Consider the following 71741-nt stretch of genomic DNA (forward strand, 5'->3'; position numbering starts at 1 on the left):
GCAACTGAAGGTGATAATCTGCGCACAAGGCCACAAAGAAATCTTGTTGAGAAGAAGAAAAAAGCTGCAACAACAGAAGGTGAAGATCCTGAGTGCGAATCTGTTGGAGATTTCTTATGTGACAATGATGGTATTGTTGCCTTTTATCTGAAACTTTTTTCCTTTTATTCAGTACATGCTTTATGATGTTCGGTGCATGCAAATCTGAAAGTACATATTCTCATGTTCAAAATTACTTAAACAGATTTTAGCACCGGTCCACAAAAGAAGAGGAAAGGAAGGGGTATCACCAAATTGACTGAGATATTTGCAAGGACACCTGACATGCCAAAAATCAAAATAATTGTCAATGAATTTGGTCAGCCTGTTGGAGATAAAGTTAAGAAGTTTACAAGAGCTATTGGGTGTCTAGTGAGAAGGAAATTAAGTGTCGGTTGTGCTGACTGGAGGCTTGTTGATGGTGAAAAGAAGTTTGAAGTTTGGACTTACATGAAGGTATTGGTGGTAACATTTTCTTATTTGTACTTTTACTGTCTACAACACATCACTGATGCAATTAAACTCTTGTCTAAGTATTGTTTTGCCTATTTTTCATGACAAATCAGGAAATCTATGATATAAGTGATGATGCCTTTCATTGGTTTCTGGGCACATGTGGAAAGAAATGGAAGGAATTCAAGTCAACCTTAAAGAAGCAGTTCTTTAATGAAAAGATTACAAATGCACAACTGAAGGCAATGCATGCCGGTAGAGTTAATGATGATAATTGGAAATTTCTCGCAAACTATTGGAGGTCACCTGATTGTGAGGTATGCTGGATTTAAATTAAATATCATTACTTGTGTTCCTCAATATCTGTGTAGAATTTAACAGTGTCTATTATAGTTTCGTGCGGGAATAGCAAAAGAAAATCGTTCTAAGTTGGCGATCCACCATACAGCAGGCAGCAAGAGCTTTGCTTGTTCTAGGCATGAACTGGTATAGAAAATAATATCTCTGTCTCTATTTCTGGTTCATTTCTATGTTGCACTTCAGCTCTGAAAATTAAAACAATTGTAGGGTGAACAATTAGGACGTCCTCCTAGAAGGGATGAAGTCTTTATTAAAACACATACAAGAAAGAATGGAGTTCCAGCAAGGCATGCAGAACCAATTATTGTAAGTTTTTCTATGAAAAACATTACAGGTTACAATATCACTTTTCGGTGTATAAACATCTATGTTCCATTCTGTAGAAAAAACTTCAATCAATTGTTCAAGAACGGCCTGAGTTGGTGAATAGAACAATTCAAGAAGGTGATGTATTTGTTGCTGCTTGTGGAGAAAAGGAGCCAAGAGGATGTGTCCGTGTTTTGGGTCTAGGACCAACTCCCCATGATATTAGTACCCCTGGGCTTAAGTCTTACATACCCATAAGGCTTCAAATGGAGGTTCTAGCTCGTAAAAGGGCTGAACGTGAGATTGTAGCTCTACAACAATGCTTAGAGGAAAAGGAGGAATTACTACAGGAAAGGATGGTGCATGAGAGGGAAAATATGGAAATTATCTCACAGCATGGTTCAAATTCACGACACCAAGGGGTAATGTGCTCTATCCTAGTATAATTGCTTGCCATCTGATTTCATAGCAATCTCCTAACACCTACCTCCATTGGGTATCATTCTTAAACCTTTTTTTAGAGCCCAAGGTGTGAAGAACATGTTGAAGATGAAGCTTCAGAGTCTGAAGCTTCTGATGGCTCTGATGATGACGGTGAGTTCATGCATATGAATAGAAATGTTGTAGCTCCAACAATAGTGGAGCACAATCAAGAAAGCCCCACTAGTGCAGCCCCAGCACTGCAGCCTCGTCGTTGCAGCCCTGATCCAGCAATGCAGCCTCGTCGTTGTAGCCCTGTCAGTGCAGCCCCAGTAGTGCAGCCTCATCGCTGCAGCCCTGTCAGTGCAGCCCCTTCATTTGTGCCAACGAATGATACCCCTCGCTGTCCACACTCTGAACTTGTAATCTTCTTATCTGTCCTACAATGTTAATTCTGATATATTAATGGTTCTATACCTAGAGTCAATTCTCATAAATGCATCATTTGTTTCAGGTTGGAAAGGACGTGATATTATATGCAATGTTGGGAACTAATCAGGCTGTGGCTAAGGGAACAATTGTTTCAACTAATCGTGACAACATGCTTGGAGGTGTGGCTCTTGGAAAGCAGTATTGTGAAGTTATTGTCAATGTTGTGCTGAAAAGGGATACAATTTTGCCTCGGCCTTATGATGGTGTGGAGTTGATGGCTGATGCTCTTAACATGCCAATTGCATGGCCATATCAAAGGGTAATACACATGTTTATATCCTTTTTTAAGTTTGATGAGACTAACCAAATATTCTAATTATTTAAATTTCTAATAGTTGAAGGTTACCAAGTCATCACTCTCTTCCCGGGATACTGTAGGTATGTTCTGCATTTTACTTTGAGCAAATAACAAGTATTGTCTTATTTCTATTTGAACAAATAGCTGAATTTTACTTTGACCAAACTGCATAGAAGCTAGCCAATTTTCTGAACATTATGTTTGGATTGGCTTCTTGGCTATTGCTAATGTGCTAGCACAATTGCTTTTTGATTGAAAATAGTGACATGAAGGGAAATTTCCTGGTACTAAGAGGTCTGGACTTTAGTTCTAATAAAGCGTCTTCATTTCTGATTGAGAATAGTGACATTGCAATTCTAATATGTAACCTGCAGCCCTTACATTCAATGCATTATTTATAACAATTTGCACTTTCACTTTGTTCAGGTGGGAGATCCTAGAGGCAGAGTGATGCTTGATCATGTTGGTAGGAAGCGGATCAGTGCTTGCTAGTGCTATTTTGTTTTGGCAGACTTGATACATTTTGTATGTGTATTGTGAGTTGTCATGTGTTCTGACAAGCCAAAGTTATGGTTGTTTTGTGACTGATTTGACAAGCTTGGCTGCCTCCCATTTTGTTGTAAATATTGCTGTCCACTTGAACTGTGAGCTGTGACAAGCAAAATATATCATCTAGCTAGTTTGGTAGAACTAAGCTTTTGGGACAAGGCAAATGATGTTGTCCTCAATTGAAAAGAATACTTTAAGCTATGTTCAGATGTGTGATTGATATCTTTTGTCTTCAATTGAAAACTATCAGCTATGTTCCTGTGAACTGTGAATGTGAGGTTATATATATATATATATATTATTTTCTAGCTTCATATGAATGTATAGTGTTGGATTGTTTGTCGGAATAGAAATTTCTAATGTCAAACTATTGGTCGGTATAGAGAATTGCATGGCATATGTGCATGGGTCGGTATAAATCTACTTAGCATCCAACCATCGGTCGGTATAGTGTTGTTGGTCGGTATAACTTTATACCGACGCCACTTAAAACGACCTATAGCAGGGGTCGGTATAACTTTATACCGACCGATGATCTGTCGGTACAGAGGCTTATAGCGACCCTTACGGTGTCGGCGATGAGGGGCTGTGGTATAGTGATTTGCGCAGAGAAGAATACCATGTTGGCCCCTTGGTCGTAATCAGGAGAACACATTGTCAGACCTGGAACAGCGAGACTGCTCACAGGTGTAGAATATTCTAGAATAGCACATGGTCTGTATCTTATACTATTGTAACTACTAGGATATGAGTAAAACTAGTCAGAACATAAGCAAACTACCTGAGTAGTACTTAGGTAGGACTCCTAAGCTGTATCTGGCTAGAATTTCCATGTATCCCTGTCCCCCTAGACTATGTAAGGGCGGCAAGGGACTTCCTTTAAAAGACACCAACCTCAAAAGTAATACAAACCAACACACAAGACGTAGGGTATTATGCTCCCGGCGGCCCGACCTTATCTAAAGTTTTGTGTTCCTTGCACCATCGAGTTCCTGATCTCGGTGACACAAGATGTAATGTATAGTATGTGACAAACTGACCATCATTGCGGTGTTCATGCTTGATATATACTATGTAATGTATAGTATACATATCATATCGGTCCTAGTATGATAGGACGACTATACAGACGACTAGACTCGACTAATCGGCCCGATCGACGACTAATCTCAATTAATCACCTTATCAGTGTCATGGCGACTAGGTTCGACTAGATGACTGTAAAACATTGGTTGCAGTGGCATCTCAGCAATTGGAGCGAATGGCCATGGTGTTTTTTTTTACCCAGACACATGGGTGAAGATCTTGTCTACGGATTGATAGTCACTATAGTGTTCTTGCTTGTCTTTTTTTGAGTTAGGCTGTATCCGTTTCGGTAGAGGCCGGGAATTATTCAAGTATGGTTGTATCACCATGATGTATCAGTACTTGAAATTAAAAATTTTCCCTTTTCAAAAAATGTGCTATGAACGACACCACTGATTATATCCTTTAGACGTGCGGAGTAACTTTTCTTAATAACTTGAGTTGGTAGGTAGAGTGGTGCTGTCTCAATATATAGAACTTAAAGATAGGTTGTGTAGACTGAATAGGGGTTCATTCTTAGTTAGCTCACTCTACAAGGGTCTCATGCAGGAAGTAAATGTTTTGGACAATTTGTGCCTCGTGGAAGCTTAAACTTCCATCAAAAATTAAAATTCTCTTTCGCTACATAAAAAAGATGGAACATCACAAGCTGAATAAAGAACTAGTCTTTAGCCTTTTGTCTTTTGAGTCTTGGTTTTGCTATTCTTATCCTTGGCAGAACCCTTGCGTGTAAGGTGTTTTGCAATTTCAGAACTGCCTTCTTTGTACCCTTTGGCTGTGAGCATCCACCCTGTGAATGCTGAGGCCGGAACTATCCTTAATCTAAAAAAGATTAGGCTTGCTGTAGTTTTTCTGATGCCCACCGCAGTTGGGGTTACCAACCAAAGTTGGTCCATGTGATTCGCTCAACCCTCCTTGGCACCTCTGCTCTCCAATTTGATCATACTTGGCACTTTCAGTTTCCACTAACAGCTCACCAACCTTTATTTTTCTAAGTGTACTGGAAACTAGCAGATATCTAGCAACTACTAGCAGATATCTAGCAACTCTTACATCAATCACATCTTTCAGTTCCATACTCCATCTAAAAAAACTCAGAGATGTGCCACCTCTATTTCTTGTTGAAGTGACTGCTATTTATACTACTACGAACTACTATTTGATCATCACTACTAAAATAATGTGTTATATTGGTCAATTCACCCATCCTATGTGATCCCATCGGTTTTATTTTTTTCGTGGTCACATTTGATCTCGTCATGCTTTTTGACGTGCATTTTCATGAAGAGAAACTCATGCACCAGTTGTTTTCCAATCATGCAAAGCTGGCCAATGCAAACAACCTATAATCATCAGAAATGGCAATCCAAAGTGTAAGCAAACTAATCCATCACTAAGATGTGAGGAACAACATACTGATTTCGTGTTGGAAAGCCAACATTTGCACTAATTGGGTTTTGACTATTCAAACATCATTGAATCTTTGGAACTGGATCGAAATTGCTGCTTTCGGGAGAGAAACTTAAGAATGGTAAGCTCCAGCACCGCAGCACCTTAATTCGAGGTCGCTGAAGCTCCTGTCTCGGAAGTGATGGCTGAAGATGAAACTCGTTCTGTAGTGAGTAGTGTAGCCGAGTGAGGTTGCCTGACCTTTATTTGTGTACACTAGTGGAAGCACTTAGAATATGTTGAACCTTGCTTTGTTTCTTTGAAATAAAGTGGAGAAACCTTTTCTCAAAAAAACTGAAGGGTGGTTATTTCTTTTAGGTCACGTGGTACAAGAATTGCAGTAGCATGCTAGTCATGTTTTGGTTTGTTGCTATAGCATGCCCTAATGGACCGTAATGGATCCCTATAGATTGAGGGATATTGCGGTTGGTGTGTTCACAATACTTCTATTGTCTGAAAATGACAAGTTCGAACTAAGTTGATAAGAAAAATGTTGGCTAAGGTGTTGGTGTAAGCTGAACATGGTTTTCATATCTGCAGTCTAGAATGGTTGATCTATGTGGTTATATTGACTACAGTATGGTGCCAAGACTCTCTTGATGACTTCTTCTTTGACTCTAGGGTGGTATAGTAGAAGCACTACTGCTGAATCCAGCAAGGCACACTTTTGAAGCTCCACAATTTTTTCAGCATTCACAATAAGGTGTCAATGGACTTGAACTGGATGCATTTTTATTCTAATATACAAAAGTATGACAATGTTCTGTTCAGCTGTCCTACTAGCAAATTAAAGCCTGTCACGTACAGACTGTTCACCCCGAATGAACTCATAATTTGTGTTGCATGAGGGGAAAAATAGAACATTTTTATTTCAGATTTTTGTGATTTATTCTGTTATCTTAGAGGGGGTACAACTGCAATTTTTGGATTTACATATACATATAATATATATGGAAATGGAAACTAGTGTGCACTTTCAATAGTATATGTCTAACATTCAAAGTTTTTTTCTTCTTGTATAATGGTATGCCATTGATAGCAATTGTTCTTTAGATTGCACCTTGAACAGCTTGATCTTCGTTCAAAATTCATTTGATCTAAGTGTTTTATAAAGATCATGTTACTCTGTATTTGATGGGAAGAACAAAGACATCAAATGCCCTCTCATCAAGATGTAGTCATGTACTCACATGTGTCGCTTAGGTTTTTTTTAGATTACACAGTACAACTTAGGCAATCACAACATATGTAAACTCATCCTTACGAACGCACATACACAAACCCTACCCCCTATGAGCCTCTTCGAAGACTGAGCCAGCAAATCCTCAAGATTGACGAAGTCACCACAGACGCCTACCACTGAAAGCACAAAACTATTAAATCCTAGAAAATTCCCTCCCATGAGGAGCCAAACAGAACCTGAGGTGCTACTAAGGCTCTTGTAACAACTAGACTACAGGCCATTTCGCAAATGTTTTGCTTAGTGTATAAGAGTTTGTCATGAACTGAGGTTGAGACTTGATAGCTTTCACATGTTCGTATCTGCATTATACATTTAAATTTGATAGAGGGCACATGCCTTCCTGAGTTCATGGCGATGTGGCACGAAGTAGTTGTATGCTAGTCATCATACTTTTAGTTTTCAGCTAAATCAAGCCAAACACTACCACAGGCCGTGTCCCTTCGAGAGATGCATGGGCTACTCAGATGAAACCACCTGTATCCCATTTTACCATGGGCAACACGACATTATAAAAATGATTTTGAGGACCCACATGTCACTGGCTCCTTGGGAAAAAGTAAGCATATATGGAAATTTATTAAGTTTTAAGTACTACAGTAGATACATTGCTCCTCGAGTCTCTCTTCCTGGTGATGTTGTATGAGGTAGCAGCATGCTTTTTTTATGAAACTGGAGGGGATTATCCCCTACTGATTATAAATATATATGAAAAAGTAGAGTCAAATAATTACAAGTGAGGACAAGGCGTCCTAAGAGGCAATGAAACTATCTAGCCATGAAGACATTGTCTGTACATGTTTTGATTTCGCACGGTGAATGACCATTGCAAAACTAGCCTTAAAAAACTCAATGGTATTCTGCACCGTTGGACTTCTTGCATCGAAGAAAGTAGCAGCATGCTAGTCATGCTTTTGGTTTCAGCTAAGGCATGCCAAATCCATGATGTTCATGGACAAAACAAAATAATAGGCAGTATACATATAACTATTAACTTGAGAAAACAGAGGTGCCACATCTCTAAGACTACTTTTAGACAGAGTATGGAACTGGAAGATGAGGTTGAAGAAAGAGTTGCTAGATACCTGCTAGTTTTCAGTGATAAGTGAGATAAGTAGAGATTGGTGAGTTGTTAGTGGAAACTGAAAAGGCTAAATGTGGTGAACTTGGAAACAAGAGTTGCCAAGCAGGGTTGAACGAAGCGTAGTCACCATCTTTGATTGGTAACCCTAGCTAAGGTGGGCGGCCAATGAAGTGTGGACAGCCTGACCATAGCTAAGTGGTAAACATGCTGTTACCCCACAAGCAGCTGTTTGTCGTTGGCATCACCACCATCCTCTCTGCATCCTTTGGAGCAGCCAGATCGATGATTTCATGCCTCACGGGCCGCCTCCTCAACTAATCGGTCTAGCTAGCTACCGAGCGATTGTGGCCCACTATACCCGGAGAGATGAAGAGACATCGTCATCTCCACGGAAACGGCCATGGTGAAGTTGATGCCGGATTGGTCCACCTTGTTGGGCTATTGAGCCTGAACGCTAGTGGTCATGCATGTATGTATGTATCAACAATTATCTGCAATAATGCAACTAAGGATCTAGAGATTGCGTCGGCCGGGCCAGTGGCCGGGGATACGACTTGCTAGGACAATGGTGTGGGCTCCTGGCACAAGAGATAAAGCAACACATAAGGAATATTCTTCTATATTTTGATTTTTTTAGTGTGAAGCATACATGATCCAAATTGCACACCTAATTTATCGCATAAAATTTTGTGGCATCTTGATTTTGAAATAATGTAATGGTTGTTCATGATTCATTCTCTCAGTGTGTAATAACAAAGATAATAAAGAGTATTTTAGACATGATTTCTGAAAGAATTAAATGGAACACGTGCATATATTCAAGCAGGCACCGAGTACTTGCTAATCCTGAGAGGTTGCATGCTTGCAGCAGTAGTGTGAAAATATGCACGACCATGGGAAGAAGGTTGGTGTACAAGGAGTCAGTGTGTGTGTGAAACGGAGAAAATTGCCGACTCGCCGTTGGGTGGTTTTTGCACGCATGCTGTGTGGCTAGGTGCCTTCACGCTGGTTTGGTATTTGATAAAACACAAGATAAGCATGGCTAAAGGCTGCCATTGTATGGTACAAATTGTAATGATAACATGCCAGTCATGTTTTTAGTTTGCAGCTAATGCACGCCAAGCCCATGATGTACATGGTGGCAAGTAGTATATATGCATATGATTCTTATCATTTACCAAAATGAACAAGGATATATATAGGAGACAAAACACAGCAGCAACATCTCCGTTCATATAGTAGTCAGAACAAGGTTTTGGAGTGCTGCAGTTTTTTAAAAAAATTGCAATATGAAGCAAAAACGATGAGGTGTTGGAGGAAGCTGAAAAGGCCAACCCAAGTATGTTGAACTAGAAGAGCAGACCCGTTAGACAAACACACACGTTGTGATCCAGTGCATCTGAAAAGGCCAACCCAAGTGTGTTCAACCGGAAGAGTAGACCCGTTAGACTAACACACATTGTAGATCAAGTGCATATGTTGCCTTTAGGGGGCAGAAACAGCAAACAGACCCTGCTGCTTTGCAATGTGTGTCTGCTTGGGCAAAGACACGCAAGCACTCGCAATTGTCCTTCATGATTATGGTTGATGCTGCTAACTCACCAGCCTATGTATACAAATTTATTGAGTTGTGAACTTGTGATCAATAAACATCACAATGCTATGCTCAGGTAGCTGCACAACCGCATGACGGTATATTGTCGATATATTATGTGAAATATTGTTCATAAAAAATGGGCTGTAAAATAGCATAAATGATTTCATTACCTCACTCATCATACTCTACAAAATCGCAGTTAAAAATGCTAGTTTTAGGGGCGGATAACGCACCTGCCTTTGAAAAAGATTTGTAGGGGTCGGCTATGGCATGACCCGTCCCTAGAAATCGATTTCTAGGGGCATCGCACCATGACCCACCCCTAAAAATTATTTTAGGGGTGGGCGGGGACACGTTATCCGCCTGTAAAAATGGTATTTGTAGCTGCAAAAAGCAGGGGTGCCTGTCCCTAAAAATGTTATTTTTAGCTGCGAAAAGTACAGGTGTCGCCCCTAAAAATACGTTTTCACCCACCCCTAAAAATCATTTATGTAGAAGTGATGTTTCCTTGACCTTATTACTCACGAAATGTAGAAGTAGACCTCCTGCTAGTCATCGTCATGTGGATTGGTCCATGACGATGAGGTTCAGGACAACGAGAGCAGTATGAGAAAGACAAGTGAGGAATGATGATCGGTGCTGTGAAGACCGAGTCTGGTACTTCGGGCAATTGGGCTCCTCCTCTCTTCTCCGGTGGCCACATTTTCTTGTTGCTAGACCGCTCTCAAATGGCATAGCATCCCAACCGTGCAAGAAATCCGTGAAAGAAAACCATTTTTAACATAGTTCTTGCTCTTCTTTCCTGATCAATTGGGATAGATGCATCAAACTAAGAGTGTGCTGTAACATATATATATGTTGGAATTGATCTCTGGCTCGACCCAACGGAAGAGTTGGACCCTTGGTCCGTGCCCTGATCGGGGGTGCTCAACCAGCCCATGGGCTGGCGGGCCCCTGTCGCACAGCACACTATAAAAGGGGCTTGGGTGCGAGGAAAGAGGTTCACTGCCGCCACAAACCCCACCGAGAGTCCCTAGCCCTAACCCGATCTAGAGGGGGTGCTGCCAACGACGGGAAGCTCCGCCACCGTCACTTCTGGACCACGCCGTGGTCGTCCTCGCCAGAGCACCGAACCATCCCCGGGCGACGGTCTGCGTCTCCCACTCATCTCTCTCTCTCCCTCTGTCTTTCTCTCTCTTTGTAGTAGATCAGGAATGAACTACTTCTTTCTACATAGAAGTTGTAACCCTGACTCGATTTATATGCGTAGACTCAATCTTGTACAGAAATAGAGAAGTCAAGAATATAACATTGGTATCAGTCGCCGATCTAGAGCATAGATCGGGTTTTGGGAAGAACAGAAAGCATTTAGAAGGAGGGGAAAACACCTTGAATTCTCAGATCGAGAAACCTCAAAACCCTAACCCTAGATTTACAAGAACAGAGAACCCGGGAGGGGGTGGACTCACCTTCCTCGGATCCACCGCATTGCGCGGGTGAGAAACCACCACGCCGCCGCTCGTCGGCGCCCGCACAAGAACAGGACGGGCCGATGCTCGCCGGGATGCGTCGGTGCGCGGTGTCGGGCACCACCGTCAGGCCACTCGACGGCGGCGCGCTCCCACTCAGGTGAGTGCGCGCGCCGGAGAGGGGGCCGGCGGTGGCGCCGCCATCCGACTTCCCGAGCCTCCATGGCCGCCGCTCCTCAGATGCGGGTTCCTGCACGCTCGCGTTGCGTGCGCGGCCAAAGAACCGAGGAGCTAAGAAACAAGAGAAGCGGGCCGGCGTCCAGATCTGGTCGCGCGCCGGCAAAGTCGCCGGTGGCGGCACCACCGCCGGACCCGGAAGAGAAAGAGGGAAGGGAAGAAGAGGAAATGGCCTAGGGTTTCCGGGAGAGCCGGCCACCGGCGGTTTTGATCGACCGGAATCGCCTCCCAGCCGTCGGATTCGATCCGACGGTCTGAGGGCGGCCGCCGGCCAAGCGAGCCAGATTCGGCCCAAGAGGGAGCCGCAGCCAGGCCGAAATCGCAGCCCAGGCCCAGGTTACGGCCTGGGCGCGCGGTAGGAGCGGCTGTGCTGCATGGGCCATGGGCCAAATTCGGCTATGGGCCGAATCAATAGTTAAGAATTGAGATTTTTCCCTTTTATTTTCAGAAGACTTTTGAATATGAATTCTTTGATGAATTTCATTAGAATTTAAAACTGTGTAAATAAATGCAACAACGTGTATTATTTTAAGAGTAGAAAATTACAGAATCCCACTTCTGAATATTTAGAATTTTATATGTTTCCGCTGCGAAGAATTGTGATTTTTCCCCTGTGTTAATTTGAACCAACGGGATAATTAATACAGAGAAATATAGAATTTTGTGAATTATGATATTGTAATTTCTGACCAAAGTTGATGTTACAATATTATAATCTTGTCCAGAAATTTTTATGCATTTTTTCTATCTCCGCCTAAAGGTGATTTAGACTTAATGCACAGAATATTGTACATTTGAATTTCGAATACAAAATTTTGACTTGAACACATAATTTTGTAAATTATGATATTGTAATTTCTGACCAAAGTTGATGTTACAATATTATAATCTTGTCCAGAAATTTTTATGCATTTTCTCTATCTCTGCCTAAAGGTGATTTAGACTTAATGCACAGAATATTGTATGTTTGAATTTTGACCAAAGTTAAATTTAAACATGCCATTATTATTATATTGAATTTGTACTCAAATTTTCGAATTTTGTGATCCAATGCTATGTCATTTGAATGCCATTCCAGAATTAAATGACCAAGAACTATGGGAAATAGTTTCAGAAGTTACAAATTGCTCTGGCGATGACTAATATAGATTTGGCCATCATAATGCCAGCTCTAGAAGAACCAGAAAATCCCGTAAGGGCTCAGAACAAAGCACACGATGCATGGGCTATTTGACAGAAAGCCCATGACTTTGCTTGGACTAAATGGGAAATTCAGTAGGCACGTTGGAATTTTTCAAACCGCAAGTGCCTGATGATCATTAGAGGTTCCATTTCAGTTTGTATAAGAATGGCAATAAAAGAATGAGCCACCGCTACTGAGTATCTAGCAATGGTGAAGAGTCAGTTCACTGATTCTTCGAAGCTTATGCTGCCACTTTGGCTGAAAAGCATATGACCATGAAATATGCTGGCGGTGGAATAAAATAACAGATTCTAGAAATGAGCCACATGGCAAACAAGCTTAAGACAATGAACATGCCTCTTCCAGATCCCTTCGTTGTTCAGCTGGTGTTCAAGGACTTTTCGACTTCTCATGTCAATTATAACACTCAGCCAGAAAATAGAAACGTTGAGAAACTGTACGTTGAGAAATTGTTTACCATGTGCAATCAAAAGAGGATATATATAGAAGGCCACCAATGGAGGTGCGCTTGTCTTCCATATTCAGTAGAAAAACAAGAACTATCAGAACAATAAGAAACTTTTCTCATCTAGTACAAATCAGAAGGAATATGATAAGAATGCCTCCTCATATGAGAATGTTACTAAGAAACACAAACGAATTGATGCAATCTCGTCCAACTTATGGCACTGTCGTTTAGTCCATATTTCGAGGGAGAGAATAGAGCGCTTAGTGAAAGCATCAATTCTTCCGTCATTAGAATCTTCAGAATTAGAACAATGTATCGATTGCATTAAAGGAAAATTTTCTAAAAAAATAAAGAAAGATGCCAAACATAGTGTGGGAATTTTAGAAATAATCCACAGAGATGTATGTGGACTCTTTTCTGTCACTATTGTGGATGGCTATGATTCATTCATAATATTCACAGATGATTATTCACGTTATGGCTATATTTATACAATTAAAGAACGTCGGAAGCATTGGATAAATTCAAGATATTTAAAGCAGAAGTAGAAAATTAACATGATTTAAAGATCAAGATAGTAAGATTCGATCATGGGGAGTACTACGGTCGGCACACCCCTTATGGCCAAGTTCCTGGACCTTTTGCGAGGTTTCTTATGGGAAATGGCATAGTTGCCTAGTATTCAACACTGGGTGAGTCTCAGCAGAACAAAGTAGCAGAAAGAAGAAACCGTACCCTGATGGATATGGTCAGAAGTATGAATTATGGATAGGAAGGGAAACCCCGCTTAATCATTTTCGTGTGTGGGGCTGTCCAGCTGAGGCTAAGGTATCTAATCCAAACACTGGGAAATTAGATCCCAAGATAGTCAGTTGCCTTTTTATTGGCTATCCAAAAAAGTCTAAGGGATATCGCTTCTACTGTCCCAATAGACACACGAAGTTTATAGAAACAAGACACGCTGCCTTCTTAGAAGATCAAATGATCAGGGGGAGCATGGTAGCCAGAAAAATTGACCTTGAAGAGAAGCGGGTATTCATTCCCACTCCGATGACTCAAGAGCCATATTTCTCGTTGCCCGTTGTTGTGGCACCGATAGTGCAGGAAACTGCAGTGCCAACGCCTGTTGTCAGTTCTCCTGACGTGGCAGCAAATGGAAATGAGGAACCTGTTCCTCAGGACCATATAGAACCTATTGCCATGGATGAGGGGGAGCAGCAGCAGCCTCTTGTGCAAGAAATACAAGTCGCAGTGGCCCCGAGTAGGCCACAAAGAATTAGAAAACCAGCTATTTCTGATGACTATGAAGTCTATAATAGCGAAGAAACTCAAATGGAGGATGATCCCACCTCTTTTGAAGAAGCCATGAGAAGCGTGAATTCATCCAAGTGGACTGCAGCCCTGGAAGATGAAATGAAATCTATGAGTGCCAATAAAGTTTGGGACTTAGAAGAAATTCTTAAAGGAGGCAAAACAGTAGGCTACAAATGGGTCTACAAGACGAAATGTGACTCCAAAGGGAACATAGAAAAATTTAAAGCGCGACTTGTGGCGAAAAGTTTTACGCAAAGAGAAGGGATAGATTACAATGATACATTTTCCCCGGTCTCATGTAAAGATTCTTTCAGAATAATAATAGCCTTAGTGGCACATTATGATCTAGAATTACATATGGATTTGAAGACGGTATTCCTGAATGGGGATTTATATGAAAATGTCTACATGGCACAACCAAAAGGTTTTGTCGTGGAAGGCAAAGAAAACTTAGGGTGCCACCTGAAGAAATCGATTTATGGCTTGAAGCAAGCCTCAAGGTAGTGGTATTTAAAATTTGATGAAACAATAAGAAAGTTTGGATTTAAAGAAAATGAAGAGGATAATTGCATTTATGCAAAGTTCAATAATGGAAAATTCATTTTCCTCATCCTGTATGTGGATGACATTCTGCTAGCTGCTAGCTAGCAGTGATGTCGATCAACTACTGGAGACAAAGAAATTCTTGTCCTCGAAGTTTGATATGAAAGATCTCGGTGAAGCTTCATTTGTTTTAGGAATTGAGATCCATCAAGACAAAAAAAATGGGGTGTTAGCATTTTCACAAAAGGCATATCTAGAAAGAATATTAAAGAAATACGGTATGCATATGAGTAAGCCCATAGCTGCTCCAATAGTCAAGGGCGACAGTTTCGGGAAACATCAGCATCCCAAGAACCAGTATGAGCTCGAGCAAATAAAGGCAGCACCTTATACTTCAGCTGTCGGAAGCTTACAGTATGCACAAATGTGCACACGCCTTGACTTAAGTTTTGTTACCGGGTTACTTGGCAGATACCAGAGCAATCCAGACATAGAGCATTGGAAAATGGTGAAGAAAGCATTATGCTACGTAAGGGGTACAATAGGTCTCATGCTGACATACAGAAAATCAGAACCTTCAGAAATAGAAGGATATTCAGATTCAGACTTTGCAGGAGATGCGGATGACAGAAAATCTACATCTGGATGTATCTTCACTCTTACAAAGGGAGCGATATCGTGGAAAAGCTCCAAGCAGTCAGCCACAGTATCATCCACAATGTATGCTGAGTTTGTAGCATGTTATGAGGCCTCAGGGCAGGTCACATGGCTTAAGAAATTAGGACCCGAATAGAAAGTGGTCGACAGCGTAGAAAAACCACTGAAATTATACTGCGACAACGAGCCAGTAGTATTTTGTGCTCATAAACAACAAGTCGAGTGGTGCTGCCAAACACATCGATATTAACTTTTATATTGTTAAGGAGCAAGTCCAGGATCAAACGATTTGTCTAGAACATGTAAGAACAAACAAAATATTAGCGGATCCGCTTACAAAAGGCCTACCACCCAATGTGTTCAGAGAACACTTATCTGGCATGAGTTTAAGGGAAAGTCTATGATTCCTGGACAAAGAGGGGCCAAGAATAAGACTCCGTCTCAGAACGGAAAGGTGATTGTGGCTATTAATCTGACAGTAATAATTGTCATGACGAGGCACGCCCTATACACTGATCTGTGATGGGATGGACCAATCTCAGAAAAAGAACAAGAATAAAAAACAAGAAGAGATCAAGGGGGAGAATGTTGGAATTGATCTCTGGCTCCACCCAACGGATGAGTCGGACCCTTGGTCCGCGCCCTGATCGGGGGCGCTCAACCAGCCCATGGGCTGCCGGGCCCCTGTCACACAGCACCGAAAAAAGGGAGGTGGGGGCCTGGGCGCGAGGAAAGAGGTTCACTGCCGCCACAAACCCCACCGAGAGTCCCTAGCCCTAACCCGATCTAGAGGGGTTGCTGCCAGTGACGGGAAGCTCCGCCACCGTCGCTTCTGGACCACGCCATGGTCGTCTTCGCCGGAGCACCGAACCATCCCCGGGCGACCGTCTGCGTCTCCCATTCATCTCTCTCTTTCTCCCTCTGTCTTTCTCTCTCTTGTAGTAGATCAGGAATGAACTACTTCTTCTACTCAGAAGTTGTAACCCTAACTCGATTTATATGCCTAGACTCGATCTTGTACAGAAATAGACAAGTCAAGAATCTAACAATATATGTTACTAGATTTGTCATCATAAAAGTACTTTCATTACCATAGATTGTTCAGGTGGCTGAAAAGCGTGAAAAAAGTAATGTCATCGTCATCACGGCTGTGGGGATGATCCACAGTTGCTGAGCTTAGAGGACATCTTCGGGAGGCGGCAAGCCGGCCCAACAACGGAGGTGGTAACAGGGACGGACCAGTGAGGCAGTGAGGATGCCACCGGTGAAGATGTGTACTACTATGTCACTACAAGATTAGAAACTATTGCCGAGAGTTCTACTTGAGTGGCCGAGAGGTAGTGGCACTCGGTTGGTAGTTTCTCATCTCTCATGGCTGACAGTGTGTATAAGAATTGTCGTTGATCCATGCATGATCCATCACTGTGACCAGGAATGCCGGTGTGGACATCTTGTTAAGTGTAGGAATGCCAGTGTGGCACTACTACAAAAACCATAACAGAGGCGGGCAAAACCGATTAACAGAGGTGATTTTCGCAACCGCCTCAGATCAAAGGTCACAAAAAATGACTTATTTTCTAAGGCGGTTTTGTGCCCGCCTTAGTTAATCAATTTGATTTTTTTTAAAAACAGAAAAACACATGACGAACCCGCCAAGCCCGTCTGAGCCACTGCCCACCGCCCCGGCTCTGCTCTCGGCCGCTGCGTCGAACCTGCCACCACATGCGTTCGCCGGCCGCGCCCTGCGGCCGCCGCGCCCTGCGGCCGCCGCGCCGAACCAGATGCCCTGGCTCGCCCCGCGGCCGCCGCGCTGAACCCACTGCCGCATGCCGCCGCCCGGGTGCCCGCCAAGCTGCCGTGCCATGGGAGAGACTACTACATAAATCTTTTTAGAGTCGGTTGTTTTTTATTTTCAGAGGCGGGCAGAGCCAACCGTCTCTGAGCAAACACCACTGTTAATGACGAATTTTTAGAAGTGATTTTCCACCCACCTCTGTCAATAGAGTAGAAAAAACAAAAAAAACCATTGGACCTATCGAGCCCATCAGACCGCCAAGTCCATCGGGCGCCGCGGCCGCCGCACCACGGTCGCAGCCGGCGCGTCCGCCCCGCTCGCCCGCGTCCGCGCCACCATGGCGGCCCGCCAGCGGACGCCCTCCGCGGCCAGCCTGAGCGTGTCCACTGCCGCTGCCACTGCCGCCGCCAAGCGCGGCCCTCCCGTGCGGCCCGCTCGCCGCCGCCGGCCGCCTGAGCATGAGATCCGAGCTGCCACTGCCGGCTAGGAGATAAATGACTACGTTTTACTAGTTTGGAGTAAAGTGAATAACACTGAAAACTTTGTTTAATTAATAATTTTACAAATGCAATGGTTGAACAATCCTCACTTGATCACTGACAAGCACTTGTGTCATTACTGTACCAAATTCGAAACCAGTGACAAACCCTACCAATTTCCACTAATATGGGCCCATGCATTTACGTTCAGTGCTCTGGCCGTCCAGATGATGCAACACTTCATTTCGTCATGACACTGTAGCAATGACTTTTGCACACAGCTGGTCGCTGCTTAAGATGCCCCATGTAACCATGTTGCCTACTAACAATGATGCAAGACTTGCACTTTTGAGCTAGGCAGTCATGCCCCTCATCATCCTGCTCATGCTTGCTGGCTTTGCGGCCATGGTCGCCGCCGAACCCTGGCAGATCTGCGGCACCACCAAGTACACGGCCAACCACCAAGTACACGGCCAACAGCACGTACCAATCCAACCTCAACCAGCTATCCTTCTTCACAGTAGGCAGGGGCGGAGCCAGGATTGAAACATAGAGGGGCCAATTTACTAATGCCGACAATCAGAAGGGGGCCACATCTTATTAATGAGCAACATTAACAATGAGATTATGAGATTTTATGTATAATTACACCAACGTTGGGGGGCCATGGCCCCTGCCCCCTGTCTCCGCCCCTGACAGTAGGCACCGACCCCAGCCGCCTTTTCGACAAAACCTTTAAGGGCGACGCCCCCAACAAGGTCTACGGCGTCGCGCTCTGCCGCGGCGACATGGACCCTTATGCCTGCAGCACCTGTGTCGGCACCGCGTTCCAGGGCGCGAGGCAGCGGTGCCCTCTCACCAAGGACGCTACCATCTTCTACGACAAGTCCCTCCTCCGCCGCTTCTCCGACAAGGATTCATCCTTAACTTGGACTCCGCTAGCCGCCTCAACACCTCCATGTTTGTCGACGGCGCGCTCGTCCTGATGAACATGAGCTCGGAGCCCATGCTACCTGCTTGCTGGGACACTACCCACAACCACGCCCAGGCCACAAACTTCACCCAATTCTTCAGATCCGTGCTGACTGACATAGTAGGGCATGTTCTCTCCACGACGGCACACTACGCCGCGATCCGTGTGGACAAGGATGATGGGATCAGCACCAGTGCTGTGGTTCCACGGCTCTACTGCCTGGCGCAGTGCGCGCCGGACTTGGTAGAAGACATCTGCTACTACTGCCTCACGAATTTTAGCGACCTAGCGACAGCAAACTTCGCCGGACGGCGAGGAGGACGTGTTCTTGGCGTGAGGTGCAACCTAAGGTACGATTCGGATAAGTTCTTTGCCGGCGAGCCGACGTGGAGCTCTGGGAGCGCTGCTCCGGGTCCAGCACCGCAGCCGGCCCCGCTGCCACCATCGCCAGAACGCAGGAGTAGGCAGACCTTCCCTCTCTTTTCCCCAGCATTTAATTTACTAACCAAAGAGAAGATTACTTTCGTTGTCACCATGTCAAGCTCTGCAGCCAACTAACCATTTGCACTCAATAGAGCCTATAAGCAAAGGTTTGGTCATTGGCTTGGTAGTTCCACTACTTGCACTATTGATCTGCATCATCGTTGCCTTCAGACTGAGAAGGCATATGAAAGGTTAGCTATCTACAGAGACATTAAATGTTGTGTCTAAGCTATATATCAACCTGAGGTTATCATATAAACTCTTAGGTAAGATGATGAATGAGCATGAAGATGAAGCACTAATTTGGGGATTAGAAGGAAGGAGTTCAGAATTTAAAATTTATGACATCTCGCAAATAATAGAAGCTACAGGTAACTTCTCAGAAGAAAATAAACTTGGGCAAGGAGGCTTTGGTCCTGTATACAAGGTAAAAAGGCAAATAAGCAAAAACCTGAGCTTACATAAAGAGACAAAATCTAAAAAAAATTGAGGAAGATTATTACCTCTACATATTATGCAATTAACTCTGCTTTTGCTCATTATCATCATGTCCTTAACCAGTATATATATTAGGGAAAAATTCACTTTACATTCTCGAACTATCACAAAAGTCAATTCTCAACCTTCAACTGCAAAACCGGATAATTGTGACCATCCAACAATCAAAACAATACAAATTTAGCCCTTAGGTAGATGAAAGGTGGTTTTTCCTTTTATGAAAATTAAAAAATATTCAAGTTTAAGCTAAAACATTCATAAGTAATAAATTTTAAATAAAAGATACGAAACAAGTGCCAATATTTTTCTAAGAATGTATGCTATTTATTGGCACTCTACTTGGCGGTTATTCTTATCTAATTTTTTTTCATATTACTAGTATTTTTTTTGTAGTTATGCCTATTATTTTTGTATAAAAATATAAAAATAGAGCAACAATAGATAGGTTACATTTTTAGAAAAAACTTGGTACTAGTTTGATATTTTTCTAATTTAAAATGAATTAATCTTTGACATTTTAGATTTAACTATTTTTTTATTTTTTCAAATAATACAAAACCACCTTTGAAACAATCCAAAGGGTCAAACTTGTCTGGTTTCAATAGTTGGATGCCCCTTGGTATCCGGTTTTGTAGTTGAAGGTTGAAAATCGGACTTTTGCGATAGGTCCAAGGTGTAAACTGGACTTTTTCCTATATATTAACAACTCTTAAATGACAAAAATTGAAACTTCAAAATTGTGTCACTAATCTCTCTCTTTCGCACTTGCCTCAAGGGACGATTTCCTGATGGGTTGGAGATAGCAGTTAAGAGACTTGCTTCTCATTCAAATCAAGGGGTAACACAATTCAGAAATGAAATTCAACTCATAGCTAAGCTCCAGCACACAAATCTGGTTAGGCTCTATGGATGCTGCTATCAGGGGCAGGAGAAACTACTAATATATGAATATTTGCCAAACAAAAGCTTAGATTTCTTCATTTTTGGTATTACTTTTTTCTCAATCGTTGTACTGATAAAATCTTGGTTCGTTAACTCTACCTGTCAAAGTATTTTTCTTTAATACACCTGTTTTAACTGATTTTGCAGATGAAACAAGAAGGGCTTTAATAGATTGGAATAAAAGCCTAGCGATAATAGATGGGATAGCACAAGGACTTCTGTATTTGCATAAGCTCTCTCGATTGCGTGTTATCCATAGAGATCTGAAAGCAGGCAACATTCTCTTGGATTGGGAAATGAAACCTAAGATTTCAGATTTTGGGCTTGCAAAAATTTTCAACACAAATGATAACGAAGGCAATACAAAAAGCCCAGCTGGGACATAGTAAGGTTTTCATATGAATTAATACATTCTAGCTATACATAAATGTAAAAATATATTTACTTCGCTTCATCATTTCACAGTGGTTATATGGCTCCTGAGTATGCTTCAGAGGGCCTCTATTCAATCAAATCTGATGTATTCAGCTTTGGTGTGCTAACTCTTGAGATTGTTAGTGGAAAAAGAACATCAAGTTTTCATCGATATGGTGACTTCATTAGCATCTCCATTTACGTAAGTCTTCATCATTTAAATATGTCATGACTTGAGTTTCTAACCTTCAAGAACTAGAAAGCACAATGTTTTGAATGGCATCAATAGAATTGTTTTAGACCATCCAATACTTACAAGAATACTCTCAAATATTCATGTTTTTATTTCACTTGTTTTGGAGGTTGCATTTAGAAATGTTGGTATCAAATACTTTGCAGGCATGGCAGATGTGGAAGGATGAAAGATGGATTGAATTCCTAGATACAACATTTGACACTGAGTCTCATAAACTACAGATGATGAGATGTGTTAACATTGGTTTGTTGTGTGCACTGTTGGAGAATGGTTTATTAGTGCCGGTCCCTGTGACCGGCACCAAATGGCCGGCACTAACGTGACAACACGTTAGTGCCTGCTACTCTAACCGGCACCAACGTGCGCTGCCACGCCCGCCCAGACATCCACTTTAGTGCCGGCTGGTATTACTGGCCGGCACTAAATGTTTTTCTTTTTTTTGTTTTCTTTTTGTTTTTATACAAATGGCTATGCGTATTTGTGTCGTATTAGGACCGTATTGCAAACTAATATTAGGACCATATTAGTATTGTATTGCACACTAATATTAGGACCGTATTAGTAACGTATTGTACACTAATATTAGGATCGCATCACACTAATATAATATTATATATATATAATATATGTACATACATATAGAGTTCATATATGGAACACTTAGAAGTTCAAAAGTATTTGAGATATTACAAATAATTAAGCATCAACTATAGTAACGTATCAGCTTCCTCGTCGTCGGATCTTCTTTGGCGACGCTTGTACGGAGATTGCCATAAAATTCGCCCTTAGGATTTATGACTTCATCGAGCAGGAATCCGCACATAGCTTCTTGAATCGCTCTGACCCGAGCCATTTCAATGAGTTCTTCTTTCATCCTCCAACGCTGTCACATTTTTAGATAAAAACTTGAGAATGAAAAATAATGAATTAAAATAATGCGCAGATATGATTGTGCTCACGTACATTGAATGCATCCAGTGTCATTTGCCCTTTTTCACTTGCATAGTTGTTGATCCACTCGCATACAAAGTATCCACATAAGTTGTTTCTTTGGTCCTGTCTCCAACACTATGGGCAAATGTGGGTTACGATATAGAATTTTCCTGATGTTTATTACGAATGACACTAGTAGCGAGAATATATTCATACTGGAAAATCGGTCGGCCAACGAAGAGGCTCGATTTCACCTTTCAAGCCTATGTGTTTGCGGAGGTAGCGAGTCCATGCAATATTTATCACCTCGATGAGATCTTGGTACTTTGATTTATCTTGCCTTAACGAGTCGTACACCGAGACCTTGTGCTCCTCAATCCGAATACAAAGCAATATCCAATGAAAGCTGTGCATATACATGTGAGGGGCAGGCCACCGCGACCTCGCTGAGGTTCACCCTGCACTTTGTCCCCAACATTTACTCATATATCTGAGGCTGTTTCATCCAAGTGGCATTGATCATTTAGTAGGGTCAGAGTTCTTTCGTTTACATAATTGCATCTTTGAGAAAACGGTTCTATCTATCCACAAGTGATATCGATGTAAGCATTTCCATTTGACTGCAGTATTTCTAACTCAATTTACTATTTCAAAGGCTAGCGATAGGTTCAACATAAACTCTCAGCTTGAGCATCTTCAAGCTAAATATGTTGGTACAGGACATGCTGACTTGACCAGATTGTAAGTACCCCATTCTTTGTAAAAAAAAATATGTCACTGACTTACTAAGATATTAAGCTTCTTGTTTTCTTTAATCTTTATTTACAGTGAATGGGCTGTGAACATCCAGAGGGACAGCTCTGCTGTTTTCTTTCTGTTCTCACTGCTAGTAAAAAAGGAAGACACACCGCCTAGAACTAAGATTATAGAGTATGGAGTAACTTTGCCTAGAACTATGATTATAAACTAACTTAGCCATTTACACATATTTCCACGTGTCTATCCTATAACAATACAGCTGTCTATAAATTCAAATTCTTATCACCATGTACTGCACGGTAAACTCTGGGTTCAGTTAGCCATCAGTTCCGAATAGAGCTTGCGTTTCAACTATTTGCATCAAGAATGTCTCTTGGAATAGTGCAATAGTATGTCAGAATGCTAAATATATTCAACTCATTTATCTTTTTATTCGATGTGCAGGTTCTTCATATACAGTCCAATTCAGAGAAAATTCCGGCAGCAATGATCCTCACCAGGTATGGATGTTTAGGTGTGCTATTATTCCAAAATGGACTCCATGAAGTTGTCTCTAAGTTTGAAATATCATTGCAATAGAACAAGCTTCTACCACCATTGCTAGATTGAAATAAATTGCAATAGAACAAGCTTCTACCACCATTGCAATAGAACAAGCTTCTACCATCATTGCAATAGAACAAATTGTTTCTAGATTGATCCTCACCAGTGATTATTGCAATTTTACACCTAATTCCTAGTCAAGATTATGAAATAAATTTGAGTAATTGTCACAAAGCAATATTTTGATGAACTCAATATGGATTTTAGTTTTTTGGTCGAAGTAAATTCAATTCATCAACATCCAACATATACCTGAGCGAGGACGATCGACGACGAGCAGCCGGGCGTGCGTCAAGGGCAGCCGGGGCGGCAAGGACGTCGGGGGCAGGGCGCGGCGTGGGGGGGGGGGCGGCCACCGGGAACGAGCTCGGCGCGCGGGGGACGTCGAGGCCGGCCGGCAGGCGTACTGCAGGGGCGGGGAGGTCGACGAGATGACGCTCGGCGGGCGGCGCACACGGGCAAGGGCCGGCCGAGGGCCCACGCGCGGCCGGGGATGCGGCGGCGGCGGCACGCGGCGAGAAGACGAGGTCCCGAGCGGCGGGGCCGGCCGGGAAGACGGGGGACGACAAGGGCGGCGCGTGCGCACGAGGACGAGACGAGGGCGGCGGCACGAGCGAGCAGGGCGGCGTCGGGGCGGGGCCGGCCGGGAACGCGTCGGGGTAGGGCGGCGTCGGGTCGGGGCGGCGTCGGGGTCGAGGTCTCGGGGTAGGGCGCACGGCGTAGGGTTCGGGGCAGCGTCGTCGGGGCCGGGCGGCGCGTCAGGTCGCGGCGGCATCGGGGTCGGGAAGTCGGGGCAACGAGGCCGCGGCCGGGGACGGCGGCGGTGGCGGCGGCACGGCAGAGGACGAGACGAGGCCGGCGGCGGCTCTAGTCGCGCGGCAGCACGTCGATCTGCGCGTTTGGGCGAAGTGTAAGCGAAAGGGGCTGGATCTCTGTTTTTGGGGGCAGAGTGGCAAGGTTAGTGCCGGCTGGAGAGCCCGGCCAACACTAACGTCCGCCAGTTAGTGCCGGCTAGGTTTACCAGCCGGCACTAACTTGCACCACCTAGCGGGAACTCAAAATTGGCCGCGCCAACTCTATTTCACCCTAAATTTTTAATTTTACAATAATATAACACAAATGTATTCGTAATAGGCTTAATAAGTAGAATAATATAACAAAACTTGATATCTTAATTTTTTTAGCATATTATTAATTATATCTACACACTAACAATAGTAATCGAAGTTAATTAACAAATATGCTACCATTCCCAATTATGTGTAGCTTATAGGGTTTATATGTTACTATGCTTCGGTTATTCGTAATAAATCGAAAACATTTCATTTTGATTCATGCAAAAATATTCAAAAAAAATCGGTAATAGCCTATACAATGATGTAATCAGTTCGTAAATTACTTGATTATTTGTTTGTAATTTAATGTTTCAACACTCCTAGTAATGCAAAATTAGTGAAAGTAAATAATATTTATACCATACAAAAATATAATATTATCTGAAGATGATATTGTGTCCTAATTGGACAAATAGTATCGAGAATTGAGGTAAATACGAAGTAGTGCGTTACATTACATCACTGAATTAGAAAATACAATATAAAACTTATATAAAACTACTACTCATTATCACCATGTATTGACGAAAGTGCCTTGGGCGTGATCACGGCGTAAGTAAGGTGTGTCCTCTTTGGATAAGAGGATGCTGGGGTCAACGTCAACTGAGAATGGAGGAAGGTCATCAATCTGGTCATAATCTTCCGAATTGTCCGAAATATCCTCAACTCCAACAACTTTTCTTTTTCCTGGAAGAACTATGTGCCGTTTCGGCTCATTTCCAGCCTTGTCTGCTTGAGGCGTCTTATCCGACTTCTTCTTTGGTTTGCTCGACATGTCCTTCATATAGAACACTTGTGTCACATCCTTGGCTAGAACAAATGGTTCATCTTTATATCCAATTTTTTTAAAGTCAACTATGGTCATCCAATACCGGTCCTTCGTTATGCCTCCTCCAGCCACCCATTCGCAACGAAATAGAGGGACAACTAAGGGTCCATATTCAAGTTCCCATATCTCCTCTATGACACCATAGTAGTTGTTTTTTTCTCCATTACTATTTACTATACACATACGGACACCACTGTTTTGGTTGGTGCTTTTTTTGTCTTGAGCTCTCGTGTAAAATGTATACCCATTGATTTCGTACACTTGGTATTGCTGGACGGTTATTGATGGTCCCCTAGCCAGCCATTGAAGTTCTTGATCAACTGTGTTGTTGCCCAATAATTTACATCTGAACCAGCCATCAAAAGTTTTTATATGTTGGCGTGTAATCCATGCAAGATTCTTCTGAGGATTTTCAGAGCGTATAATATTCATGTGCTCGTCAATATATGGAGCCACCTTGGATGAATTCTGAAGAACCGTGAAGTTTGCTTGGCTGAATTCACTACAAGGGATGTTCACATTACATTTCTTTCATAGTGTGTCTTTTCCCTTACGGAATAGAGGCTTAGTACGAGTTTCGGGCTCTCCTTTAAAATGCTTCCCTTCGGTTCTTAGGGGGTGATCGGTAGGAAGGAATCGGCGATGGCCCATGTATACGCACTTCTTACAGTGTTTCAAATAAATGCTATCGGTTTCATCATAACAGTGGGTGCAGGCCATGTATCACATGTTCGACTGTCCCGAAAGTTTTGCAAGTGCAGGCCAATCATTGATGCATACAAAAAGAAAAGCTCGGAGGTTGAAGGACTCCTGTTTATGCTCATCCCACACACATACACCTTCTTCTTTCCAAAGCAGTAAGAGATCATCCATCAAGGGTTGCAGGAACAAATCAATATCATTGCCAGGTTCTTTTGGCCCTTCTATAAGCACCGGCATCATGATGAACTTACGCTTCAGGCACAACCAAGGAGGAAGGTTGAACATACATAGGGTCACAGGCCATGTACTATGAGCGCTGCCAAACTCACTATATGGATTCATTCCATCCGCACTTAGACCAAATCTTATATTCCTTGGGTCGTTGTCAAATTCAGGATACTCTCGGTTAAGTTTTCTCCACTAGGACCCATCTGCTGAGTGTCTGATCATGTGATCCTCCTTACAGTCTTCTTTGTGCCACCGCATGAACTTAGCGTTATCCTTGTTTTTTAAAAAGCGCTTCAAACGTGGTATTATAGGGAAGTACCACACCAACTTTGCGGGAACTCTCTTCTTTACCGCCTGCCCATCAACATCACCTAGATCATCTCGCCTGATCTTATACCGCAATGCGCTGCAAACAGGACAAGCTTCCAAATTCTCGTATTCGCCACGATACATGATGCAGTCGTTAGGACATGCGTGAATCTTATGCACGTCCAATCCAAGAGGGCAAACCATCTTTTTAACTTCGTATGTTGTTGATGGCAGTTCATTACCCTCTGGAAGCATGTTCTTTACAATCTTTAATAGCTCACCAAATCCCTTATCGGTGACACCATTAGTTGCCTTCCATTTCAACATCTCCAGCGTGGTACCCAACTTCTTCTGCTCCGGTTTGCAACTAGGGAACAACGGTCTTTTGTGATCCTCCATCATCTTCTCGAACTTTAATGCCTCCTTCACAGTCTCACTATTTTTCTGTGCATCAAGCAACGCCTGACCTAGCTCGTCAGGTGGCTCCTCTTGTGCAACATTTGCTTCACCCTCGTCCATTGGTTCATCTTGAAAGCCACCTGCTTCATGAACAAATGCCCAATCTGGAAGGTTGTTATCATCATCGCCATCTTCTTCATTATCTTCCATCATAACTCCAACTTCGCCGTGTTTGGTCCAAAGGGTATAGTTACTTATGAAACCATTCAAGGCCAGGTGATTCCATAAAGTATCTCTTTTCTGAAATTCTTTTTTGTTTTCACAAACACTGCATGGACAACACATTAAACCCTTTGGCGACCTATTTGCCATTGCCGCCTTGAGAAAAGAATCTAAACCCTGAATCCACGCCGAGGTGCTCCGGCTGCCGTGCATCCATTGCCGGTCCATCTGTAATTAATTACCATATAAAAACAAAAATCATTTCTACATATCTCAAATTGGCATAATTGTCGCTAAAAGAACGTACAGAAATAAATGTCTTAACATCCAACACAGATTATCCAAAGAAACTAGAATATGCAAACTACTGGAGAAACTTATTTCTTGTGGAACTTATATATAAATTAAAAAAATCATGCTCATTATCCCTTAAAACAAAGTTAAAACAAAGAAGTTATGGCTAAAACAAGGATCCACGGGCTTATTTGTAAAACATTTGAACTTCCATGGGCTAGATCTGAAGAAAATAGGGACTAAAATGAAATTAAACCTAAACTTCAGAGGTTAGCTTGCAAAACAGGGGTCCTTGGACGGCGGGTTGGATTTTTAAAAGTGTAGGGGGGAAATTGAAAGAAAACGGGCTGTTTTGTAAATATCTTTGAACTAGGATGGTCTGCAGGTTGATTTGTAAAAATTGCAGGGGCCTTTTTGCAAAACCAACTAGAGTTGACCGGTAAGGGTTTCATTTGACTTAGCTGGATCTGATCTGGGCCGTTGGATCTCGATCCAACAACAGCCGTCGGGGCGAGGCGGCTCGGGCAGTGGCGCACTGGCTAGCTCGCCGGACTTGGAATTAATCGGTCGTCCGAGCACGGCTTTGAGCGCGGGTTGGCCTAGGAGAGAGAGCGCGAGACGGAGAATGTATGTCTTTTCAATTTGGCAGAAGTCCATATCACCCCCCCCCCCACCCAACTTGAGGGGTGGACTACATAACCCCCTCAACTATGAAACCGGATATTCTATCCCCTGAACTTTTTCTTTTTAAAACCGGTTAAATTACCCCCGAGGAGGTTTTGAACGGTGGTTTTGCTACAGTAACACAGTTTTGTCATTTTCTTTTTTATTTATTTCGATTGAATCTTTAAAAATCATAGTAAATCACAGAAAAATCATAAAATGAAAAATCCAATTTTTTTGGACGCCACACGAGTAAATCTATACAGTGAACACATAATATGCTATGCTTTAGTACAAAGTTTTTTAAAAAAATTTAGATCTATTTTTTCTATAATTAAATAGAATAATTTATAGCCACAGTTTCTATGGCTCAATTGAGGTAAAAATTTTATGGTGGCCTTACTATTGTATGCTTGAACTGTAATAAAAATTTTATACTCATTAGATTATGTCTAACTTAGTTATAGATTTATTTATATTTAACAAACATAAATCTAAGCATAAACGTAAATAAAATAAATCTATAACTAAGTTATATATGATCTAATGAGTATAAAATTTTTACTACAGTTCAAGCATACAATAGTAAGGCTACCATAAAAAATTCACCTCCATTGAGTCATAGAAACTGTGGCTATGAATTATTCTATTTAATTATAAAAAAAATCTAAATTAAAAAAACTTTATATTAAAGCATAGCATATTATGTGTTCACTGTATAAATCTACTCATGTGGAGTCCAACAAAATTTGATTTTTCATTTTATGATTTTTCTGTTATTTACTATGATTTTTCAAAGATTCAACCGAAATAAATAAAAAAGAAAATGGCAAAACCGTGTTACTGTAGCAAAACCACCGTTCAAAACCGCCCCAGGGGGTAATTTGACCAGTTTTGAAAAGTTCATGGTGTAGAATATCCGGTTTTATAGTTGAGGGGATTATGTAGTCCATCCCTCATAGTTGGAGGGTGATCTAGACTTCTGCCTTTCAATTTTGAACACGTAAAAGTTTGTGTTTTTTGAAGGGCTTAACACACTGTTTTTGCTGTTATCAATGCTCTGTTCTGCTTGCCAGAAATTTCCAGGCTGTTAAGAAAGACCCAAATAGCTGCCAACTGCCAATGAACTTGCACAGTTGATGAAATCCCCTACGTGTTAATTCAATAGTTGCCAAGGAATGTATCCTTGTCCCTGAGTAACCAATAAAGATCTTTCTTTCACAAAAATAAAAGCCACTACTACAGCACTAAAAGTATTGATCTGGAATCTGCAGCCATTCTTTTCAGTTGTCCAGTAGATCAATGAAGCATTTCGAAGAAGATCCAATACATAATTTGTGATCACAATTTACAGGCATGGCAGTTGTGGAAAGAAGAAAGATGGCTTCAACTCGTGGATTCATCAATTGCTGAGTATATATACTCCAGGGATGATGAGATGCATCAATATTGCATTGTTGTGTGTCCAAGAAAATGCAGCTAATCAACCAACCATGTCAGACGTGGTTGCCATGCTAAGTAGTGAAAGCATGACGTTGCCTGAGCCTAAGCGCCCAGCACATTTCCATGTAAGGGTGACAGAGGAAGAAACACTGCCCGATTGTAAACGAAGCTGTGTGTAATTGATTCTGAATCGTTGTTGTTCCATTAGTGTTTCAATAGGTTGGTATTTCAATCCATGCCACCTCGTGGAATTTTAGTATGATATTTTTAATATTGGTAGGTTCTAGGTTTGATCTTTTGAAAAGTATTGTTCATGGGCAAAAATAATGTATAATTCTACATATTCAAACTACAAACTTGTTAAATTTGTATCTCAATATATATATTTACAGTTCTCATGCATGTTAAAACTATTTCATGACAGCATCTGGAAAGATACCAAATACATGCATTTCTGATTATTAGAAAGGCCATAGCATGCTATTTATGGTTTTGGAGAACAATTCATGTGGCCATGCTACTTGGGCAGAAGTAATGGCAGTATATATGTACATTCAGCATGTAGCACAAAGATGAAACCCCGGAAGAACCAGCAGAGAAGAGTCCCATTTCTGTTCCTCTGTTTTGAATTGCAATTTTCAAGAGGCAAATGAGTGAGATGTTGGCGGAAGCTGAAATGGTCAACACATCCATCAAAGCTATATGGAGTTGTCAAGGATCCATGCGTCTGTAGCTGCGCACTAAAATTTCATATGCAGACCACGAAGAGAATGGCAGACACCTTTGTGTTGTTCATCACTTTTTCAATTCGTTCATTTGAGAGAGGCCAATGCAATGTTCTAGGGTGTAAAAAAAGGTCTGTTCTGTCTTTAGATCTGTCAAGTTGTAGTATTTCCATTGGATCAACCATCGAGCATTAGCAAGCTTGAAAACTTTGCACATTTCATTGTAGAGTCTTTTTCACGAAAAGACAAAAATGCAAGTAGTGTAGCATGAGTCAACTGGCAGCCACCGTGTGCAATTTCATGGTCCTGGAGGTACACAATCAGACGAACCCATGCTGGATACATGATCTTAAGCACGGTGTTACTCTCTTGGCTTCGAGGTGGAGCTGCACATCCAATCGATGGCTTGATGCTGCACACGCGGAGGCTGAGCAATATGAGGCAGGCGTTCAAATGTGTCTTTGCAAACATTTGGAGTGCTTAATACAGATGATTCAAACTATGATGTGTTTTGTAAGTATTTTGGGTTTTCGTTTTAACAAAAATGCAAAAATTCAAGGATGCGTTTTGTAAAAAAATTCAAATTCGCGCTGAGTAACGACCTTCGCTCCAGTACAAATGGTGAGCTGAAGCGCTGATCAGCAAGCCCGCAAACAAGAAACAGAAGCAGGTAGGAGAGGTACAATTTAAGTATTTGGGACTTAGGAGGAGGAGAAGGCAGCAGCTTGACTCTAGATCACGTGGCGAGGTAAATGCATCATCCTTCTTCTAAAGTATGACAAACGCATTGATGATGCGCATTGACAGCAATACCTGTAAATAATACTTTATGCATCCATTCTGCCATCACAATGACAAGTAGTATGGTATCTTACTATTACTAATTGAAGGCTCATTTGAGGTTCCACGTGTGGACACTTTAAAAAAATAGAGAAAACTTAGAAATTCTAACAAAAATCAGAAACATCTTGCCATCAATCCGACTACTCTAATCATAATAAGTATTTAATATGTTATCTTTCTTAATAAATTACACACCTCTGCTATTATAAAAATAAACTAAACTAACCCCTTAAATATGTATCAAAATTACACACCTCTGCAATTATAAAAAAAATCTAAAGGAACCCCCCTAATCTTCATGAAATTACCCCACATATGCCTCTTATTATAAAATAATAAAAATAACCCCAATATAAATTATCTAATTATATTATTATTAAATATTAAAGTAACCCCCTAAATCTGAATCTAAATTATGTAATTATAACAAATATTAAAGCGCACAAATATAAAGTTCTAAATTACTATTTCTACAATTATCAATATATTATTTGTGTTATTATTTATATAAAAAATACTACCCGCGATATAAAATTCTAAGTTACTATTTCTATCATTATCAATATATTATTTGTGTTATTATTTATATAAAAATACTATCAGCATGTATTCATATATGATGGTAGAGATAAGAATATCAATTCATAAATAAATGATTCAATTACATAAGTATCAAACACATATAGGGAGGTGTGATGCAAATAAAATCTATGGCAACTAGATAACGATAAATATGTATTTTAGAGTATGTGTTAGAATATTTCATAGATGAGAAAAGGGCGCCAGATATATAATTATAATTATTATCTATAAGACTTGTTTCTATAATAATTCTAATTAGCTCATGCAGGATTATGGGTTGATAGGCTAGTTAGCTATCAAATATTTGTGAGCTGATTGAGCGCTGCGCCAGGAGCCGCGGGGATCGCATCCAAGCAGCCGGAGCTGCGTCTACCGTCTGCACTTGGATACATACACGGGGTGTCCACATGGCACAAATCTGGGGAATGATGCTGCACGGAGGGTGCTTTGCAGCCCTCCTGCGTAGAATTTTTTTTTTTCCGGTAAACAAGGGTGATGACCAAGATGACATGCATTCATTATGACTTGCATAAATTTCTAAGTCATAATCAAGTGGCAGAAAGTGCTATGCTAGTCATTTTTTTTTTGCCGTAAATTCATGCCAAACGCATTTCTGGGTACAGGCAGCATATAGTGACTATTAATATATAGCTGTCTATTTGAAGCACCACTCGTATAGCACCCCAACCAAAGAGTTTGAATAATGCCTCGGTTTTTTTATTTCTGCGCGGGCAGGAACAAGTCCACTCAAGTCATCAGACATTGGATGAAACTGAAATAATCACAGGGCAAAAAAGCTACAACGTTTTCAGAGGAATGCATGCCGTATCATCAACGTGCAGTTTGAAGAATGATGTACCCTCTGCTAGTACGTGCTGATTTATGGATGTACCCCTTAAAATGGTCGCATGTCTAAACACAAGTAGCATATATTTCATCTAAACACAAGTAGCATGTATTTCTTACAACGTGATTTTTGCAGCTTCTAAGTGCAAGCAAACCACATGTGTTACTTGTGCATAAGAAAAGGTAATGCGTACACATTGAATGTTCCCATCGAGAATCAACAGGGTTCTGTGGTGTGGTCACTAACTATGTGTACTAATGTTGGTCTGATCCCTCGATGAGGTGGGTGAAGCCGGATAATTTTTTCATTACCTAAACAAATTAATGAGTTATGTGGATTTTGAGGGTGAACTTAAAATCATCACAATTACCTAGGGTTTGTCAACCACACCATCGCAGAGTGATAAATTGGCCAAAGCCAAAATAACCAATAAGCCAAAAAAACTGGAACATTCATGTACAAGGGGTGCATTTGCCGCAGGTCAAAAGACTGTGTCAAGTAGCATTTACGAAACACATCTACGCATGCCTTTTTTATGATTTTGCAGCTTAAACGCATGAACTTGGGCAGAAGGATTGGCAGTACCTATATATATGCGTGCATTCAAGATGGTACCATGGAGGATCATCGCATATTAGTTGATAAATGAGGTTAACTGTTTTTTTCCTTATTTTTTTGTACTTCAAGCATGACCTTCAAATCATCAAACGTAAGTGTGTATTTTCAATTTACAACTTAATTTACATACAGAGAGATTCGAGCGAGATGTTGGTGGAAGCTGAAATGAGAGAGCCGCCCGGCAAATCTGAATGGGATACTCCGTGTAAATGACCCTTGGTTATTCGAACGAGAACGAGAAGGAACAAGGAACGAGAAGGTGAACAGTGTTGTTCAATGCAGTCTACAAGCATGACCTTCAAATCATCAAACGTAAGTGTGTATTTTCAATTTACAACTTAATTTACGTACAGAGAGATTCGAACGAGATGTTGGTGGAAGCTGAAATGAGAGAGCCGTCTGGCAAATCTGAATGGGATACTCCGTGTAAATGACCCTTGGTTATTCGAATGAGAACAAATCTTTTACAGAACAATCTCACTCTTGTATCAATCTATCCTTAGCATTACTGTGACATTCCATTATGAATGTTGTTGATGATCTGTTTTACTAATGTATCTTTCGATCAATAAGGGTTTTATATAAGGCGCACACGTAACATGAAGTTGAACACTGATACTTTATCAAAGCATAAATCTTCTTTGCAAAAGAATTTGGCCCTAACTCTTCTTCAGGTGACTGATATTTAATTTGGATGCTAGATTATATTATATAATCCGATGGCCCATATCAGTCATCCGTTTTCTCCTTCATAAGACCAAAATGTGACGTCATATATCTCTCAACCATTTTTTGAAAGAAAAAAAATGTTCAAGCTAACTCCTGTTTCCTAGGCCCTCTTCTCTCTCGCACCATGCTTCCAAGATCCGGTTCTCTCTCCTTCTCGTTACTCTGCATATCTGACACAAACCGCGTCACGTATTCCTCCTCACCTCCCTCAATCAAACGCAAGAACAGCATTCCGATTTGTTTACCACATCGTTAATCGACCAGATTAGAGTCGTGAGCATCGCATTACATTCCACTCCGATTCATCCATTGCGCATTTGCAATTACTCACAAAAATGTGTTTTTTTCTTGTTGCAATTATTGTTCTTGATGATGGCATCAGATTGGTTGATCGAATCCAATCGGCGAGGAGCGCGAGGCGGCCATGGCGAACAAGAGCAGCTCGGGGGCGCGGAGCCCGCTGAGCCTGGTGGTCGCCATGGCGCTGTGCTGCTTCTTCTACGTGCTCGGCGCGTGGCAGCGCAGCGGCTACGGCAAGGGCGACCGCATCGCCGCCGCCGTGAACCGGCAGGCGGCCTGCGGCGGCCCCGGCGCCGTCGCCGCGGGGCTCAGCTTCGAGACGCACCACGGCGGCGCGAGCGCGAACGCGTCGGCGGCGGCATCGGCCCGCGCGGCTCCGGAGTTCGCGCCGTGCGCGGCGGCGCTGGCGGACCATACGCCGTGCCACGACCAGGACCGCGCCATGAAGTTCCCCCGCAAGAACATGGTGTACCGGGAGCGGCACTGCCCCACCGCCGGCGAGCGGCTGCGCTGCCTGGTCCCCGCGCCGCCGGGCTACGTGACGCCGTTCCCGTGGCCCAGGAGCCGCGACTACGTGCCCTTCGCCAACGCGCCGTACAAGAGCCTCACCGTCGAGAAGGCCGTCCAGAACTGGGTCCAGTACGAGGGCGCCGTCCTCCGCTTCCCCGGCGGCGGCACCCAGTTCCCCAAGGGCGCCGACGAGTACATCGACCGCCTCGGCTCCGTCGTCCCCTTCGCCGGCGGCCACGTCCGCACCGTCCTCGACACCGGATGCGGCGTAAGCACCCGACCTTGATCGACCAACCTCGTCGACGCCATCGCCTGACCAATCGATCCATCACCTCGGCGTCCGTGTGTGTGCAGGTGGCGAGCCTGGGCGCGTACCTGGACTCCCGCGGCGTGATCGCCATGTCCTTCGCGCCGCGCGACTCGCACGAGGCGCAGGTCCAGTTCGCGCTGGAGCGCGGCGTGCCGGCCTTCATCGGCGTCCTCGGCTCCGTCAAGCTCCCGTTCCCGCCGCGCTCCTTCGACATGGCGCACTGCTCCCGCTGCCTCATCCCCTGGGCCGGCAACGGTGAGCGCCGCCATGCCCGGCCTCCTCGCCGCCGCCTCCATGATCGCTAGCAAGAATTCTGACGCGCTGCCCTTCACGCACGCAGGCGGGATGTACATGATGGAGATCGACCGCGTGCTCCGGCCGGGAAGCTACTGGGTGCTCTCCGGCCCGCCGATCAACTGGAAGACGAACCACAAGGCGTGGGGGCGCACGGAGGCCGACCTCGCCTCCGAGCAGCAGCGGATCGAGGAGTACGCCGCCATGCTCTGCTGGGAGAAGGTCACGGAGATGAACGAGGTCGGCATCTGGCGGAAGCGGCTGGACCCCGCCGCCGCGTGCCCGGACAGGCCGGCCGTCCGGACCTGCGACGAGGCCAACACCGACGACGTCTGGTACAAGAACATGGAGGCGTGCATCACGCCGCCAGCCGGCGCCGGCACCGGCGCCGGCGAGCTGCAGCCGTTCCCGGCGCGTCTCGCGGCCGTGCCGCCGCGGATCTCGTCCGGGGCCGTGCCGGGCTTCACGGCGGAGTCGTACGCGGAGGAGAACCGGCGGTGGGAGCGGCACGTGGCGGCGTACAAGAAGGTGAACTACAAGCTCAGCAGCGAGCGGTACCGGAACATCATGGACATGAACGCCGGCGTGGGCGGCTTCGCGGCGGCGATCTTCTCCCCCAAGGCCTGGGTCATGAACGTCGTGCCCACCGCCGCCGAGCTCTCCACCCTCGGCGTCGTCTACGAGCGCGGCCTCATCGGCATGTACCACGACTGGTAATATAACACAAGCAGATCGAGCAGGCGCTGCGGTTCAGTTTCATCTACCTGAAATCTGAAGTACGACACGAAAATTTGTAATTGTTGTTTCTTTCTGAATTCTTCTTCAGGTGTGAAGCATTCTCGACTTACCCAAGAACATACGACCTCATACACGCCAATGGGATCTTCACCTTGTACAAGGACAGGTGAATCAAAATCGCATCATCTGTTTCCTCAAAACGAAATTGCAAAATTCAAATTTTGTTCACCATTTCTTCTCTTCTGAATGATGTGTGGACTATGGTGTCTGTGCCTGAAAATTCGATCTCTGAATTTGGAGCAGGTGCAAGATGGAGGACATCCTGCTGGAGATGGACCGGATCCTGCGGCCTGAGGGCACGGTGATCCTCCGGGACAACGTCGAGATCCTGCTCAAGGTGCAGCGGACGGCCAAGGGGATGCGGTGGAAGACGCTGATGGCGAACCACGAGGACAGCCCCAACATCCGCGAGAAGGTGCTCTTCGCCGTCAAGCGGTACTGGACCGCCGGCGGCGAGGGCTCGGAGTCGGAGGAGCAGAAGGACGCGGGCAGCTCTTCGGAAGGCAAGGGTTCGGAGGAATAAGTGGCGAGTGAGATGAGGCAGAGGAAGAGGATTTAGATGATGGGTGGACGTTTGATTACGAACTTCACAGGGCTAAGTCAGGCCGAGGTCAAAATGTGTGCTAGTTCTTTTTCATTTTTATCGAGGGGTGAAAAAACTTAAGCTTTGGTGGAAGAATTAAGGATTTCTGTTCAGCATGTAGAAGGTTAAACATTTCTGATGCTCTGAGTTTTGAAGCTTTTCAGAGCCAATGCCAATGAATCGGACGTGGTTATTCATCGTTTTGTAAGTTTGTTTTTTTTAAAAGATAGCATAATGAATTCCAAAAAGATTGGGAGTACCTCTTTATAATATTTTAAAAGAAAGCATATTGGGTTAAGTGCACTAAGAAAAGTTTCAAGATGATTCCAAGAATGTTAAAGCGGGTCAACTTATAAATAATAAAACCATAAAATCTAAGGCCGCACGTCTCAGACTCTGACCTCTTGCGCCAGCACAGCTGTTTGGATTAGCGAGCCCGAGATTTTTTTTTTATTTTCTCCGTATCTTAATTAATCACTTGGCAATTTGATAGATTTATTATAAAGAGCATCTCCAGCAGATTACCAAAACTCTATCTTCTAAAAACACATATAGGATGATCTCTTATTATTGGTAGTATACTCGAGCTCTGCAAGTGGCCATTCTGCATGGCGCGCCGGCAAGGCCTCCATGCCGGAGCCACGGCCTGAGGCAAACCGACAACCGGAAATGAGTAACTGTAGATAGGAGAGAGGGTTGCATCCCCCTACGTTGTACATTAAGGGGAGAGGAGATGAGTTTTTGGAGCAAAAATATTTTTGGTATTGGGGAGGCTATTGGTAGTCTGCTGGAGTTAATTTTATCTCCAAAATCTCTCAAATGATAGTTTTTCGTATTGGCAGTGGATTTAAGTATTTTACTCGGATGCTCTTGTGCTGAGTTGGAGAGGAGCGAGGAGGAGAGAAAAGAGAAGCGGGCTGCAATGCTCTCAGCCAGCTACAATACAGACTACGATTATCTTTATGAGATAATAAGATAAGGATGATAAATAATGTATTATTGGTGCAGTTCACATATATAATATGCTATTATATGAGCTGGCTATTAAAGTGGTTTAGAATAACATAACAATAGGATATACTCCATCCTTCCATTTTTACAAGGTATAGTATAACATGGCACAATCTTTCAAATAATATTTTGATCATTTATTTATCATATATTATATCACTTATAGTTATAAATTTATAATCATGGTAAAGTACATTTGATTACGAATCCAATAGTATAAAGCTGATATTATAAAATAAAAAATTTGTCAAACTATTGGTTAAAGATTACAAAGTTTAAATCTTAATATGTGTGTGTCTATAAAAGTAGATAGATGGAGTAGTAAATTATTCGAGTTGTTCTAGATTAGAGAAACACATCGGCTATGGCCCAACAAGCCCAAAGGAGAAGTGGGGAACCAGGGGAAGAGGAAAAAGAATCGAATTTTTTTTTTATTTTTTTTCGATTTATCAAAAATATATGTCTTGTTTTTTTTTCAAAAATGTCACCTAGCCGCCGGTTCATCCGGCGGAAGGTTCCACCTACCGCCGGTTGAACCGGCGGTAAGGCGCGGACCAGATCCGGCGGTAAGAACCTACCGCCGGTTGAACCGGCGGTAAGGTCCCTCCCTTAAATCCGCACGCGCCCCGCTCCCCCAGCGCCGCCGCCCGCGCCCTCCGCCCGCCCGCTCCGCCTGCGCCCTCCGCCCGCCCGCCACGCCGCCCGCCCGCGCCGCCGCAGCGCTCCGCCCGCGCCGCCGTCGCCCGCTCCAGCCGCGCCGCCGCCCGCCCGCCCCCCGCGCGGCTCCCACACGCGCGCCGGCGCCCGCAGCGCTCCGCCCGCGACGCCGCCGCCCGCTCCAGGTACAATTTTAATTTTATTAATAATAGTTTTTAGATTAGAATTAGTAATATTAGTGTTTTTGAATATAGTTTTATGTGTAGAAATAGTTTTTAGCGTGTAATTATTTGAGTATAGTTTGACGTGTACAAATTATTATTTATATGTAGAAATATTAGTTTATATGTAGGAATTATTACGATATAAAATCGTAGAACATGTAATTAAAAATATTAGTTTACATACGAATACAATTGAAAATATTAATGAATTCAAACAGACATATTGGTCGCATAAAAAATAATACTAAAAATTGTAAAGAAATAATTAAGATATATGCAAGAATAGCAGAATTATTTTTTAGCGTTGATTAAATTCTAAGGATGAGTAATTATTGTCGTAAATATTGACAGGCATGTCAGATGATTTGTATTTTCAAGTGTTCTATGGGTCTGGAGAAGTTAGATATGGTCCTGAAGGGGTAGATTTGTCAGAGTTTAGCTCGATCACAAAAAAAATACCCCGAGCTAGAGAGAGGACTTGGATTTTAATATCCAATTGGCTATTTAAAGCTTTCGGCCTTAGTCGAGATGAACATGATATCTCTGTCATGGCAGTGGTTAGTCGAAGGGAACCTGTATTTTGGGAGCTATTGCCGCTTGAAGGGACGCAAAACTGGAGGAACTATGTCAATATAAGTAGTAGCCGAGGCTTACCGCTTGTGTTGTTTGTTCAAGCATTCGAGAAGATTAGTTTTAGAACTCAAGCGGGCGGGGATCATGAAGGCCAGGGAGATATAGTTTCCGAAGAAACTGAGACGATGCATGAATCTCATGAAGAAGATGGTGAATTTGAGATTTTAGAAGATGATACACATGCTGCACACGAACCTCGTCAAGCAACTGATCAGGCTGATGAAGGGGAAAACATTCCAGAGATAGTTGAAGAGTTTCAGAGGGAGAGTGAAGAACAACACAATGCAATGAATGATGACTCCTCGGATGATGATGATGATGACGACGAAGATTATCATGTCCCACACAATTGGTCCGGTTATGAATTTTCAAAATTAAGTGTAAATGAAGGTGAAGCGGTGTCTTGGGAGTACAGGCAAAATGAGGTATGCATCGGTTCGATGTATGCTAACAGTGACAACATGAAGGAAGCTATAAAACGTTGGTCGGCTCTCTCTTTGCAAAGACAGTTCAAAGTTCTCAAGAGCAGTCCGAGAACATATGACGTGCGTTGTGTGAGAAGCGAATGTCCTTTCAGGGTGTATGCTTCTATGGGCAAGTGGCAGGATTTCTGGGAGGTTAAAAAAATTGTGGAGCACACATGCCTGCTTGAGCAATTAGAACCACAGCACCGCAACCTTAGTGCAGGTTTCATAGCTAACTACATGTACCCTTTGATCGTGGACAATCCTAGTTATGAACCTAAGTCAATCATTTGTGCTGTTGAGGAGGAGTTTAAATATAAAATTAGCTACAACAAAGCTTACAGAGCGAAACAGAAAGCGCTGTAGATGAGGTGGGGGACGTATGAAGCTTCGTATCACAATATACCGGCATTGCTGCACACTATATGTCTTAGAAATCCTGGTAGCTACTACGACTTGAAAACGTATCCATGTGCCCAGAAGCCTGGAAAGCAGGTACTCCAACGGTCGTTCTTGGCCTTGGGCGCTTGCATTGAGGCGTTTCCGCACTGCCGGCCAGTCATTTGTATAGATGGGACATTTTTGACAGGAAGGTATAAAGGCACAATCCTCACAGCTGTTGCAGCTGATGGTAACAGACAATTGTTGCCTTTGGCAATTGCCTTTGTGGAGAAAGAATCAGGGGATACTTGGTATTGGTTTTTGCAGAGGGTGAAGCAGATGATTGTTAAAGATGTAGAGAACGTGTGTTTGATTCATGATCGGCACAAGGGTATATTACAAGCAATTGATGACATACAGAATGGTTCTACTGAGCGTAGTAGGACTGCACTTTGGCCGGACCTAAAGAGTAGGTGGTGCATGAGGCATATGGGGGCAAACTTTCATACCCAGTTCAAGAACAAAATCCTTATGAAGCTATTCAAGCGGTTATGCAGCCAGAATCAGGAAAGGAAATTCAACTTCCTATGGAAAAAATTGGATGAGCTAACAAAAAAGCAAACGGCGGAGCTAGCGAAGAGATCTGTCAATACAGAGGACGACGACCAGGTCTCGCTTGAAGATGTGGGCTTGGACGGTCGAATGTCAGGCGCAAAAGGAGAAAGGCAATTAAGACATTCTCTGAGTGGATTGAGCACGAACCAAAAGAGAAATGGGCTTTACTGTTTGATGAAGGAGGTGCTAGGTACGGTTTAATGACTACGAACCTAGCCGAGGTATACAATTGGGTGCTTCGTGGTGTAAGATCATTGCCACTTGTTGGGATCGTGGAGTTCTTCTTGTATCGCACTTGCGAGTACTTCAGGGACCGTTACGCTGTGGCACAGAAAGATATGCTCGATAATCGCAAAGTTTACGGATACAAGGTTACGGAGCATATGGAGGAAGCTTTCAAAAAGGCCCGTTTACATCGGGTGACTCCAGTTGGCTCTATGGAACGTCGGTACGAGGTGATGTGTAGGGACAAAGGCCGAATGGGGGGCCAGCGTAAGAAGCATGTGCAGGAGTGTGTTCTCCGTCCTGATGCTTGTATTTGCTCATGTCATAAGCCAAAGCTGCTGCACCTGCCGTGCACACATGTCATTGCTGCCTGTTTTGAAGCTGGTGGACTACAGGCTCGTATGTATGTCTCAAATTACTTCATGAAGGAAACTATTTGGATGACTTGGAGGCACGAGATATATGGGTTTCGCATCCTTGGAGACTTCATAACTGATCCTGGACATAATGCAACTTACATTCCAGATCCAGATCCAGAAATGTTTCAAGGGGTGGGCCGACGCAAGAAGAAACACATTAGAAATAACATGGATCGCTCGGAGGCTGGTCGAGATGTCCGCCTCTGCTCGAAGTGCCATGAGACGGGTCATACGTACAAGTATTGTACGGCATTGAGTTATGGTGGCCGCACAGATGGAGCGGGCCCATCTGAAGCTGCTCCAAATCCGGCACCGCAGGCAACGGGTCGTCGTGGCCGCCGTCCTAACAACGATGGCCTTATTTGATCGAGTACGATTGTCATTTGTGTCATTCGCTATTCAATCATGTTCGATGTTAAATTATGTAATATTAAGAACTAATATGTCGTAAACTGATTTCGTCTTGGCGTACGAATATTTGTTGTAATATGTGCCCCAAATATATGTTCAATTTTATTGCTGTAATTGGAATTTGAAGTTATATAATATGTAATTTGTTGTGCATCATTTATAAGTTTATTAGGTTATGTTTTATTTAGTATTTTATTAAAAATTTGTTGTATTACTTAATTTATGTTCTGAAATTTTATTTTGTTATTATGCTTAATATTGTTATTTATGTTCTGAAATTATTTGTAATAAATCTCATTATACAGGTATGGCGCACGAGGAAGGAGCTACCCCTGAGTTGCTAGATGCTCTCGTCGACAAGCGCCACCGGTCGTACATGTCTGCGGTCCGTGGCATCAGCTTAGGGATGTTTCGGGCTCGTGTGCCCATGTCGACGATGCCGATACACCGTCGCTGGGTTCCTAGGTACGGAATACATTTGTCACATATTTTAGTTGTTTTATTAACCGTTTGTTCTAACTTGATTTTCATTTTCACGATGCAGGTTACGCGCTTCAGGTCTTCTCCCGATTGCGCGACTTGTGGAGGGAGATATGGCCGACCCTGCACGTCGACCTAGGGACAGGGCTCCACGGTTCCAGTTCGACATGTCCCTCCTCGCGGCACTTCTCGACCGTTGGCGTCCGGAGACGCACACGTTTCACCTCCCGGTTGGTGAGATGACCCCTACTCTTCAGGACGTGGCGATGCTTCTAGGCTTGCCGTGTGCTGGACGAGCTATGGGTGCAGAGGACGTGGGACTCTCGTGGCGCGACGACCTTTTGGCTCGGTTCGCCGGGGTTCAGCGCAACGAGCTAGCGTTGCCGTACCGGCCCTTGCCTGCGAACCACGCACACGGACCGACAAAGAGGTGGCTTCTACAGTTCAGTGTGAGTACATAAATATTGATTCTTTCCGTACTTATATTGATACGTATGTGCATTGACGACTCGTACCATTTTGAAGGCGGACTACATGAGGGCAGACGCAGACGACTTTACGGTTGCCAGGCACTTCGAGGCGTACTTACTGTGGCTGTTCGGCTGGGTCATGTTCTGCAGCTCGCAGGGTGACTCGTGCCCCAAACAGCTCATTCCTTTGGCGAGGTCGATAGCTGATGCTCCACTTCACGAGATGCCACAGTTCAGCTGGGGTTCTGCTGTTTTGGCTGCGAGTTACAGGGGTCTTTGCACGGGCGTGACGAAGGTCTCAGCAGAGGAGCCCATTTTTGTTGGGTGTCCTCTACTGTTACAGCTCTGGTCTTACGAGCGCTTTCCCGTCGGTAGGCCAGAGATGAACTTCGAGCCGTACGTCCAGCTGTCCGCAGACCACGACGACGTCGACAGACCTACGATGGGTTCGTTGTGGTGCCTCAGAAGGGTACGTAACATCGTTTGTTTTACTTATTGTTACATGCTTGCACAAATGTACGATTTATTGGTTAACTTTTTTTTCATTGTGCAGCCTTCTTGGGTCGGCGTGCAAACGAGGAAGTCGTACCACGACTTTGTTGGTCAGTTTGACGCTCTTGTGGACACGGACGTGAGGTGGACTCCGTACACTGCAGCCGACATTTACGCCCGGGCACCGAGCGGTCTTTCGTCCTTATGCTTGCGAGATCACGAGTACTGGATGACGAGGAAGCCGATCCTTTACGACATCCACGTCGAGGAGTACCACATTGACCGGGTTATGAGGCAGTTCGGTCTCTACCAGCAGACCCCGGTCCTGATTGTGCACTCAGTGGAGGACCATGTCCACAGGTACCGAATAAATAGTTTTGTTAATAATTATTCATTTTTTAACCTACCATTTAGCATTGAATCGCTCAAACTTTCTATTATAGGTGGACACGGCAGGGTCAGCCACCAGGCTCGTGCTGGGCCGACAAGGTCCGTCCTTACGTCGACTCTTGGGCCGCAGCCCTCGACGACGTCGTTTTCGATGATCGGCCGCACAGCGACGAGGCGTTCGCGGACTACCTACGGTGGTACCTGCCGAGGACGTGCACACGTGTCGTGCACGTTCCACCAGAGGCTCCGATCGAGGCCGCAAGGGTGTCGGAGACGTACCCCGTAATTCGAGATCAGAACTTCGCCATAGCGGTATGTTTCTCTGATTGAATTTGCAGTAAAAAAACTGGTTGCATCTGATGTTACTACTTTCTTGGTACAGTACGATGTCATACGAGCGATTGAGTCCGAGGCTTCATCGAGTATGGGCCAGTACCATGACATGACGCCCGCCCAGCACCAGAGCACACTGCAGAAGATCGTCGATATGTGCAAGCGATTCCGACGAGCCGTGACCTGTCGTGACGACGACACCTTCCTCCCACCTCGCAGTTCGGGGCCGGTTCCTGTGACCGGTCCATCGTCACTACGGTCTGCACCCGCGGCATAGTCAGGTCCACCGCTACCGCCACGTGAAACGATGATGACACCTTCGGGTTCTGCAGTTCGGCCCACGTACGTGCCGCGACCGACACATTTGTACTCGGCAGGTAAATCGTACTCCAACCTCGTGTCACTTACAATACCGTATCATGTAAAACTTTATTTATTAATTTGTACTTCTTATTCGTGTAGCGCCCGGCTCGTCGCTGTTTCCGTCGATGGATCCCTACGGCGCTGGATCTTCGTCTCTTCGTCGTCCAATACACGATTTAGGTACGTCTAAGACCAAGTGTTAATAGGCGGTAACAAGTGCATTTTTAATTGAATATTGATGGATTGAAATTTGTGAATCAGAGTACCGGCAGGTGGGAGGGACAGACGACGATGAGGAGATTCAGGAGGTAGACGACCTCTCGCAGATGGAGTGGGTGAACACGTTCTTCTCTTCTGCACCGACGCAGGAGGTCGTCGGCACTTCACAGCTGGGGGGTGCCCCACTCGCGACGCAGGACTACAGTCAGGTGGAACAGACGCCTGTTCCTGAGCAGGGTCGTCGGTCCACTCGCCAGACCATCCCGCCGGAGCCACTGACGTACTCACAGCACCACACTAGGGCGGGCCAGGCTGCAGAGCGACGTGGCAGGAGGAGAGGGGGCAAGCGCGGACGCATCTAGTTTACAGGTTGTAGCTTGTTAATTAATTTGTTTCGACATACTATCTTATGTATGCATGTGCAGACTATGATTCGATGTGTCCATTGCGTACCATTATGATGAGTAGGCCGGTGCAATGATTCGGGCGATGGTATATGTCCGTGGAGTGAAATTATAACGATTAGGCCGGTGTCGTGCAGTGTTTCGGGCGATTGGAAATGTCGGGGCAGTGCAATAATCACGAGTGAGTGCTGTGGAACGTGAAAGTGCTGAAGTCATGAGCAGTGAGACGTCGTGTCGTTGTTTAAAGTGGGAGCAGTGAGCGGTGTTGAGCGTGCGAGGGTACAAATCAAGAGCAACGAGAGGTCGTGTCCGTGTTTAAAGTGGTACGAGTGAGCGCTGTGGAGCGTGCGAATACAGTAGGCTTTTCATGTGCATTTACACTCCACACTCCGGGTATCAGACCTTTTTTCGCCTATAAATACTCACAAGGTTGTGAGCTCCCAGCAGCACTCAAACACCAAAGCTCATTGTATACCCGATGTCTGGAGGTGGGTCTAGCGGGAAGAATTACTACGGTTTTGGCAAAGGAAAAGGGGGAAGAAAGGGAGACCCCATAATATGGGAGGGGCCTCTTGGACCCGATTCCTTTCCAGAACCAGTGTTTGAGTTTCCGCCACAACAGAAGAGTGAATTTACCAATGAAACTCCTCTTCGACAATACGATAACTGTAGAGAAACGTGGCCAAAATGCAGACATGGTGAGGACTGCTTAGTGCAGATATGCACCGACGGGATGGATGGCGGTCGGCGTTTCTTCAAATGCCCTCACGCATGGGTAATGCTCGGTTGTTTTATTTCTTTATTCATTGAGACATGTTACATGAAATTTGTTTTGCAGTCTTCAGATGCTCCAGAAAACTGTGGGTTTACCAGGTGGGTCGATCCTGCACCAATTGATTCTGTTCAGGAGTTCATCGAGTACCTCCAGATTAAGATATTTGATCTGGAGTGCAAGGTGAACCATTACGAGGAAGTAAGCGAGGGTAATAAAGACGGCGAAGATGATGATAACAGCAATGCTGCCGCTTCACAAGATGAACCATGCACTAATCCTTACTGCAACTGCCCTTGTCACAAGAACAAGGGCCCTGGCCCTCCGGCACCACCGCCTGCGCAACCTGCAATGGGTGGATACTGCGGAGAAGGCTCAACGAAGTTTGCTACGTGGGGGTACGGCTATTAGGACTAACTAGTCCAAGTGACATGTTGCATCGTTGTATTTGTTGTGTTTTTTTAAATTACCTAGGGCATGTTAGCTTAGATCAAAATCTGTTTACCGTAGTTGCAACGGGTTCTGCCATGCCACTGCATTTCTACTGTGTGTTTCATTAACGTTGTATTATGATGTAATTCCTATGGTTAATATTGTGACGATTACGCCGGTACCGTGTAGTGTTCCGGGCGATGGGATGTGTCAGGGCAGTGCAATAATCACGAGTAGGTCGATGCAGTGACAGTACGACGAGTTTAAAGTGGGCGATGAGATGAGTAGGTCGACGCAATAATCCGTGTTTAAAGTGGTAGCAGTGAACACTGTGGAGCGTGCGAGTGCTGAACCGTGGACGACTATGGAGCAGTGAGCGATAATATCTGTGTTCAAAGTGCGTCTATAAAAGAGCACCTTGTGGTTCCTGAGAGCACAGACTTGCAATTCAGTTCCCACTTTTTTTAATTAGCCCAACCAAACAGCTATGAGCTCCTCATTCTCCCGGGCAGCTTTTCGTCGGGAAATGGAGGCTAATTTAGGACCCTCTCCTAACGATCCCAATAGATGTATTACAGATTGCAAGGTATGGCCGAAAGGTGTAGAGCCACCAGATTGCTATTGCCAAATGCGTTGTGTTCCGAACATATCTCGTGATTACGAGACTTTTGGCCAGAGATATTGGTGTTGCAAGAATATCGAGGAAGTCCAAAAAAGAGGTGCAACATCACAGGTATAGATTAATTTGTAAATATGCTTTTATTAATTTTTATTAATATCGAGGAAGTCCAAAAAAGAGGTGCAACATCTTGTTTGCAAAAGTACGCTGGTGAAGACACGCATACTCATTGGTGTCATTTCCATGAGTGGATTGACACGTGGATCACCCATCGTGATCAGCGATATATGGAGTGGTTAAAGAAGGTGAATGAAGATTTACGCAAAAGCGAGCGTGCAAAACCAGACATCGCGGGACGTGATAAGGGTACTGCTCGTGAATGATTGATGTTGTACTGCTACGTCTGAATAAATAATGTAACGTTTGTTCGAATTACCTAAGGCACGTTAGGTTTAGTATTGGACCTCGTTACCGTAGTTTGCAACATTTCCGGACATGCCATGTCATGTGTTCTGTGCGTTGAATTGTGTGGACCACTATTTAATTTGTGTTCAATGTTTGAACGGTGATTGTTTTTATTGTTTTTATTGTCTGTACCGGCCGATATATGCCAACGGAGTTGTTATTGCGTCGGTCTGAAAAGTTTATTTGTAGGGCAATGCTTCTGAATAATTTAGTTGCAGCTAGTACAAATTACACAATGCCGATTAATTTGATATTGAAATTACAATAACAATTGCACTGGCATGTACATGGAACACGATAACGTCGTGTTCCATCTAGACCTAACATGCCTTAGGGAATATGAAATTCGAACATTACATGATAGTCATCTACTGAGTGCACCGAGGATACTTCCCCTTCCTAATAGCCTCGGGTCCCGCCTCCTTCGCACGGCGGGCCCTCTCTCACTTCCTCTCCCTATCAGCTTCACGCTCCTCCGCCTGCCGACGTTCAACTTCTGCGAACCTCTTTTCGATCTCTTCTTTATCTTTCTTGCGCTTCTCCTCCATTTTTTCCTCTTGCAGCATTCGCTGCCACCTTTCCACAGCCCACCTTGCTTGGCGCTCAATGTGTTCCTTAGCTTCGGTCGATTGCTCCGTGTCCAGCCACTGTATGAAATCACAAAGAGGTGGTGGACTCTATTTCGAAGCCGAGTTAGAATTAACATACTGAACTCCGAAGGCGCAAACTAGGTAGTGCGAGGTGATACCTTCGCTTTGTCCTTGCCGTAGCGCTTTGGCGGATCGAACTCGTAGTTCTCACACATGAAGAACCTCCTGCCGAAGTCATCGCCCAAAACTTTGGACTCCATCAGCTTGCACAACGAACCGCAGAAGCACATTGGAACCTACACTCCTTCAGGCACAGGTTCTCTAATTTTGTTCCACGGAATGTAGGTAGAACCAAAGGAAGACATGGTGGCCGTGCGTGGATGGCTAAAGACTCCGTATGAGATGGCTACTGACTTCATATGAGATGGGGCGATGTTTTATTTATAGATGGAGCTATTTGGTTTATAGGCATGGTTCACGCATGTCTATCGCCGTTTGAAACGGCGGTAAGTACTCCCATATTTTTAATTATAGTGGGGGTGTAGAAGAATCTGATGCAAGGTGACAAGACATCGAAATAGTAATAGAAACTCATGAATATCTCATGAAAATATATTTTCACAGATTATTAGAGTTAAATCTAATTTGTATAAATTTTTAAAAAATATTTCCCTAACCTCCGCTATCTCTATTATTTTCTGTAATATCTATAAATGTAAAGATAATAATTACAGTTCAGATAGTCTTTAAAATAATTATACAAATATTTATATCAGTGAAAGCTTATAAAACAATAAAAAATAAAAAAAATATGGGACACCTACCGCCGTTTCAAACGGCGGTAGGGTGCCGCTACAGCCGGCTGTAGCAGCCGGCTATAGCCGGGCTACAGCGCGGCGGTAGTACTTACCGCCGGATCAATTGGTGGTAAGGAGCTACCGCCGTAGGATCCGGCGGTACCTTCCCTGGGCCCACGGCCCATGGAAGGTACCGCCGGATCAAACGGCGGTAGCTCCTTACCGCCAATTGATCCGGCGGCAGGGTGACATTTTTGAAAAAAAATTATATCCACATATATTTTTGATAAATCGACGAAAAAAAAATATAAAAATAAAAAAGTTTAAGCTCATGAAGCTTGATTTCGGGCCCCCGATAGTAAGAGGCCCAACGCGGGTGGCCGGAAAGAAACCCAGGCCGGACAACGCCGTGGCCCAACGAAAATCAAATTCTGCAACTCATTAACTTACTGGTGGCCCAGCTTGGATCCAATCGTACTAATTTGGGAAATAGAAAGCAGGTGTCTGAATTTATCTCATAGGGAGCAGAGGCCTGCTATCTGATATCCATTTTAGTTAAAGGCAAATGTGGTAAAATAATACGCATACTCACTTGCAAATGTGTCGATTTATCTGTAGTTACGTCCAATGTTTTCCTGTCCACAAGGCTAAACTCTCTTATAATGCTAATTGGAATCGGAAATCGAACATTCGCGGTTAGTTAGATTTATTTTGAATCGGTATTTTATCACTATTGCACTGGGAAAGATGAGCCCGACCGCTAGGGACGTAAATGGTACGAATATTTCCCGATCGTATTCGAATTCGACCTGGTTTGGAAGGGTTTTTATTCATTCGTATCCGATTCCGGATATTCAATATCTGTAACCTATCCATATTCGTATACTAGAAGTTATATTTTTGTGATGTCGATATCCATTACAATCTTATCCGGCAAAATAACACTATCCGTATCCAATTCGTATTCAAACAAAAAATATGTAAACAAATACAATATCAGTAATATCGGTCCATCCGTTTACATCCCTACCGACCACATCACGCGGAGACTATTGTCACACATATTTCAGCAGATAATTGTTGGAGCGCAGTGGCGGATACATAAATGGTTGAAGGGGGGCTGATTTCTTCTTCCTCTCTCCCTTTCTTCTTCCTCATCTTTTCTTCTCAAAAATTTGAGGGGGGCTCAAGGGGGCTCCATGGTTTTTTGGGATCACAACCCCTGTTGGAGCACAACCCCAAGTGTTGTAAAGAAGGTGACTAGATGAGTCATTAGGATTTTACCCAAAAATTTGGACGATAATAAGAATTTGTTTTAATCTATTATTAATTTTAGCAAAAATTAGTTCTAGATGATCCAAACAAGAAGCTAAACATGGACTAAATTAGCTAACTCCTCAACTAAAGTTTAATTCAAGCCCTTCAAAACAAGCTAATGTGGGCTATTTCGCGCGGCAGATAGCAACCGATTTCGAGGGCCACCGAGCGAACTAGACATTATGAGCCCTTTAGAACAATTACTTTTTTATTATAACATGGCAAAAGAGATAGTAGTGCTAATGATACATATTTAATTTTGAAGAAAAATAGCAATTGTATAACTGAAAGAGCATCAAAATAAAATTAGTTTAAAATTTATAAAATTGAAGATCTAACATGCTAAATAAATGATAAATGAAATAACTCACTGAATTCAAGATGACTAAATGAACCATACTATCATGAACTATATTATGTTGATGAATCCTAAAACCATGCTAACAAAGAAGATAGTGTGGCATAATCAACACAATGAAAAAAGACATGGTATTTTATCCAACAGTGCAATGTATATAGGAGTATTCAAGACTCAAGTTCCAAGCATGCAACTGCAGCACAAGGTAAAGAACAGAGTTCTAAAAGCAACAAAGAGATGCTGTCAGGAACCATTAGCATATCCAATGATTAAGGAATTCATACCAGAAGTAGCACAAGAATAGTTAACACATGAACAAAGGTTATCAGAAGGGACCAGTAAAAGAAGCTCAACCTGAATTGCTATTCGCATAAACTGTGTGGATATAGAAATAAAACGATCCCATGCACAGGGCAGATGGAAACACCATTCCTCATCCACGCATTCATAAGCCTGTGTTCCCTGCATCTTTCTTGTGAGACCAGTTTCTTATCAAACCCCCATAATAACAAATGTAAGACAACCTTAGAACATATTAATGTGCAATCATAACAATTAATGTTGGATATTCAGATTTAGAAAAATATTGTAATCTATTCCAAAAACAATATAGTACAATCCAACATACCAACACACAAAGCTGGTTAGCCTGATCACTTAGACCCACACCAACTCTATTCCTTGAAATTTTATTTCAATTTTGTTGGTCTAGTATGTACTTGTCCATATCATACTTTGTCAAACCTTCATAATTAAAAGCAATTCTGGATGGATGCAAGAAATTACAAAAGCCTCAGATTGAAGGCAAACTGAATGTTCATAGCATGATAATGTAATGCAGTTTCCTGCTAGCTACCAGGCCGGCATGTGGAGCTACAGATGAAAAGAGGACACCTCATTACCTTTAGATGGTTGGTAATTTATTTTTATATGGCAGCATTATGACTCACCATGTCCTGCAGAGATTGCAGCAACATCCTTTCATCATGTCACTGCTCAAAGCATGTAAAGATTTAGGAAGCCCTTGGGCAAGACAAAGAAGCACATACAATGAAAAAACTTAAACATTTAATTATGACTTCTGCCAAGTGTACTGCATCAGAGTCATTCCTTCCTCCATGGATTCGGCCCATACTCCGCATCGACAATTGGTCTACAAGTCACTAAAAAACAAAAAAAAGATTAATCAGATGAACCAGTAAAAATCACATAAGAGAAATGCATTATTTGAAGGACTAATGAGATCAGTTTAGGACAAATTAATCATGAAGAATATTGGATTTTCATGGAGATAGAAAAGGATAAGTTAGTCATGTCAGGATGCATACGAATGAAGCAATAAGTCTTACGGCATTCTTCTTGCTAGATTCTTGAAGTGCACCAGCTATGAGAATCTCATCCACTATGTAGTAGGCCTGCATAAATGGAAAAATCTTCACTGATGAACATGAGCATGCACCAACAGCCTACCATAATATAATATTACAAGCTATAACTTGTCATCCTAACTTGGTCAACTCTGTGATCAGCATTCCTTGATTTTAGTGTGGAAACAGGAATGTCTGGTTAGTTATTCAGATGCAAACTTGTTTGTCTAGTAAATTATTCGAATGCACTTTTTTTGTGTCTTGGCCAGTGTAAAAAGCACCCGGTTAATTGTACAACTGAAGTTGCTGCTACCAAGTGAAACTAATTGTTTGCATATCTACTATTTGTAGATAAACTCAAAATGAATATAGATATGCAGGTGAAGGAGGGGAACTGCCATCTCGTATGGAACCACTACCTGATGGTTCAATGAACCCAAAACGAAGCACAATCAAGCAAGATGTTACTGGACGGTTTGGAGTTTCCAGCTAGATAAGCTATAGTTAATCATCTGTTTCCTTGATGCATGTAACTTACAGCAAGAGATTCTTAGTTCTTGTGTTATTGTTCAAGAACTGGTAGTGTTCTGATTGAATCCTAAAGCTGTATAAGGGACAAGAAATGTTCTCTGATTAGTTGCTAAACGTTTTCAGTAAGGGGGAAACTACAGAGCGCATGAACTGAATTGTAAACCAACTTGAACACCAACCAGATAGTCTCAACATTCAAACCTCATAAACTTTGCTACACTACACCAGGCTATCACTTGCTTATCTCAACTGAAACCGAAAGTAAATACGTAGTAATTTCGAGATACCTGTTAGTGTCAGCATTGCAATGCCAAATTGGCCTTTTTTGTTCACATCCTTAAGATCGAGTTGGTCTTTTGATTCATACCTCTGAGAGTAAACTGATTCAATCAAGTATGGTTATCAGGAGGGAACAATCGGATCAGGTGGAGACGGGGTGTCAGTGGAGATGGCTTATCCGGCGCACCTGGGCACGAGGAACTGCTACGCCTGCTCGGGGTTCTGGCCGCCTTGTTGAGCGCGGGGGCAGGCCAGCGACCTCACTCGGAGGAAGGCCGACGACCACACGCGGAGTCGAGCGAGGGGCTGGTGCCGGCGACGGCCTCCGCGGCCGCGACGGCCGGAACTGCTCGCTGCGCGCGCGGGCCGTGATGTAAGCCGGGTTCTGCGGGACGGAGATTGGTGCTCGGAGAGAGGCACGCGCGGGTCAGCGTCGGGGCGAGCGTCGCCGAGCTGTTGGGTGCGGGCCGGCGGAGAGAGGAGCGCGGGTCGGCGGCACCGAGCTGTACCGCTTGTTCCAATTTGTGCTAGTGTGGTCCCAAAATATTTTGCCCATGGAATGGAAATTTGAAACCTTCGTTTGGACTTTTTTTTTTATGTAATACTTCACTGGGACTTGCTCCAACTTTTGAATCATTTGTTGCACTAGTGGAGATGCACCTGCCATAGCTAGGTACATGTTTGAAAAAGATTAATAAAAAATAATTTGATTACATCAACAACTACTAAAGAATTAACTTCTTTCTATTTTCTTATTGAATGGAAATTTAATTATACAATATATATGTCTACTCTGTCGTGACTGGATAGAGTGACGTATTATTTGTATCACTCAATGAAAGATGTTTGAGCATGGCCCCTGTACATGCGCACAACCCCGTTAGCAAATCAATGAACACTGATCATTGACCAAAATACCATCATCCATTGATTACATTTCTCACTAGAGGCGCATTCAGTCGTTACGCTTGATATGGATGCAGCTTTCCTAGTTCTCCCTAGTCTTTGCACGCTTGACCTCTTTTTACTCTTCCGCCAAACTTGTTTATCGTTCTCTCCTATTTTTTCTCCTTTCATCACCTGGGTCTATATTTTCTTATTTCGGTACCAACTAAATATTTATATGGTATTAAAAAGTTATAAATTATATCATACTGTCGGGCAAATTTTCACAACATAACAAATTCAAAATACAGGGAAGATGTACCCACCGCCAAAGCTAGCAACTACTTTGCCCACAACTAAAGTTTCAAGAACAGTATGATGTCCGGTTCTCTTATAGTCTCCACCATGAGGGGTACAGGTGTGTTTGTGAAATCACCAAGCGGACGACGAGTTCCTGTTCGCCAAAGCTAATGGCAACATAGAAACAAAGTGAGATCTAAAGTGCAACATAAGGATCTACTTCAGAAAGATATCAATTAATAGCTAGGTTGTATATCGATAGAAGGGATTCAGTAGCTAGGCTATTTTCAGCAGACTGAATCTCTAATTTTACAAGCAACAAAAATTAGAGGTAAACAAAAATCTCTATCTCTTCTCTACTACTAAAAAGAACGATTGGGAGAAAAAATCTTGGTGCGACCCTAGCCCCCTCCCGGTGGTGGCTCTGCCATGCGACAGGCTCGGCCGTCCGACCCACTACTACAGAACAAGCCTTTGTTCCTACACATTTATCCCGGTTACAATTAGACCCGGGACCAATAAAGTCTTTTGTCCCGGGTGTAAAATCTGGAACCGGCAGGAGGCAAAAAAAAATCTTTTATCCCGGGTAGACATTTCAACCGGGAGTAAATAGCCCCCTTTAGTCCCGGGTGGGGTTACCAGCCGGGACTAAAACATTTAGTCCCGGCTGGTAACCCCACCCGGGACTAAAGGGGGCTATTTAGTCCCGGGTCCAGCGTCCAACTGGGACAAAATAGGGCGACGACGACTCGTGTGGATTTATTTATCTCGAGCTCCCTCTCTCTCTTCCTCTCACCCATATCTCTTTCTCTCAGACTCCGACATCTCTCACCCTTCTTCCCTCCCTTCCGTCCCTCCATGGCCGGCGAGGCCTAGCGCGCGGGGCCGGCGAGCCACCGCCGCCAGCGGGGCTGGAGAGCCGCAGCGCCTGGAGCGAAGCAGGGACCCGCGATTCGTTCTCGCCGCCGGGGGGGAGCTGCGCCTGGAGCGAAGCGCGAACCCGCGCCGCCCGGCGATTCGTCCTCGCCGCGGGGGGAGCCGCCCCGGGAGCCAGGTGGGGATCCACGCCGCCCGGCGATTCGTCCTCGCCGAGTGGGTGCCGCGCCGGGAGCCAGGCGGGGATCCACGCCGCCCGGCGATTCGTCCTCGCCGAGTGGGAGCCGTGCCGGGAGCCAGGTCGCCGGCGGGGAAGGATGCAGGCTGCCGGCGGGGAAGGATGCAGGCCGTCGAGCGCCGCGCGTGGCCATGGGCCGGCCAGTTGCCGCCGCCACGCAAGGAGACCGGCGGGAGGGCACCTGGGGAGCCGCCACCGCAGCGCCTGGCATGAGCAAGATTGGCGATGAGCTTTGTTGGTGAATTTTTTTCGTTTGTGAATCTTTGTGTATGTGAATCAATCAATTTTAGATCTGTGAGATAACATGTGCTTTGTTGTGATGGTAATGTGAGTTAAGTGGATTGCTTGTGAGATAACATGTGCTGTTAGATCTTTGTGTATGTGATGGTTAATTTTAGATCTTGATTTTGATATTGCAATTTTGGATGATTTTTTTAGATTTGGAGAACTAGCTCCCGAGTGCAAATGCGGGAGCTAGCGATCTGATTTTTGTTTGTTTGTGAAAATAGCTTTTATCCCGGTTCAATAGTCATCGGGACAAAAAGATTCTTGTATTTGTCCCGGCTGGACTGTCCCGGTTGACAAACCGGGATAAAAAGGTCGTTAGGAACCGGGACTAAATAGCTGTTTTGCAGTAGTGACCGGAAACAACCCAAATCCGTGCGTCCGTCACCCACGCGCTCCGCGTAACCCGCCCGAGTCATCGCACTCGTCTCGCCCCCGCCCTCCGCCCCCGCTGTGTCAGACGGCGCCTCCCCAACTCTGGTCCGCTGCGCGTGCGGCTGGATTCCTCGGACTTCTGGGCGCGCGCCCTCTAGGCCCGTCCCCGCGCAGCCGTCCGATTCCGTGTCCACCGCACCGAGTCCACCCCTTCCCCCTGCTCGCGCCATGAAGCAGCGTGTGCAGGAGGTCGCGGTGTAGATCCTCGACGCCGCCGCAGCCAAGATCTCCTTGGTGACGTCGTGGGATGGGACGCGAAGCTGATGCCCTCCTTTTTCTGCCGCTGATCCATCAAGGGCGCCGTCACCAGGTGATTTTTTTTTGTTTCTCTCATTTTCCCCTGCTGTTGATAAGAGCCATGCTTGTACTCGTTGCATCACACCAGTCGCATGTTTAGACCTTGCGTCACTCTTGTCCTTCCTGCAGTCAATACATATCTGCGTCCTACATGCATATGGAATCAAATCAAACCAAGGTGATTCCGATTCTTTAAAGGAAAATGATCTCAGTTGTATCTGTGCTGGCATAATCAGGTTTCAACTGAGCATTTTCTTGTCCCATGTTGATCTTTTCAGATACAATGTGGTATGTCTCTTCACCTTCTTTACAGTAGTCGAATCATTCACAACATGCCTTAGTTTCTAGTTTCACCGATCAGGTATTCAAGTTAGCTTCATAAATAACACAACGTAAAATAAATTAAGCTTAGCAGACTGCAGCTTCATCTACAGTTGTGAAACTGTGGACTTCATTCTCAACTCATTTATATTGGATTTGCATTACCTTAGTTGTGAATTACTTACTTTAATGTAGTCTCAACCTTACATCCACTGGAGTCTATGTTTTTTTTTCTATAAGTTGTAGCTATCCATTGGCTAAACCACTTTTAAGATTAAGGAATTTGTTTGGTTAACATTTCAAGATATCAGGTTACTTTGGTCTGATCCTTGATATAGAATCATGTATATTTCTCACTCCAAAATGCCTGCATTTAATAATAACAATGCCAGCCACAAGCATTGGGTCGGTCTTCCATGTATGCCACTTTTACATTTTATATAGAAATTCCAAGGTCTAATACACTACCAGAAATGGGGAGATTCCTGTCGGTTTGCTTTGTTCCTGTCGGCTTCCAAAAAACCGTCAGGAAAGCGAAACAATTCCCGTCGCAGTGGAAAACCCGACAGGGATCAACGCAGGAATTACTGTCGGCTTGGGAATAACCGACGGGATTGACAAAACCGTCAGGAATCATCATCCTAAATCCTGACGGTTAATACAAACCGACAGGTTTTGAGGAAACCGGGCGCCAAACGTGAAGATGGGCGGGCTATTCTCCCGCGCCAAACCGGTGGGCGGGCTATTCTCCCGCGCTAGCTTGTCCAACTGGGTCAAAAGGGTATCCAGCCGGCCAGTTGCCCCATGAAACCCTAAACCTTATCCTGCGCGCGGGCCTTTCTCCCCAATCCTGCCTCGTGCCGCCACCACGCCATCTCGGTCCCGCGGGAGCCGTCGTCCTGACGCCTCCCTGCGACGGCCGGCCGGAGACCCCCGACGGCGTGCCTCCCCGAAGCCCCCCCGACCGTGTGCCTCCCCGAAGGCCCCCCGCGCGGCCTCCACACGCGGCCGCCCTGAAGCTCCCTCCGCGCGGCCGGCCGGAGCCTCCCGCCGGGCGCCGGCCCGACGCTTCCCCGCGCGGCGGGCCAAAGGCGGCCCCGGATGGCGTCACGAAGCCCCACCCCCACGCTCCACCAGCTCCGCACGGCGCCGACTCCCCCCGCCCGCACCGCCGGTTCCTCCCATCCAGCACCGTCGGCTCCTTCCGTCCAGCGCCCGCTGCCACAGGAAACCTCTGCTCCACAAGCCCTTTGTTGCAGGTGTTGAAAGGTAACGATTTGTGCCTCCCATTCATTGCTTGAACTTAATCTTTCATGGTTTTGTTGACTTTTAGGTTCCGTGCAAATTATTTAGGAGTAATACTTAGATCTAGTGAGCCACTAAAATTTTCTTCAGCACCTGATGTTTACTTTAGTGAGATCTTTATTTATGATGCAATACCATTCCAATAATAGTATAATGGTCTAATGAGAGAGATTCCTGGGCCAAATGCTTGATTGATTGTGCTGTGCTGCCCACTTTGATGTTCTCATACCATCTATTTCGATGTGTAAAATTTCCATGCTTTTAGTGTTGCTGTTTGTTGTTAAATCTTTATGCATAGCGCATACTAATTGTTTGGGAAATAGTATTTGCCAATTTGTTTTGCTGCCTCCATAAGATTGGTCAATAGTAGTATTAAACCTCTAATTATAACACTTCGTGATTGCCAACAGTGAAACTAAATTATGGCTGAACGTGATTGGATGTATAGTGGCTGGCAGCGTGGTAGACCAACCTGTAGTTGGATTGAGTGTACAAAGGAATTCTTGGATTTTGCCTTTTCTAATCATAACATAGTACAATATGGTACCATTAAGTGCCCTTGTTCTGTGTGTCGGAATTATTTTCGGCATGAAAGGGGTAAGGTAGAGCTACACCTATGTCAAAATGGGTTTAAAGAAAACTATAGAATTTGGACCGCACATGGTGAGAGGCGTGACCAGCAGCAACAAGATTTTGAGGGTTTTGGTGAAACAGATGACATGGATGGTATGTTGGCTGACTTAGCTGCAGCTATCCCATCAATATCGGATGAGGAACCAACAGCTGCTGCTCAAGCATTTTATAGGATGATTGCTAATGCATAAGAGTTAGTTCATGACCAAACAAAACACTCAACTTTGTCAGCCACAGCTCGTTTGATATCAATAAAGTCACAGTACAACCCCTCTATTGCGTGTTATGATGATATTGTGGCACTCATCCAAGAACTCTTACCTGCTGATAGTAAATTTCCAAAGGACTTCTACTCGTCAAAAAAAATGTTAGAGGGTCTTGGCATGCCATATGAAAAAATTCATGTTTGCTACAAGAATTGCATGCTTTATTATAAAGATAATAAGGATAAACAGAAATGTGACTATTGTGATACCCCTCGTTATGTGGATGGATCAAATAAGATCCCACGTAAAGTCTTGCGCTACTTGCCCATAACAGATAGGTTACAAAGATTGTATGCACATGAGCAGACTGCAAAAATGATGCGATGGCACGAAGAAGCCCCCTGTTCTATTTATGGTACAATGGATCACCCACGTGATGCTGAATCTTGGCAACAATTTAATGTTGATTTTCCGGAGTTTGCAAAAGAGGCAAGGAACGTACGATTAGGTTTTGCAACAGATGGTTTCACACCTTATAGCATCACAGCTGCTGCTTATTCATGTTGGCCTGTGTTTGTGATTCCATATAATCTTCCACCGGGTGTCGCCATGAGGCCTGAAAACATCTTTCTTTCTCTTGTTATCCCTGGTCCAGAACATCCTGGAAAAAATTTTGGTGTTCTAATGCAACCTTTAGTAGATGAATTGCAAGAGTTGATGAAGGGAGTTGAAACATGGGATGCCTCATTGAAGCAAAAGTTCACCATGAAAGCAACATATTTGTGGTCAATACATGATTTTCCTGCCCTTGGGATGTTTGCGGGATGGAGCACCCATGGGATATTGGCCTGCCACCGCTGTTTAGGTGACACCAATGCATTCCGACTCACTAAGGGTGGTAAGGCATCCTGGTTTGACTGTCATAGGCGCTTTCTTCCTATGGAACATGAGTATAGAACCCAAAGAAATGCATTTAGAAAGGATACGGTAGTGCTGGATGGACCCCCAAGGAAGTTAACAGGAGAAGAAGTAGAGGCCCAAATGAACCTCCAAGTCGGTGATAGGCTGACCTTTAATAAAGAGCACAACTGGACACATATTAATGGTTTGTGGCAGTTGTCTTACTTTAAAAAGTTGTTACTCCCGCACAACATTGATGTAATGCACAATGAGAAAAATATGGGTGAAGCTGTATGGAACACATGCTTTGATATAGTTGATAAGACCAAAGATAATGTAAAGGCAAGACAAGATCTAGCTTTGATTTGCAATCGTCCGAAGATGCATCTTGAGTTAAAACCAAATGGCAAGTGGCATAGACCTAGAGCACCATTCTGCATTGACAAGGATGGTAAGCCCATCATTCTTGACTGGTTCAAAAATCTCAAGTTCCCTGATGGATATGCTGCAAATATTAAAAGAGGGGTTAATCTACAGCAAAAGAAGATATTTGGGATGAAAAGTCATGACTATCATATCTTCATGGAGCGTCTACTTCCTGTAGCTTTCCGTGGCTTTCTTCCTGAAAATGTTTGGCTTGCTCTAGCTGAGCTCAGCTATTTCTATAGACAGTTGTGTGCTAGACAAATTAGTAAGAACACTGTATTAGCTTTGGAACAAAACATTGCTGTTCTTATTTGCAAGCTAGAGAAGATATTTCCACCAGGATTTTTCAATCCTATGCAACATCTTATGATTCATCTTCCTGAAGAAGTTCGACTAGGAGGTCTTGTACAATATAGATGGATGTATCCAATTGAGAGGTACAATTCTAATATCTGTAGCCTTAAGTTACTGGTTTGTTAGTGGTAGTATTTACTTAATCTGATATATTTTCTTAGGGCTATACAAAAGCATAGGAAAAAAGTACGTAATAAGGCAAGAGTTGAGGGCTGCATTGTTGAAGCTCAACTTGTTGAGGAGGCCACAAATTCTGCTTCCCTTTTCTTTAAATCGAAGGTTCATTCAGCTAGAAATAAGGCACCTAGATATGATGACGGAGCCTCTACATTTCTGCCTTGTTGTGATATTGAAATATTTCAACAACCTGGAAGGTGCTTCTGCCCAAGGAGAATGCGTGATCTTTCAACGCATGAATACAAGGCTGCATTCTTATACATACTAATTAATATACCAGAGATGGAAGATTTCTTGAAGTATGTGCTGAATTTACTGTAATAATTTTTGAAAGTTTGTAAAATCAAATCTCATGTTAAATTTTGATTCTGTGTGTATAGAAAGTTTGACGAAGAACAATGGATGGGAACAAGGCATCCAACTGAACAGCAAACTTCTGAGTTAAGAATGAATGGTTGGAAAGCTGGACGTGGTAGCAACATCATTATGGACCTAACTTGTTTGACTGGTTCAAATCTTATGTAAATACCTTAGCACACTTGAAGTTACAAATTAATTTTAGTTAGTCAAACAAAATGCTAATATTTTTTAAGTTTACTTTACAGTGCAAAGTTAATGCAAGCATTCACAAAGCCTTGCGTCAAATATCTTATGGGTTCAGTTCAAGAGTGAGCACCTATGGATGTTATGATATTAATGGGTACAGGTTTCGATCTGAGACATATGAGCACACTAGAGCAGGGTTGGCTACAACCAATTGTGGGGTTTGTGTTTCTAGCTTTGATGAGAACGACAACCTTCTCGAGTATTATGGTGTTATTAAAGACATCATTAAAATCTCTTGGCAGGGCAGCATGCAACTTCAGCTTGTTATATTTGAGTGTGACTGGTTTGATCCTACTCCTGCTGGTGTTAGGCGCACAGAAAATCTTGGTTTGGTAGAGGTCAAACACAGCTCAAGACTTTCGAACTTTGATCCTTTTGTGCTAGCAAGTCAGGTTAAACAAGTGTATTATCTACCATACGCTTGCAATAGTAGACAAGATCTATCTGAGTGGTGGGTTGTGTACCATGTTGCACCTAGAGATCGATTGCTTGCAATTGATAGTAGCACTGAATCTGATGAAATAGGAGGGCTGACTGAAGATGTAACATTCTTTCAAGAGGAAGGTTTGGAAGGCACTTTTGTTATTGATCTAGGAATTGACTTAGATAATTCAGCTGCTGTTTTGTCAGATGAGATTGTTGATGAAAGAGAATTGGAGGTGCTGCAGAGACAAATAGATGATTCTAAACAGATAATGGAAGATGACAATGGGAATGACACTGATGAAGAGCTAGCAGATGCAAACTATGATGAAGAAGACTACTGAGAATAAAATCCACTTGTGTTGTCTTTATTGTACTTTTTTCATTTGTTGCTGCAGTGTGTAACTTTATAATGTATTGCAATGGACTTATTCAGCTTTTGTTTAATCTACACATTTTCCTGCTTATATACTTGCTATTTTCATATTCAGACATATATTTATTTTCCTTTTCTAGTTACATCTATAATTACTAACAGCATGGTATGTTCCTATACAGGACATGAGGAGTTTTCGGCACCGACCTGTTCGCAGCGATCCTACTGATCGTACTGATCTGAGTGATGAGAATGGCAATGGCAGCTCCAACAACAATGAGGAAGAAATCAAAAAAAAGAAGAGGGGACCTACTAAGCTGAGAAGTCCACCAAATGGCCAACAAATTCCTATTAGACCCCTTGGTGAAGAGTGAGTACATCTTCCAACCTACCAAACTGTGCTATAATTCTTCTTTGCAACTTAATGGATAAATAGTGTTGCTGTCCTGTATTGCTTATTTCCAAGTGAATGGTGCAATAGTACACTGTCCTATAATGTTTGCTTTCCATTGAATAGATAAATATGTTGCTGTCCTATAATGGTCCACTTTACTTTTACTTATAGGCAATTTGAGTTTGTGAATGATTCATCTGACATGGAAATGGGGATTGGTGGTCAAATAACAGCACTACTGAAACTTGAATACCCTTCCCTTATTAAAGAGAATCCTAAGAAAACATTTTATGCAAAGAATTGGACTCATTATAGTATTACCAAAGATGAAGATGGGATGACTGCTGCTGATCGTTTCAGAGAAGAGTTTTGGGTGAGTACAATGTTCTAAAACTACTATTATTTTGTTCAGTTTCATGAGATTTATTAGCATAGATGGATATGAGATGATTATTCTATATTTCAATGCAGAGCATCTATTCAGTGGATGATGAACATAGATCACATGCTGAGGAAGTTCTTGAGAGGTTTGCTGCCAAACAATGCAGAAACATGATGTACGAGCTTCGTGTGAGTGCTGTGAAGGCCTATTATGATGATGTTCTACAACAGCCGATAAAGGATATAGTGGCACGCAAGAAATTGCTCCGTGAAGCACAATATTTGAAGGTTAAGCCAGAATGGATTTCGGAGGAGGCATGGCGCAAGATTTGTAGTTATTGGTGCTCACAGGAATTCTTAAAGAAGCGTCGCCTTGCTCAAGACTCACGCATGCAGCCTGATTTCGCTCAAAACAGGGGCGGGTCTCGACCATATGGGCAGACCAAGCGATATTTGGTAAGTCAGTGATTGCTTCTCGTACTGCTGTAATGTCCCTTGTTTGTATTATTGCTGATTACATCTCTTGTATCGTAGGCAAAGAAGTATGGCCTTGAAGCTGCCTCTGATATCAATACTTACTGCTGCATGAAGTCAGGTGTGAACAATTGTGATGATAATGGCAAAAGTGGTCCAATCCCAACAGAGAAAGCCCAAAGGCGTGTTGTAAGTTGCTGCACTTCAAACTTCAAATCTTTGACATAATTTGAAGGATAATTTGAGTGTTTTTTCTTTTATTAGGATGATTATTTTGCTACTCTTGAAGCTTTGCATCCAGATGACTATGAACAACGTAAAAGTGAAGGGAAGCTTGATGCTGATGTCCTGTATAGTAGTGGGAATGGCTTAGCTCATGGCCGTGTGCCAATAGCAAATGGTGCTATAAGAAAATGTGATATGAAAGAAAGTGGTAGGACATCCAATTCCACAAGGCAACCAAGCTCGGCATCTTACCAATATCTTGTGAGGCGGAATGCACACTTGGAGAAGGGCTATCAGATTGGACTTGTTTTGATCAAACAAATGCCGGTAATTGAGTCAGTTCAACATATTTTGTAGTCACCTTATAATTCTTAGAAGCATTTCCTAATCATTGTATGTTGTAGGATTTTTATGCCAAGCTAAACATGCCAATACCAGAAGAAATCGCCACCATTTTGCGAGAAGCAAATACATGTGCACAATCAAGTGAGCAGGTGTGCTACCTTACCATGCTCTTTTATGGCTTGTTCTGTTCATGTTTTGCAGAGGGTCCCTGCATATCTCACAACATCTCACTTGGAATAAATTATATTATAAATGTTGGATTAGCAGTTTATATCAATCACTAGTGTTAGTTCTCTTATGCTAGTGTGTTCATATGTGCAAAACCAGTCACATACCTTCCATGTCTGTCCCAACAAATAGTAAAAATAATAATATATTTTTGTAGTTAGCTATCAAATAGACCTGTTGAATTTTCCAGACCTATTGCATATATAGTACTTTTCAATTCTGCTCCATTACAAAACTAACATGATGTTATGTTGACCTATTCGCATTCTGTGCTGGATTTGTATCTGCCTTTTGATTCCTACTACCACTTTGTAGGTTAGTCAGTCATCACATGCTGAAAATGGTGGTTCTGCCAATGGAAATGGCATTGCAGACAATGGTTCTCCATGCAGGAGCCATGACAATGACGCTTTTGGTAGTGGCAACCGTGACAATGAAGATGACCCTAGTCTGGAATGAAATGGGGATGGGTACAACGTACATCTTTTGTGAAGGCTAACCTTTTGTGTAATAGTTAGCAACATGAAGTTAGCAAGAGAGTGAAATGGCCTCTCCATTGGCTAGCAGTACATCTGCTGAACTTCCTGCTTTTGTGTAGTTGACATCATGTGTACTCGACTCGTGACTGTGATTGTAACTTGCTCCTTGGTACAAGTGTTGGAGCTGGACATGCTGGATATGCATGCATGTTGCTGTGTAAAGTCCTTGATAAACAGGGTGGACACTTGGATGACTTAATTTAGATGTGATCTGCTAGTGCCAATTGAAATGTGGCGACTTATATGTGATTCATATGTGATGTGACATGTTGGCTGTATAAATGTTGGGGGTGTGAACATCTGAATTAAATTGGTAGTGTATTTTATAAACAAATGTTATATTGTTTTTCCTGTCGGTGTGTCCATTTTACCTGATGGTTTAGCTGGCAGAGGAGAACTGGAAATTCCTGTCGGTTTATTTTTCCTGACGGCGGCAGTGGCAAAATCAAGGGTTGACTGGTCAAACCTCACCCCGACAGGAATTACCGACAGGGATTGTTTCCTGTCGGCCATCCGACAGGGAATATTACTCTTTCCTGACGAGCGGTTCCTGTCGGATGGTTCCCGACGGTTGGCCGTCGGGAAAACCATTCCTGACGGCTTTTTTGTTATTCCTGACGGTTTTTGGCCGACAGGAATTTCCTGTTTCTGGTAGTGATAAAATATCGTCAAGGTCAACTGAAGAATTATTTCATGCATCTGGCATGTTATTATTCTTGTTAAAATACCATGAACTTGCTACTGTAAGGAGCCCACTCACCTGTACATCAACTACAATATATATATAACAATTTTACATCATTCCGCCATATTCAAAATAAATTAGGTCAATTTATTTTCTACTTACCTTGTCACAAGCATTGCGTTGATGATTTCTGAGCTGAATAATTTTCTGACCACCTGAACCTTGTAACTAGAATTTTCTTGTAGTAGCTTCTTGGTTGTAGATGATTGGACACTATGGGATGGAAGTAGGAGTACCGTAAACATGATATATTCCATTGTTCCTCAGCAGGGACCATTGTTCCTAAGCAGGGAGGCAGAATTCGGAAAGATTGAACCCATACTTATTCCATTGTTCAAAATGCAGTATGGTTCAATTGGATGGTTCAATACATTGATGATGCAAAGCTTCCAGGTAACTTCATTGCCTGATTAAATATCTGTTGAGCTTTCTACAATTTGAGGGATGATGGCTTGATTATGATATGATCCTGGTAATTGATGCATGATGGCTTGATTCTAATGTGACACCTGATTAGATTCTAATAATTTGTGAAAGCTCTATAATGGTTATACAGTCTGATGATTTGTAGTTTGATACTTTCCCACGTCTTTCAGGTTTTAGTATAGTCCCCAAGGAGGACTAGCGGAGCTGTACAGTGTTTCTGGTCATGTTGAATGATTAAGAAGTTATGAAATTCCATTCGTAATTTTTTGGGCAGCATTAATCGATTGTTGCCATTTTTTTCAGCAAGCAAATAACAGAGGATCAAATTTTGTGGGGCCAGATATATTAATAAATAAATTTAAATAGGATTTCTTTTAGGGTTTTCCTTGAGTAGATAAAATTAAGGACTTGTGGTAAACATGGATCATGTGACTAACATATATGGCGTGTTCAAAAAAGCAGATATGCACTTAGGTGCTTCGTGTTTGAGCTCATTTTGTTTGTTATATCACCACCATATCGCTCATGTTCTGTGTATTGCTTTGAATTTTTTTCTTCCCGTAGCAACGCACGGGCACGGACCTAGTAAAAAAAAGAACCTTGATACGTTCTAAACCACACCAGTCCATGAGGGCCGGCAACACTGCATGCAAGTGGCGATGGTGATGGCGACAATGAATCGTGGCCGCTGAAGCAACAACGACGATGGTGATGGCAATGGCGACATCGATGGTGATGGCGAAGGCAGTTAGTAGGCCAGCAGAGGGACACTCCACAGAGAAGATGGAGATTCAAGCACCAATAGCAATTCCAAAATGATGTACATGGAAAGTGTACCATAAAATGTTTTAAAATAATGTACATAAAAAGTGTACCATATGACCTTTAAAAAATTATCATGAAAAGTGCATCATAGGAAAAATATACATGGAAAATGCATCACTGGCAATTACTATCAATTCTCTTCCGTTCTTTAAATTCTTTCCAAAATATTAGGCAATTCTCTCACCTCATTTAATTTATTTCTAAAATAATATGCAAGTCTCTCACAGTCTTTAATTTATTTCTAAAATGATAGGAAACTCTCTCATCTTATTTAATTTCTTTTTAAAATGATAAGTAATTAGCATCAATTAGCTCTAAGATTAAGGAGCGGAGAGAGGGAGGCTTGGGGTAGGTGGAGCGGTTGTGGTGGGACCGATGGGGTGAGTTCATAGGTTTTTTTTTGTTTTTGGGCAGATTCATTTTCTAAATTGTAGTTTTGAGGATTTTCTCCAAACTTTGATATCTTTTTAGCCCTAACAAGTGGGTTCTATGTGAGGAGAGAGATGGACCTAATTCTTAATGAGAAATGTTTTCAATTTTTTATCCTCTCTAGTATAGATTTCTATAAGTACTATTCGTTTAATCTTTTGGATATGCAAGAACACAATAGGCTCGTTGTCCACATCTCGCGATCAATGTCAACGAATCACTCACTCTCACAGTCCCTCTCCGTGGGTTGTTCAGAAGACAGGCAAAAAGTGCCAACTGAGGGAATCTCCGGCGTCCCCAAAAGAATACTTTGCAACTTGTGAATTGTGATGAAGAAATAAAAACTCAGGTCAAGGGCACAGAGTACAGCCATTGGCAGTGAGGATCAGGTCCTTGATGGGCTCGGGCTGACTCCCGAGGGAGTTGATGGCAACCAATGTGATCGACGTGTTTGCTAAGATTTTGAATAGCTAGCTATAGCGACGGCTATGGCTGGTAGGAAAAGTACCCGCTATACCATTTAGTCCGCAAAAGTTAGTTATAGCTTACTAAATACTGGCTATATCCCGCTAAACACCTTAGCCAACGATTTAAAACCTCGGTACATGCTGCCTTAACCGAGTCAGACAAATGGTGGCATCATCAAAACCGCTGGAATGCTGACAAGCTGGTTAGGTGCCGAGTTGGATTAGACATCGCAGGTTTCAGTTTAAGAATTGGAAAGAGGTTGCGGCACACGCAAAAGGAGGAGCTACCTCTAGCTTAGGGTTCCATTGACTACCAGGCCACCGTTGCGATGTGGGACGGGATGGTGGCCAACGCGGCGGCGGTCGCGCAGGTCGCCGGCGTCGACCCCCTCGGTCTCATCTCCAAGATCCGGCAGGCGGCACTGACGGCCCGGCAGAACCGCAGGGACTGCGAGCACCTAGCCCGCCGCGCCGGCATGCTCGCCGAGCTGCTGCCGTGCCTGCGGGACCCGGAGGCCGCGGGGACGCTGGCCGGGCTGGGCGACACGCTCGCGGAGGCGCACGACCTCGTCGTGTCCTGCCAGGGGCGGGGCCGCGCGCACGAGTTCTTCACCGCCTCCAGCAAGGCCGAGCGGTTCAGGGACGTCGAGAGGAAGATCGATTCCTACCTCCTGCTCGTCCCCGTCATCAGCCACATCGGCATTGCCCGCCGCCTTGATGGTGGGGTCGCGCCGCCGCCGCCGAGCTCCCACTCCCTGAGGACCCAGCCGGATGTAGGGGATAAGGAGTTCACGCTGGCGGAGATCACGGCGGCCACGAGCAACTTCGCCGTCGTGCTCAGCGACGACGGCGACTCCGGAACGGTGTACTGGGGCAGGCTTCGCGACGGGCAGGAGGTGGCCGTCAAGCGGCTCAAGCCCGGGTGTCGCGGCGCCGAGGACGCCTTCGGCACGGAGCTCGCCATCCTCGCGCCGCTCCGCCACGACCACATCGTCCGCCTCCTGGGCCGGTGCGCCGAGGGCGCGGAGCGCGTCGTGGTCACCGCCTACGCGAGCAACGGCTCCCTCCGCGACCACCTGCACGGCCGCCGGGCGTCCTCGTCGTCCCCAGTGACGGCGTCCTGGGAGGCGCGCGTCCGGGCGCTGCTGGGCGCGGGGCGCGCCGTCGAGCACCTGCACCGCCGCGCCGTGCCGCTCGTCATCCACCGCGGCGTCACCTCCTCCAGCGTCCTCCTGGACGCCGCCTGGGCGCCGCGCCTGACCGGCTTCGTCGCGGCCGTGTGGCGGGCCGCCGGCGTGGAGTCCCAGCCCGTGGAGCCCGTCGCCGGCGCCGCCGCGGGCGGGTACGCGGACCCGGAGTACCTCCGCACGGGCCGGGTGAAACCGGCGAGCGACGTGTACAGCCTCGGCGTGGTGATGCTGGAGGCGCTGACGGGGAACCCCGCCGTCGTGACGGTCTGGGAGGATGGGAGCAAGAGCATGGCCACCATGACCCTGGCGTCGTTCGCGCTGCCGAGCATCCAGGCCGGGAGGCTGGTGGACGTGCTCGACAGGCGCCCGGTGGCGGCGCCGACCGCGCGGCAGCTCCAGCCGCTGGAGCTGGTGGCGAGCGCGGCGGCGCGCTGCCTGTGTCTGCGCGGGGATAACCGGCCGGCCATCTCGGAGGTCGTCGCCAACCTCGAGCAGGCCCTCGAGCTCATTTGCAGACATGGACATTTTTAGCTCTGCAGTAAAATTGTCATATAGGAGTACTACTTAGTAGCTAGATGTGGAAGATTAGCGAACTTGCTGAGGCCTGAGGTCCGTGGTTAGATTCATTAGACTTGTACAGTTTTACCGATATTATTCAGTGGTTAGATTCAAATCTGCAATTGAAATGTGCACGATTGCTTTTCCTTCTCCTTGCGTCTTGCAGGATCTGTACATGTAGGTTGAAGACTAATCAGTGCAGCTTCAGTTCTCAGCTTAGATAAGACCAGCTTGGATAAAAATGTTGGATATGATCCGAATTATAACATGTGTCTTGTGGGGATGTCTGGAGGGCTCACGGTTCGGGTTATGTGATTAGCAGATTTATTTCCGTGTTTTACTGTAGTCAGTTCAGTCCGCTCTATATATACATCTTGTAAGCCGCACGGGAAGGGTTGACGACTCATTGTATTCCCTGCATTGTAACTCTCCTTATTATAGTGAAGATCGCCAGTTGGCGCCTGTGGTTTTTCCCCGCAAGGGTTTTCCACGTAAAAATCGTGTCTCGTGTTCAATCTTGTTTTCGCATTATTTGCTATCAAAAAAAATTATAGCTAACTTCAACATCATTCCATTATTCCTATTTCGAAGCTTATCATTTATAGGGGAAAATAAGCTCTTGTTTCATTTGCTCTCTATTGCATGAGTGGAAGAGGAAAAAGAAGATTTTGCAAAAAGAAAGACATTGAAAAGAAAATTGACTTTTGAAATCCTTTTTATGTGTAACGAAAAAGAGTTGCGATTTCTCTCTAATTCCCATAGAATGTATAGTAACAAGAATATAAAATTGCAAATAGCAAAATAAATTCCTTGCATGATATAAGTCTAAGGAACAGGTTATTTTCTTATTTTGGAGCATGAAACTGTTTGAAATGGTGGATTAATTCGGCACTAAAATAAAATGTATGTGTTTTTCAACTCATTCCGCCTTTCTGTGTATATGTAGTCTCCACTAAGGCATAGTCTCCACTACTGTGAGTTGGGCACGTTCCCCACCTAAGCTGGGCTCTTATTTGGGCTCAACCATCATTTGTGTAAACGTCGTGCATGAAAAGCCCAAGGGATTTAGCAGTCACCTGTGACTTAAAATATTGTTTGGTTTGTTCTAGTGTTTGTAGAACACGCGTCTCGAGATGAGAATCTTGTATGCATAGGAATTGATATAATTTTTCGCGACAAATCTAATGATAGTAATTAATTGATGATTGTATACAGTGATGTTACAGTAACTATCCTCTAATCACACAGTCAAATACCTCATTAGATTCGTTAGAGTTCCTAATGTATGAGTTCTGAAGTTTAGTTTGTAAACTGATTTTGTTTGACATCTTTAATAGATAGTCAAACCTTGTTCTAAGAATCCTAGAACGGAAACCAAACAGAGCCTGCTTGAGCAAGTTACAGAATCCACGCCGCGGGAGAACCAGGGCATGCAGTGGATATCGCAGTTGACTTGTTGCGTGTGTTCTTCGGCTAGATAGTACGAGACCCAACCCTGCCAGCCAAGCCGGACAAGACAACTAACAACCCTGTGGCCCAACGAAAATCTTCTGCGGCTGTGTTTAATCGAAATCACATCGAAACATTAAATATAGCAAATAACCCATGCATGGAGTACTAAATGTAGGTAAATAAAAAAACTAATTGTATAGTTTTGATGTACGTTGCGAGACGAATCTTTTGAACCTAGTTAGGTCATGGTAGGACAATATTTACCACAAATAAACGAAAAATGCTATAGTACGCTACAGTGTCCGATGTGCCATTTTCTCCCAAAATTTCGTGGATCTAAACACACCCTGCATGCAATGCAGCTCACAACTTCTTCGCGGCCCCGGTTGGGTCCAATTGCATTAATTTGCAGTTAATATTATAGCCAACACAGTAGGGAGCTAAACGGATCAAATACGGATAAATATTGCTAATATCATATTTGTTTTTATATTTTTATTCAAATACGGATCGGATACAGATAATATTAGTTTTTGCCGAATAAAATTGTAATGGATAACGATATTATACAAATGTAATTTTTAGTATACGGGTACGAATTGGTTACGAAAATTGAATATTTGCAATCGGATACGAACGGATAAAAATCCTTCCAAACCGAATCAAAATCGAATATGGTCGGAAAATATCCGTAACCATTTATATCCCTACAACGCAGCCATCACACCAGAGCATGCAGTTGACCGGACCGGACAGCCAGCTACGACTTGCGCAAGCTTCTCTCACAGATGTTCTGCAAACTACCAAAAAAAAATGTTCTGCAAACTGAACCGTTGGTTGATCAGCATGCTTCCTGGCGAGTGTGGGCGCTGGTGGGGGCAGCCGCTCGAACTCGCAAAGGGGGGAAGGGGCAGTGGTGGGCTTACTATCGTTCTTGGGCGTGAATGAGAGATGGAGACAACGGAGACCTGTTATACTGGAAACTTTTTCATTTTTTGAGTCATATACAAGGAATATAGTACATATATAATTGTTTTGCTAAAAATAATAGGATTCAGTTGAATACCCTTGAATTTAAATGGGCCCACCCCCTACACTTGCCGTATAGTACCCGCTATTTGCGTGTCTATTACGGCTGAAATAGATTTGAGCTGATATGATTGGAATGTGTGGGAAGTGAGAACTGATGGGCTTGAACCTGGCCTGCTTTTTGTGTGCATGTCCACACAGCACACAAACTCAGAGTCTCAGACTATGGAGAAACCAATACATATACACACGCGTTCTTGTTTCAGACCCGAAAATATTAAAGTACATGGAAGCTGCAGCGCTGCGGCTGCATTTGTGTCTATGTGAGAAGCAGCCGGATTTCATGCAAGGAGCAGTCAAGTTAGGCCGTGTTTAGATGCCAAAAGATAAAACGCAAATTTTTTGTAAATCATTTGTATGGTGTACTAAATGTAGTCGAAAAATAAATCGCATTACACAAGTGGACTGTAAATCGCGAGACGAACCTAATGAGCCTTATTAGGATGTGATTAGACACTAAATTGCTACAGTAATGCTGCAGTAAACATAC

At 43.8% G+C, this 71741-nt stretch overlaps 4 protein-coding genes, 2 long non-coding RNA genes and 1 pseudogene across 7 annotated transcripts; 6 read left to right on the forward strand and 1 right to left on the reverse strand.

The window, feature by feature from the left end:
- The first annotated feature begins 17882 nt into the window (after positions 1-17882).
- Positions 17883-29763, forward strand: LOC120685098 (annotated as a pseudogene).
- A 4580-nt stretch (positions 29764-34343) lies between these two features.
- LOC120686338 (probable methyltransferase PMT2) lies at positions 34344-36663 on the forward strand. Its single transcript, XM_039968537.1, has 5 exons — positions 34344-35006; positions 35093-35303; positions 35389-36055; positions 36169-36246; positions 36384-36663. Exons 1-5 carry the CDS (start codon positions 34353-34355, stop codon positions 36661-36663), a joined length of 1890 nt encoding a protein of 629 aa, XP_039824471.1. The 5' UTR covers positions 34344-34352.
- A 5350-nt stretch (positions 36664-42013) lies between these two features.
- On the forward strand, positions 42014-43625 carry LOC120685099 (serine/threonine-protein phosphatase 7 long form homolog). Its single transcript, XM_039966937.1, has 5 exons — positions 42014-42228; positions 42308-42692; positions 42769-43182; positions 43267-43527; positions 43620-43625. The coding sequence occupies exons 1-5, from the start codon at positions 42071-42073 to the stop codon at positions 43623-43625; spliced, it is 1224 nt and encodes a 407-aa protein (XP_039822871.1). The 5' UTR covers positions 42014-42070.
- A 610-nt stretch (positions 43626-44235) lies between these two features.
- On the forward strand, positions 44236-44895 carry LOC120686412. Its single transcript, XM_039968613.1, has 3 exons — positions 44236-44305; positions 44391-44471; positions 44553-44895. The coding sequence occupies exons 1-3, from the start codon at positions 44236-44238 to the stop codon at positions 44870-44872; spliced, it is 471 nt and encodes a 156-aa protein (XP_039824547.1). The 3' UTR covers positions 44873-44895.
- A 5673-nt stretch (positions 44896-50568) lies between these two features.
- LOC120686676 lies at positions 50569-52924 on the reverse strand. Of its 2 annotated transcripts, XR_005680309.1 has the most exons (5): positions 52629-52924; positions 52450-52542; positions 51614-51679; positions 51314-51427; positions 50569-51220 (listed from the first exon to the last, which is right to left on the reverse strand). It is a non-coding gene; the product is annotated as an uncharacterized LOC120686676 (long non-coding RNA). The 2 variants fall into 2 exon arrangements; XR_005680308.1 differs by having other exon boundaries at positions 50569-51427.
- An 11810-nt stretch (positions 52925-64734) lies between these two features.
- LOC120685994 lies at positions 64735-65730 on the forward strand. Its single transcript, XR_005679914.1, has 2 exons — positions 64735-65208; positions 65412-65730. It is a non-coding gene; the product is annotated as an uncharacterized LOC120685994 (long non-coding RNA).
- A 1561-nt stretch (positions 65731-67291) lies between these two features.
- LOC120685100 (putative serine/threonine-protein kinase-like protein CCR3) lies at positions 67292-68683 on the forward strand. The gene has a single exon (XM_039966938.1). The coding sequence runs from the start codon at positions 67292-67294 to the stop codon at positions 68681-68683; it is 1392 nt and encodes a 463-aa protein (XP_039822872.1).
- The last annotated feature ends 3058 nt before the right edge of the window (positions 68684-71741 follow it).

The sequence above is a fragment of the Panicum virgatum genome, chromosome 8N (assembly GCF_016808335.1).
Source record: "Panicum virgatum strain AP13 chromosome 8N, P.virgatum_v5, whole genome shotgun sequence".
NCBI classification, from domain to species: domain Eukaryota; kingdom Viridiplantae; phylum Streptophyta; class Magnoliopsida; order Poales; family Poaceae; genus Panicum; species Panicum virgatum.

Excerpts from the sequence above, each read along its gene's own strand:
- LOC120686338 (XM_039968537.1), top strand. The coding sequence starts at position 34,353 with ATGGCGAACAAGAGCAGCTCGGGGGCGCGGAGCCCGCTGAGCCTGGTG. Across the intron at positions 35,007-35,092 it reads TCCTCGACACCGGATGCGGC|GTGGCGAGCCTGGGCGCGTA; the intron begins GTAAGCACCCGA and ends GTGTGTGTGCAG. Across the intron at positions 35,304-35,388 it reads CATCCCCTGGGCCGGCAACG|GCGGGATGTACATGATGGAG; the intron begins GTGAGCGCCGCC and ends TCACGCACGCAG.
- LOC120685099 (XM_039966937.1), top strand. The coding sequence starts at position 42,071 with ATGGCGCACGAGGAAGGAGCTACCCCTGAGTTGCTAGATGCTCTCGTC. Across the intron at positions 42,693-42,768 it reads GGTGGCTTCTACAGTTCAGT|GCGGACTACATGAGGGCAGA; the intron begins GTGAGTACATAA and ends ACCATTTTGAAG. Across the intron at positions 43,183-43,266 it reads CGTTGTGGTGCCTCAGAAGG|CCTTCTTGGGTCGGCGTGCA; the intron begins GTACGTAACATC and ends TTCATTGTGCAG.
- LOC120686412 (XM_039968613.1), top strand. The coding sequence starts at position 44,236 with ATGATGACACCTTCGGGTTCTGCAGTTCGGCCCACGTACGTGCCGCGA. Across the intron at positions 44,306-44,390 it reads GACACATTTGTACTCGGCAG|CGCCCGGCTCGTCGCTGTTT; the intron begins GTAAATCGTACT and ends TTATTCGTGTAG. Across the intron at positions 44,472-44,552 it reads TCGTCCAATACACGATTTAG|AGTACCGGCAGGTGGGAGGG; the intron begins GTACGTCTAAGA and ends TTTGTGAATCAG.
- LOC120685100 (XM_039966938.1), top strand. The coding sequence starts at position 67,292 with ATGTGGGACGGGATGGTGGCCAACGCGGCGGCGGTCGCGCAGGTCGCC.